This window comes from Coenobita brevimanus, chromosome 25 (assembly GCF_032717465.1).
Source record: "Coenobita brevimanus isolate Jiangsu-jjx chromosome 25, ASM3271746v2, whole genome shotgun sequence".
In the NCBI taxonomy this organism is placed as follows: domain Eukaryota; kingdom Metazoa; phylum Arthropoda; class Malacostraca; order Decapoda; family Coenobitidae; genus Coenobita; species Coenobita brevimanus.
Genome location: NC_136978.1, coordinates 4,572,810 through 4,633,757, shown reverse-complemented (window position 1 = coordinate 4,633,757; position 60,948 = coordinate 4,572,810). Strand labels below are relative to the sequence as shown.

The 60,948-nt window shown below is 43.3% G+C and overlaps 1 protein-coding gene across 1 annotated transcript; it reads left to right on the top strand.

Annotated features, from left to right (window-relative positions):
• The first annotated feature begins 853 nt into the window (after positions 1–853).
• On the top strand, positions 854–32,096 carry LOC145393682 (uncharacterized). Its single transcript, XM_080267730.1, has 15 exons — positions 854–980; positions 3,050–3,186; positions 4,870–4,998; positions 5,119–5,304; positions 9,290–9,512; positions 10,529–10,645; positions 11,900–12,162; positions 12,893–13,016; positions 13,537–13,729; positions 14,118–14,258; positions 15,990–16,107; positions 16,616–16,737; positions 17,826–18,008; positions 24,694–24,772; positions 31,722–32,096. The coding sequence occupies exons 1-15, from the start codon at positions 854–856 to the stop codon at positions 32,094–32,096; spliced, it is 2,517 nt and encodes an 838-aa protein (XP_080123856.1).
• The last annotated feature ends 28,852 nt before the right edge of the window (positions 32,097–60,948 follow it).

The following is a 60,948-nucleotide window of genomic DNA, read 5'->3' as shown; positions in this document are numbered from 1 at the left end:
CGCCACGGTCCTGCTCCCGGTAGGGGCTGCAGACGAGGGAAGCACAGTGGGCAATCCTTCCCCGACGGGTACGGTGGGCGCCACCGTGGTCCTGCTTTGCCCTGGGATTGCAGGTGAGAGGAGCACGGTGGGCGTCCTCTCCCTGGCGAGCACTGTGGGCGTCACCACAGTCCTGCTCCCAGCGAAGCTGCGCATGAGGGAAGCACGGTGGGCATTCCCTCCCCGACCAGCATGGTGGGCGTCGTTGCGGTCCTGCTTGGGACTGTAGGATGAAAGGAGCATGGCGGGCAGGGGCAGTAGGTGAAAGAAGCACCGTGGGCGTTCTTTTCCCTATGAGCACGGTGGGCGTGTCGCGGTCCTACTGGGAACTGTGGCTACACAAGTCCCACCCCGATTCTGGAGAGGGCTGGTCTGGGCCGAGGGTAGTGCAGCGGGATGGCGTACCTCCCGCGGGTTCCGATGAGGGGAAGAGGGGCACATGGTGGCCGGGGACATATGCCCGTCTTGATCGGGCCCTTTCCGCGCCTCCCTGTGATCTCCCCTTGGTATTGGTATTTCGAAGGGTATAAGTACAGTAAAGTGAAATCAGCCACCAAATTGGTCTGCTGTGCTAGGTTATGTTGAATAATCCGCTCAAGTTCCCCAGGGATTAATATTTCAATATTACGATATATGAATGCCAAACACATCACATAAACCAAAATAAATGTTTGTTCTACTGTACACATGCGCATTGGCGCAGTCACCCTCGCAGGCGGCAGCGTTCAAAACAATCAGCTGATAGAACGCTCTGCTGACAGATCCTGCCTTATTATAAAAAAAGTAGTGGTGTATTGAGTGTGTGACTGATATGATGAAGTTGTTAGGGGTAGTACTGATCCTCTTACTGCTGCATTTATGCCATGGAGGATTGTTTTCATGGTTGTTCAAAAAGAAGGACGAACCTCGAGTGACCATTAAAAGGGACGGAGATCAAAGTGGCAGCCCCATTGGTGAGACAACTTCGTATATACCATGATTGTCATGTCCGCATATAACCGTGCATTCAGTGTTGTCATGCAGTAGGTCAGTGATCTCTTGAAAGAAACACAAGGGTGTGTCAAGGTCGTATACCAAATTCTGTTGTAACTTGTTGCATTTTTATAGGCTGGTAATCGTAGTAGACATTCATGAGTCTGATGTAACTTTTTCTAGTCAGGATCATTTTCAGAGTCACAGAAAATCCTTTCATATATATAGAATGTTTTCTCAATAAATGTATTAAAAATTTTTAGAAGAATGATTGTAGTAAGGGTAATGTTTACAAGACCATAACAGTTCCTAAGAAATAATAACAGAGTTAATACAGTACACAGGGCTGTCAACATTCTTCTGTGATGTTTCCTCAGCCAGTTAAAAATAACATGGGGTCTTTAATATATGCCTGTGCTGGCGGTTTGTTTACTCTTTGTTCAATGAAGCCGATCCGTTTTTCTTTCAGTGATGCCTAGTGGTCATAAGCCATGTGCTTTTGTTTTTGTTGGTGCTTTACGTCCTGATCTAGTCAGTTAGAGGGCTGGAAGTGGATCTGTCTCGTGTTTTCAGATTTGAAATTAGTCCAAATGGACTCTGCCAGTGACTTTATGCAAGACTAGAATTGGTCCTGGATAGGCTCGAATGACAAATCTAGGTTAGGTTAAGTGGTGATTGGTAGTTCAAGCCTAAAATGGCTTGAAAGATCATTTGTTTGCTTATTTTTCCCATTAAGAAATATAAAAGCTAGGTTGTGATAAGTGGTAATAAAGCTTTAAAACATTAGACCCCACATTGCTACTCATGTTTGATTTGCAAAATAAATGTCGCAGAAAAAGTAGACTTTGAACTGTGCGACATTGATTCCTGTCATTGTTACGTAGGAATCTGGAGTCATGGTTTTGTAAACATTTACATGAAATTATAGCCTACTGACACTGACATGTTCAGTAATCATAAATACTGTTCCTAAGGTTTTGCATGTTTCATTTCCGTCTCTGGACCAAAGATGCCACAGTTGTCAAAATTTGTATGCCCAGGAGTAAACCACCAATCTTGTATTTGGAAAGTTTAGAGGAAACTGTTGTGCCACTGAACTGAGTACAGTAGTGACTTAAATAAAGTACATACTGTTAACTTTCAGGTTATACTCAGGTACAAATTTTTCATTGCATTTGCAGTGACCAAACTAGAAAGATCTCCTTTTATAAGTTCCATTGCAAATGCTTTATGTAGTACAGTTTTTTTTTTTGTTTTTTAATGCTAGGAAGAAGGAACCAACGGCCACAAGCCCACAATAACTGTCCCTTCCAAGAGAAAAACAAATTACTAGAGAGAGCCAAATTCAAGATCTGATCATTTTGAGATGCCTGGACACACTGCGTTTGAAAGACAGGTACCTTGGGTGATCATAGGAAGCAGGAAATACAGACAGAGGGAGACAGTTCCCTTCACTGTAGCTGTACCAAGCACTAAACTAATGATTTGTAAGAGAGCTTCCTTTTTTTTTGTAAAAACTATCCATCTGTCTCTCTGTTGATTGTCAGACGCCCTAATCCCGTAAGGGGTGGCCACAAACAAACCATCTCTATGTCGCCCTGTCCCCTGCCATTTCACTGCCCTTCCCCCAGCTCACCCCCTTCTTTCATATACCTCTCCACTCCATCCCTCTGTATATGTTTAAAGAAAGCAATTTTTGTACTGTAATTCTCTCCAGGAACTAAAATACAGTGTTATTTTTTCTAGCACCTGGAAGGTCAGTTCTGTAATGCCGTATTTGAGATATAGTTTTATTAGCTACAGAAGTTCTTTGATGAAAAGGATATACAGTAATAGCATTCTCATGAGATTTTCCTCTTCAGGTATGGACTTTTTATTTTTTATTATATATTTATTATATTTTTTATCCATCTCTGAACTTGCTAAATCTCTCATACACTGCAATGTGTTCCTCTTGGCATTCCACTATTTATTTTTACCATATCCACATGTGTGTGGGAATTTTCCTATATACAGTATATACAATTTATTCTTGCAGATGCTGTTGAGGACACAGATGTGGTTGTTACTGCCAAGATTCCATTTGAACTGAAATCAACTGATGAAAAATTTTTGAAGGAGGCTGCTGCTTATAGCTCTCTACAGTTGTCTGAATTAGATACTTGTCATCATAAGGTGATTTTTCGTTTTCCTGACTGATTTTCAGTTCAGTGTATTACCACTTATTGGAAATGATTTTTATTAATAATGGGTATATGTGTATATACTGCTGTATACATTACACTCAAAACTTCCTACTGGTATTAGTAAAACATTTGGACTGCTTGGAACTGGTGATTATTTTCTCAGAAGACAAAGGTTGTTACTGTATTCTAGTTCAACATGGTTAGTCAGACTCTTCATTGTCTATTTAAGTGCCAGAAGATTAATGTGATGAATATACTGGTATTGTTTCATTGTTTTAAGGACAGTAAGTGAATTAAAGAGTGTCCATCTGCATACACTAGGATACTTAGCAGTGTACACTGTATAGGGTTATACGGTGAGGGGGTGGGTGAATCACTTTAGCCAGTGAAAGAATGAATTTTTTAGGTGTAGTTTTGGATGTAGGAGCCAGTTGTTTGCCTAAGAATATGTTTGAAAAACATTGAGAAAAGCTTAACCTGTATGTAGCATTCATGGCCCTTGTATGAATACTGTACAGTACAGTACCCACAAAAACAACAGTTGGTCACTCACATTTTCAGTTAGGTAATTTGTTTCAGTCCGTACTTGTTTTTGCAGTTATTCTATGGTAGCTATATTCCGTCTTTTTTATGTGATTTGTTCAGTTTGCCTCTATGTCCATTGGAAATGACCTGGTTTTGATATATGTCCCCTCTCCCCGAAATAAGTGAATTACAAGCCATTTTTGGCATTATCCTACCCTGACCTCAGTTAACCTAATCTAGATCCTGATGAAAACAAAATCCATCTTTATCTTAGTTACTGACATCACTTTCCTGAAAAACAAGGGTAGGAATGGAAGAGTGCCAGTTACTCAGAGGCTATGGTGAAACTAAGTTGCCAGGCCTCAGTTCAGCAGGTGATTGGCTGAAGTAAATCATGTGACACCTCCTGACCACCAGCAGGCTAAGTTAAAAAGTGTTCTATCTCTGTGATTGAATCCTTCAAAAGTGTCATAGAAGAAAAAGTGTTTTTACAGAAGAAATCGTAATATAGAGTAGTGTACCGCCCAAATAACTGGATTGGTTTTGAGCTGAAACAGTAATAATATCTCAGTTACTTATGTGACCAATCTTTAGTATTTAGAATCTAGCATATAGAGGTGGCTCAGCTGGTACATCATACAGTTTGCATTTAGTTCATATCTGCAGAGCTTGTGAATCCTTCCCAGCACCACATCAATTTACCTAAGACCATGTTAGTCTGAAGGCAAAGTTTTTCTTCTCCTGGACATTTCTCTCTCATTTTATGTACCCTGCTGTTTTGCCTTGCATTTATTTTGCATTACATTAAAATGGCATGAAAGGAAATAAGAAAGGGACAAGAAGGCTCATATTATTGCATGATTATATGAAATTGTAAGTACAACTGAGATATATTGAAGCACAGATTGATCAAGATCCACCCTGAGTGGATCTGCCAGGTTTATCATCCCATACCCTGTACAGTACCACCAACCATACTGAGATACAGTATGGCAAGCTGAGATAAGCTACATGACTTACATACTCACAGATTAGATAACTGCATTTGAAGTTAAGAATGACAGTGTCTGTTAATGTGCCATAGTTTAACATGCATTGAAGGTGATTGTAGTAGGGATATGGATTGCAACCAGTTTGTACTTTTCAGGTAATATTGGGCTTGGAGAAGTCATGTAGTGAACTGAGTGAAGAAGACCTATCACGGGTTGCAGTTAATCTCCTCAATTGCCAGTCGCTTGCAGAGGGCAGACCCATATATCCTTGTACTAGTGATATGGTTAGTATTGTGATCCTTTCCCTAATAGTACATAATAGTGACAAATTTTATTTCACTTCACTGATGAAAAGCTTTGTGAATGTGCATGTTTGAAGTAATATGAGGTATTTTACTCTTCAGTCATTGAATGCCTGCACTAGTAAAATGGATGGGATAGCTTGGAATGCCTACCACATTGTGTCTAATCGAGCCCGAGCAGTGTGCTACTCTGCCCGTCAGCAACAGTTCACAGCACACACACAGATGGCTGTCAACAAGCTGATGGCCTCAGCACAAGAACAGATCAAGTCCATGGAGGAGCTTCATGTATGTATTAAGTTGCTGGTTTCATTGTGTAGGTGATTTTCAAAATCCACTTATAGTACTGTATGTCCTCTCTTAAACTTTCTGAAACTCCTATACTTTATAGGTTTGCTTTCATCAAACATAGCAGTAAGTTGGGAAAACAGTGGTAGGGAGACACTGCAGAAAATACCGGGTACATCCAAATCGTTCGTTCGTTTTTAAAGGCTCCAACATGCTTGCATGTGTCGGCCTTGGTCACCTAATGGCGGCTCTCCATGCTGCACGATCCATTGCAGCCTCCCTGTACAGTCCCTTAACCCTAAGGTCACACTTAATGACCTCGTCCCATGTCTTTCTCGGTCTACCCCTCATAACCCCACCCCCAATATTAACACTTCTCACCTTCCTCACCCAACTATCATCCCCCATCCTCTCCACATGTCCAAACCACCTCAATCTACCTCTCCTCATCACAACACCAATACACTCCAGTCCCATCCTACCTCTCAACTCTTCCATTGTAAACCCAGCCCCTCCAGGCCTTGGACGCAGGGACGCACTGCACATCCACCTAATCATTGTCATTTCTGTACGTCTGAGCCGGCGAATGTCTTCCTCCTTCACTGCCCAGGTCTCACTGCCATACAGCATTACACTCCTAACACACGCTGCATACAAAGACCCCTTAGCACGTAGCACAAATATCCAAATGCAAAAATAAGTTAGGTGTAAAGTACAAGTACTGTAAGATTTGGAGATAGGATGAGTAGAGTGCTGGACTAATGTATGCCAGGACAGCTACACATACAGAATTAAGTGCATATACCATAAGTAGATAGACAGTATATTTGGTATCTATAGCATAAATATCTCACTGCAGCTTAAAGCACAGTAATCCCTTAGTTATCCGGACGCCCGTGTCTGGTCATGCTCTGTATATGGACGTTAGACCTTGGATCTATTAGGTTCGTATCCGAATTTTTCTGTCCATAACCAGACATAAAAGTTCCGGCATCGGTGACCGGCTGGCCAACAAAGGAAAAAAAGTCTGTTGGGTGGCATGCTGGCCTCGCTGTTCATGCATGGGTAAAAGACCATAACCCACAAGCTGAGCTAAAAATGGCTGTCTGGGTCCCTACTGAATGTTGAAAATTGTCTAGCTGCCAGGATCACTCATAACATACCACCAGCACATGAGTAATACTGACTGCAACCCACAAGCTGACTGCAAACGCCTGTCCGTCTCCCCACCGAATGGCCAAAGCCGTCCGGCAGCCAGGATCACTGGTAATGTACTGTCAGCACACGAGTGATACTGACTGCAACCCACAAGCCGACTGAAAACTCCCATCTGCCTCCCCACCAAATGGTCAAAGCTCTCTGGCTGGTCGCAGTCCCCCCTCATCCCTCCTCCATCTCCTCCCATGCTCCACGCTGTCAGGGCCCAGGCTTATCTCTCTCCCCTCCCTGTTCCTCAGTCCTACCCCACCATTGTGCCGACTACCATCCACCGGTGAGTTTTAAAGTTTTTGTCAGTTTATTTGAATACTATTGGTCATATCAAATTTCAGAAAACACCGCAAGAAAGCTTTTGAAAATCTGCATATAGACATATGCCTTGCTCTTGCACGGTGCGGGCAGAACTTTGCGCCAGGGTGTTAGGAACTTATTTGAAGGTATTTTTTACCATTGAACAACTTTATTTTCACTGCATTTCAATACTTTTACTTATCAGTTTTGTGTGTTTTTATTAGCTTGTCATATAAACACCAGCGAAGGTGATGGTATACAATTTATACCAATGTAACCAATTTCCAGGGACTTATTTGGCTGTGGAATTTTATTTTTTGTGCCACAGGAGTAAAAATGGGAGAAATGGAATTCCCCCGAGCTAAGCCCTGTATTGGACTATATAGCCCTGCTAGAGTTACAGGAGGGAGCTACCCCTCCCGGCACGGCAGCCCGGGTAAGGCTCGAACTTGCAATCCCCCGATCACAAGTCCAGCGCGCTACCACTGTGCTACCGCGCCCCCCATGTGCCACAGGAGTAGCCATAAATTTGTGTCCCAGAAACTTAACAGTTTTTGCAACTGTCTTCAGTGATTTTTTTGGTGGATTTTTGTTGTTTATGCATTTCTTTCTTAGTGTCTAGCATTACATTGGATATTCCCATGTGTGTTTTGATGTCTAAATACATCTGAAAGACTGGAGAACACTGCCAAAATTAGGAGGGTTACTGTATTTATAGGTAGGGTTTTTAAATTTTATTTTTTATGCATTGTTTTCTTAGTGTTTAGCATTATTTTGGATGGATATTCCTATGTGCATTTTGATGTCTAAATATGGCAGAAAGACCAGAGAACACTGCCAAAATTAGGAGGGGTACTGTGCATATATATATATATATATATATATATTTTAAGTGTTTTCCTAGTGTTCAGGATTATATTGCATTTTGATGTCTGAAAAAAGCGGAAAGACCGCAGAACACCGTCAAACATAGAAGGGGTGCTTTGCATATTGGTAGGGTATTTTGTTATTTTTATGCATTGTTTTCTTAGTGTTTAGGATTATATTGCATATTGCAATGTGTATTTTGATGTCTAAAAACAACTGAAAGATCACAGAACTACCAAAATTAGGAGGGGTACTGTTCATATAGGTTGGGTATAGGTAGGGTATGGATACAGCAGAGGTTATTGCTCTGTGTCCAGACATTGTGCGTATCCGGATATGCCATTGGTTGTGTTATGCCGGATAATCGAGGGATCACTGTACGTTATCGGTAGAGATTAATGAAACTGTTGAGTGATGTAGGTTAACCCATTCAGATTGATTGTTTTTTCATGTTCTTGCTACCACCAGAGTTTTATACAAGTAAAGAGAGTTTCTGTTTTACTGAATTGGAGAGAAGCCAGTTCCCACTAGCCCCTGCAGTGTGATGACAGCTTTTTCTTATTTGCTGTTGATGCCAGGAGATTGTTTTATCTGGCATAGAATGGACCTCTCAGATTGATGGGTTTAGGTTGTGACAGATCAAGGAGACTTTGAGTTTTGCAAACAATGAAAGTACAACTTAGAGGAAGTGTAGAATGTTGCGTAGATTGATACAGTAGAAGCAGCTTTATTAGTGCAGTATGTGGGAAGAAAATAGTGAAGGGGATAATAAGAGATGCGGTATACATGATATTTTGAGACTGGTTTAGAGGTTGTTAAACCCTGTTGACAGCAGGCTGAAATTGTCCTCACGCAGTCCACCATCCTCGGTTAAGGGGATAGGAAGGGAGTTGATGAATGGTATAACTGGGCATTGGAGCTGCATGGTTATATCTGTGCCACCACATGAAGGTGTCTCACTCCAGCACCTCAGTAAAGTTAGGTTTGAAATTATATTCTGGGTAAGGGAAAAGTAAATTGATGGCTCTTGAGTGATGGTGGTTCTCAGTGTGATGTGTTGGTGGAAGATTTTAAGTGCCTTGATGCTTTGATAGAAAGAGGCCATTGTGTAAAGAAAGCTCTAAGATAGAATGTCTTGAGGAAGAAAAGTAGCAGATGCTGTGAAGGCCTCAGTCTGATACAGGAGACTGAATGCAAAGGCTGCAGGACAACCAACTGCATGAAGTACGCTGCTCACAATAATGTGTGTGTGTGTGTGTGTGTGTGTGTGTGTGTGTGTGACCAAAATAGTATCTGTTTGAATATGTGTAAGTTTCATAGTTTGGACTGAGTGAGAAACATAAGAGATTTGTGAATGTTGTAGCATATGGTATTTTATTTTGGTGATTTAAGGTTGGAATTATACTGGTATGGGATGGTTTATAATAAATATTTAACTGGACATTATAATTAGCCTAAAATTATTGGTATACTGTTGAGATAAATTTAATTGAGTATTTTTTTACAGTGTGTGTGTGTGTGTGTGTGTGTGTGTGTGTGTGTGTGTGTTTACAAAGGGTGTCCTTTAAGTGAGGTGTCTGATATAGTTAGTTTGATGTGATGATTACAGGATGGCCAAGAGGCTCTTGGACGTGCTACCTCAGAAACTTTTGAATCATTGCGCTCTGGCCATGAGCAGCTGAAGCAACAACAGCTTGAACTCTCCTCTGCACAAATGGTTGTCCGCTCTTTCATCTCCTCAAATGTCCGTGAACTCGCCAGGGAAAAGAAGCTTTTTGCATCTGGGCAGAAGGAGCTGGCTGCCATCACAAATGCCATCAAACACAAGTTAGGTGAGATCTAAGTTTGAAAAGAATAAAGCTTTGACAACCATTATGCCATATTAATCAACATGAAGCTCATTTGTACATTGTTGTATTTGACATAGTGGTAGGTGGGGATGCTCACCATCCAAGCACTTGATGTAGTGCGGCTCTCGGGTGATTGCCCTTTCCTCTCTTCCTGCCTTCTTTCCTTCCTTCCTCTTCTGTCTTTCTTTCCTTCATTCCTTCCTTCCTCTTCTGTCTTTCTTTCCATCATTTCTTCCTTCCTCTTCTGTCTTTCTTTCCTTCACTCCTTCCTCTTTCTTCTGTCTATGGGTGACACTACACTGAGTGACAAGCCAAATGGTTTCCTGTACATCAGGAAAACATTTACTACGCTAGGTGATAACCATATAACCAAATTACGGTGCCTGGTGGTTTAGTGGGTAATTAAGGTACTCCAACTGTATAGAGCCTGTGTAGGTTTATATCCAAGGGATGGTTGGGGTTTATTGCTTATGTAATTCCATTCAGGGATGAGTGAGACTGGTCACTCTCATCTTAAATGTTAGGACCAGCTTGCCAAGCCCTGGGCTCTTACACTCCTCATGGAACAACACAGGGTTAGATGATGATGATTATGATGTTTTCCTTTGGATATCAGTGAGTAATTTATATTAATCTCATGAAAGGATAGTTCTTATTTTTCTCATTGTTACTGTTATTAGGAGTCACATTTAGTGTCTCTACTGTATATTGAACACTTATTGAACATTGATTCACCAGTTTCCATTTGTTCTCACTTTCATATGATGATAAACTTTTTCATGTGATTTGTTTAGTGTCATTTCTTTTACATTATCAGTTTACTATATTTTTTCCTCTTACAGTATTATTAGGGTTAAATGGAAATGTAATTCAGTCAATAGACTGGATATGAATGTTTCTTTACAGAGAATATTTGAACAAAAGAGTTTAGAATTGTGTAACATTTGCAAGAAAATTTATTTATCTTAAATTTTTTTGTTTTCTAATGTCTTTTATAGATGAAGCAAAGGAGCAGCTGATGAATCAAGAGAACTCTCAGAGGGAGGCTCATGCCATGATTCTCAATGACCTGTCCTCTATACAAGAAAATGCATTCAAGGTCTGGCAGAAGCTTGGTAAGTCTTAAATGTGAGTTAACTGCTGTATAATTGTATCACAGGGTCATAAATTCTGTACTGTATATTTTTTTATGTAACCAAATTATGGCACCTGATGGTTTATTGGGTAATTAAGGCACTCCAATTGGATTTAGCTGGTGCAGGTTTATATCCAAGGGGAGGTTGGGGTTTATTGCTCCCGAAATACCACTCAGGAATTAGTGAGGCTGGTCATTCTCATCTTAAATGCCTATCCCTGGGTTCTTATGCTCCTCATGGGGCGACATAGGATTGGATGATGGATGGATATTTTTTATAAAAGTGATTTGCTAAGTGGTAGGTGGGGATGCTCACCATCCACTCACTCGATGTAGTGCTGCTGTCAGGTGTCTGCCCTTTCCTCTCCTTCATCTTTCTTTCCTTCCATCCTCTTCTGTCTTTCTCTCCTTCATTCTTTCCTTGTCCTTCTGCTTACGGGTGACTTTACACTTCCTCTCCTGTCTTTCTTTCCTTCATGCTTTCCTCTTCTTTCTGCCTGTGTGTGATTCTACACTGAATGACAAGCCAAATGGTTTCCTGAACACCAGGAAACGATTTATTACACCGTGTGGTAACCATATAACCAAATTTTGGCGCCTGGTGGTTTAGTCGGTAGTTATTGCGCTCCAATCGGATTGAGTCGGTGAAGGTTTCCATCCTAGGGGTGGTTGGGGTTGATTGCTCATGTAATGCCACTCAGGGATGAGTGAAGCTGGTCACTCTCACCTTAAATGTCAGGACCAACTTGCCTAGCCCCGGGCTCCTACGCTCCTCATGGGGCAATGTAGGATCGTATTATGAATGGATGGATATTTTGCTTGACAGCATAATCATTAGGTGAGTTTATGTGATTGTATTACTGCACAGTACTATTACATACTGGTTTCTAGAAGAAACTTGGTAAGGTTTTCTTCTAAAATTCTTACCGTAAGTGTATTCTTTTATAAATTTAACATGGGTAAATCAGTTAAGCTCATAATATTCCAAATGAGTGAACCAGACCTGTTTCTTCTCATCCTTGCATATAGAAAACTATTGTTGAAAGCTGTGTAAGTGCTGCCAGATTCTCCCAGAAATTCCTGTCTAATTCTTCCAGTTTGGAAAGGCTGTTCTGGGTTGAAAAAAAAAAAAAAAAAAAAAAAAAAAAAAATGGAGATAGTAAGAACAAATGAAAGATGTCTTAAGCTTGAAGGAGTTAAGCAGGTGTACTGTATTATATAAGCCATTCCTCAGATGCCAGCACTCAGAAGATCCTGATGGCTCATGAAGAAACTGTAAATCAGTACAACAAGGTGATGGCTGATCTTGAACGCATGAATGTCACAGTCCACCACCTGTTAGACCTCCTCCATTCCACCCGTGTTGGTGTGGAGAACCGCTTGGCGTGGATTACCTCTCTTCTGGGTGGCACAGACAATACCTTGATTAAACTCTACTCTGCCATACTTCATGTAGCATACTTCCTGGTTGCCATGGTTACTGCTTCATTTCTTCAGGTGGGTTGTAAACGAAACCATGTATTGAGAGGGAAGTTTGAGTTAAGAGAGAATTTACAGAAATGTACTGAGGGGGGTATTTGAGATGTAGAAAATTTACAAACATATATTGGGAGCAATATATGAGAGAGACATCGGAAAATGTAGCGAAATTGGTTATATTAAGGTTTATTTTCTCTGAGAATAGGAGAGAAATATCACTCACATAGTGTATTAGCCCTTATGCTTTGTAATGGGTGACTGACGGGATGTGAGGAATCTACTAGCCAGCGCTCTGTTCCAAATAGTGTTGTAGTTTCTAAGATGCAAAAGTATTGAACATCAGAAGGATCAGAGTACCATTCTCTTATTTTTTTTATACCATGGAACTATAGAACACACTGTATGAGATTAGGATGATGACGTGTCTAGTATTGTAAATTATCAATAATTTCATGTCTACTGATTACCCAGTTTTCCTTTGAAATTGAGTAGGACTTTGGTACCAGTCTCTTAATCTATTGACTTTGATAACATACTGTACTTTTGATTTAATTTTGGTACCTCCAGATGATTACAGTCAGTTTGGGAGAGTTTTTGAGTTGATGTAGTATTATAACCTTACTGTAATTCCTTTACTCCTGGAGGTTTGAAGTTGAATAATATTGTCTGGTGGTAGGGAGACTAAATTAAATCATCATAAGACTGAATGGGTTATCAAGAACAAATGATTTCTCTGTGATGTGAACAGGTGCCATATATGACGCGCCTGGCCATGGTGGTATTGGTGCCACTCAATGCCGTGGCAGAGATACGACATGGCACCAGCCTTCCCTTCTTCACCCTTACCACTCTTCTTGCCTTCTCTATATTCGGTATGTTGTTCCATGTTTATGCAGTATAAACTAAGATTCAAAGTTTTTGAGTCCAAAAGCTTTATGGAAAATGGATTTTGTTTGGAAAGTAGAATGGTAATGATACCTGTGAGAAAATCACGTAAAAAATATGCCTGCAGTACAATGAATAGTAAATGCAGTGAAGCACCTTTTGTTAGTAATGTACAGTACAGCTAATCTCATTTTATTCTGACTTGCCCACAAATAAACATTTTCATCAAATGCACATTGATTGTGTAAGGACAGCTGATATCAACACCCTCTGTTGCATTCATTAAAAAAGAAATGAAAAAAAAATAAAAAGTGGAGTTTTTGGGAAATCAGATTTTTGGATTCAGGAGGTTGTACTGCAGTCATATTCCTGGCAGTTAGATTAAGGAATAAAAACCTGGAAGGGAGAGTTTGAAACTCTTACCCCAAAATAATGATAATACAGTAAAACAAAGACTGGTAAGTTTTGTTTGTTTACATTCCAAAATGAAATGCCTGTTTCTTTCAGTGAATTTGTCATTATCATTTGGATGGAGTGTGTATCAGCGACAGAGAAAGCTCCAAAGTGCGAGTGACAAGGAGAAGAATCAGCACAGTAGAAGCCTGCCTGCTACTGTGTCCCCTCTTCCTGCCTTGAAACAGACCACCAAGACCCAGACTTTGCAGGAGACAACTCTGGACTCGCAGCACACCACTCACAGGTATTAAGTACTTAATAGGTATAGATTATTGATAGTTTACTTATAGGTATAGATTATTGATAGTTTACTATATCCCTAGACAGTTGCCACCCTAACCAGTTTCTCATTTAAAAAATGAGCTTTTTATTGTGTGTTTGGTGGGGTGTCCATCATCCACTCAGTGTTATGCTGCTTGCAGGTGACTTGTGACCTGCCAAATAGTATGGTACTCTGTACTCCAGGGAGCCATTTATTTCACTGATTGGTAACCATATAGCCAGTAAATGAATGTCTAGTAGTCTAGCGGTGCTCAAATGAATGTAGCCCATCATTGTTTAGTAATCTAATTTTATCAAGATTTATTGGTATTTCTGAAATGTGTAAATTCTAATTAAAAATTTATTTACAGTTCTGATTCTGGTAATTCAGTACATCCACTTAATTTGAATGGCATCTCATGTGAAGCTGTGAGGACTGAAGCCAATGACGATTATTCCAGTGATGATGATCCACCCTCGCCATCACCAAAAGATTCACTGTTGCGTAGGAGGTGAGCAGGAGCATGACATGAAAGGGGAATTTCCTGGAGTGAACATGGAACGTGCTGTGAAGTGCTTTTGTGTGTGCATGCTTGTGTGTGTGTTTGGGGTATGAGATTGAGGAATGAATTTCTAATGATTTGTACAAGTATAGTAATGTAGTGCAGAAAGAGCACTGTTGGATCATAGTAGACAGGCTTGATACTGTACTGGTAAAAATCACCAAAGAAGCCTGAGTTTTAGTAAATAGTCTTAACTGGGAGGGTGAGCTAGTGTGTGTGGTATAAGAGATTGATAAGGTATGAAGAGGAGATGGAATAAACTATATTAATGTATCAAATGGTGTGGACGACAGGGGTTGTTCTAGTGTATTGGAAGAGGACTGTTATATCACCACTGTATAAAAAGAAAGGTAGCAAAAAGATTGTAAGAATATATGGGACAGTTTATCTTTGTTCATGTAGGATGTTGTTGGTTACCATTGTCCCTGGGAGCAGCTACCATAAGAATGATGTTTGTCTGTATTCTTTTTAACTGGCCTGACAATCATCACCCTTAGAGAACTCATCCAGAAGTGTAGGATGTCCAGGCTGAGACTCTCATACATTATACAGTAGATCTTATTTAAGATCACTGATTTATTTTTCTCCAACACTCTCCTCCAACTGCTGGAAAGTAATATTACCTGATTATGATATGTGATTAAGTTTCCAGCCCGTGGAAAATCAGCTGTAATATGGCCCACCCCAACACAGGGTGTTCTTAGAAGGAGGTTTAGCATCATTCAGATTGATCGATCGATTAGTTGAGCAAACCAGGAAATGTTTGTACAGGGCAAGTTATAGAGTGTGGGAGACTGAGAAAAGCAATTAAAAGAGTAGAAAGAATAAGAAAAGAAAAAGATTGTGTACATCAGCTACTGTTATTTAAATTCATTTTGCTAGTTGAAAGCATTTGACAAAGAACAGTAAACTATGCTGCCCTCATGGATCTTTAGAGTGCATAAGACAATTGTGAATTTGATGTTTTATGGCAGATATTTATGGAATCAGAAGGATACTAGAGACAGAAAAGGTAGTGTGGTGTTATAGAGTGATGAAGAGAAACACTTGAGTAGTATGGAAATAACAGGATTTAGGACAAGACTCTTACAAACAGTGTTTGAAAGTGACAACTAATAATGTTGCAAGATTAGGACAATTAGCTGCATGGGAGTAGAGAGTTGAGGAGTTTGCAACTGAGAGAGATGTCAAAAAAAAGAAGAGCCACTGAGATAAGAAAAGAGCCGCAAGGAGAGAGCAGCCAGAAGATTAATGTCCCAGGCAAGAGTAATGGATCAGCAAAGTAAAGATTTTACCCAATTCATTTCTGTTGTTATGTCTCAGGGAGTTTCTTCATCTTGTTAAAAGTAATTGAGAAGTTTCAGCTCATTACTCTTGAAAATTTGTTGTAACTTTCCATAGGTTTAAGCTACAGGCATATCATTCTAATGCTACCCTTCCCTTGAAATAGGGTAGATGGGTTAGGTTGATCATGATGATGATTATTGACATGGGGGAAGAGAAAGTGGATGAGGGGGAGGAGGAAAAAAAACTTTAGAACATAATTGATGAATTGTAAATGAACAAGATAGGCACTTTAGATTGATAGAAATGCATGCCCTTGGAATTCAGGCTGGTGAGAAAATGTGATTTGGTTGATTGGTTGGTAACACATGATTTGTATGTTAATGTTTATTTCAGAGTGCTAGGGCGGTTTGGTTCCTCAGCCCAATTGGAGCCAGTAGAGGAGGTTAAAGTGAAGAAAATGGATAAAGAGGAACTTACCACATCCACAGCTACTACTGAGTCAACAGTCAAGGTGATAATTTGCAGTTTACACTTTTTGCAAGACATTATCGTGGTTTCCTTCATCAAGCACATAAAACTGATGTGGATTTTTTGAGTCTTAAGTCAGAGAAGTAGTTGGTTCTTACTGTGTACATAATGCTCTTCAGGTGTTGCAACTGGTCACCCTTGCATAAAATTTTTGGAAGTTTTTAGTCCTAGGACCCTATGCCCCAGATGTGGGAGTAAGGGAGATGACAATGATGGATCTGTACACTACATTTGATATGAATTTGGGCAGTGCAAGTACTAACTCCTTCTCTCCTACCAAGTAATTTTATTTGCCTGAGGAAGAACCTCAGACAGTGAAGAGGTCAGTGAAGGCTGTACATAAAAAGCTCCTCCAGTTAAAAAAAAATTTCATAAGGCATCAGACTGAAGGGCTTAATAATTTGTAATGTTTGTAATGGGATCTTCCCCAGACACTGTAACTGTAATGGGATCTTCCCCAGACACTGTAACTGTAATGGGATCTTCCCCAGACACTCTCACAAGTGCGTCGGCAGCTGCTGGATCAACTAGGGAGCCCCAGAACCACTGGGCGTGGCTGTTTTAACCTCTCCCTTGACACAGCCATCCGAGATTCGGCTTCATCATCGCGCAGGTTAGTACAATGGAGATGCAGTAATCCAGTATTAATGATAATTTTATTTATTTATTTATTAATTATAATTATTATTATTTTTGCTATTACATGGTATTATTATAATTACCATTGGCATATTTATTTTTCACCAACTGGGTGTAGAGCTTGATAACTCATCCTGGGCGTCATTTGCCTTCATTCATACGTTACCACCTCACCCCAAATATCCACTGTTTGTATTGAATACAGGGTAGGGCTGACTCATTAAGGATGGGTATAGTGGTATTAGTAGGGGTGTTTTTGTTGCCTGTTGGTGGGGCTTGAGGAAAATTAGTAAAATCTGGTGCAGATAATGCAGTCAGCTGAGATGGTACTGATGTACTGTATAGACTGCATGAAGAGTGCAAAATTGATAAAAAAGAGTCTAGAAGTGGAGCTAATGAGTTCATGGGGTGAGGAATATGGAGAGCAAGATGGAAATATTGAGTTGGACTAGTTACTTAATTGAGTAACAGGAGGGAGTAGTGATCAGTGGCACTACTGTAGAGAGGCTTTGAGACTGACATCACTGGTATCATAAATTAAGAGGTCTGTTCAAAAAGTATCCAGCCTCATTGTTTTACGAGGATAGGGGAAAGGTTTTGTGTAATGCAGTGCAGGACTTTCGTGTGCATGCGTGATTAATTCCAACTGCCATGAGTGACTCGGTGGCTGTCAGTCAGCCTGTGTTCATGGTCGTGCACCTTACGTTTGTCACGTTCCCCTGCTTGTCACGATAACCTAAGAACAACATTACTGCATCAAATTTTGCCAAAAACTAGGTGATACTCAAGTTGAAAAGGAAGATCCAGCAAGTTTTTGGAAATGAAGCCATGTGGTAATGCACGTGAAGGTGTGGTTTAATGCATCAGAAGTGGCTGAATGTCAGTCGAGATCGACCCACATCCTGGGAGGCCATCAACAAGCAGGAGTGCTGAAAATGTGAAGAAATTCTGTGACTTGGTCACGGGAAATCGTCGGTTGATCGTCAGAGAAATTGTTATTGAAATTGGAATGAGTGATAGATAAGCACACAGAATTTTAACAGATGATTTGGGCATGCAAAGAGTTGCCGCCAAGTTCATTTCAAAGCTCCTTTCACGTGAACAACAAGCTTTGCGGATGAACGTTGCTCAAGACTTGGTGTTTGCAAATCACGATTCAGACTTTTTGAAGACCTTTATCACTAGAGATGAGACTTTAGTGTTTGGGTATGACTCAGAAACCCAAGCGCTGTCATCCCAGGGGAAGTATGCAGTGTCGCTTCAGCCAAAAAAATGCACGACAAGTCTGCAGCAAGGTGAAATGCACTCGCATGTTGTCTTTTTTTTGACTGCTATGAGTGTTGTGCATCTCAGATACACACCAGAAGATCAGACTGTCAACAAACATTACTACCTTGATGTTATTTGTTGCCTTCATGACGCAGTTCGGTGGAAAAGACCAGACCTTTGGAAAGTGGCAAGTTGGAAGCTCGACCATGACAACGCCCCTGTCGATTCTTCTTAACTGATTCAGGAATTTTTGGCCAAGTACAACATCCTGCAGGTCTGACAGGCTCCCTACTCACCAGACATGACTCCTTGTGACTTTTGGTTGTTCTCCAGACTCAAAACTCTGCTGAAAGGTTCCTGATTTGAGACTAGAATAGAGATCATGAATATGACAAAGCACTTGCAGGAGGTACCGAAAACCAGCTTTGAAAAATGTTTGAGGCAGTGGAAATAATGCTGGGCTATGTGTGTTAAGTCATACAGGACCAGCTTTGAGGGGGATTAGTGTCCTGGCTCAACAGGATAGCTATTTACTTTTTAAGAGCCTAAGGTCGGATACTATCAGAACAGACCTCATAACTGTGGAATCAGGATGAGCAGTACAGTAGATAGAGTCTGACTGGGATCTATAATTTTTCATTGGTACTTTAAACTGATTTATTCTTTCTCTTAATGTTGGTTTTATGCTCTTGCATTAATAACCAATGTTTTTATATCTGTTTATTGCAAATTTCTAGTGCATAAATTTGTTGTTGTAGTAGTGTGTAGGAAATTGCTGCTATCTGATGTGACTCATTATCATCTTAATATATGGGGCATCTGGCTTGAGATTCCTGCTGCATGCATTTTGTGTGTACTGGTATGGCTTATCTTTTTGTTTGTTAAAATGCTTAAAATGCTACTAATTTCCCCATGACATAACCAAGTGCCAGTTGACCGTAACTATGATATATTGTGTGGTATGCTGTAATATGATGATATAACTGATACTTTTTACTTTTTGTGGATGTTTTAGTAATATGTCAGATTCTTTGTTGATTAGTAATAGCTTACCAGGTACTTGCAGAGTGAGTATTTTAATATCTGTATTGACACTTATCTCTCTTGGAAATTTCCTTACTGGAGATAATCTTGGCAGAAATACTTCTGATCCCATTGTCTTTTCATCCATGTCTTGGACTGTATATTGCGCTTACTTCTTTATCTCTTGTAAATAAGCTACATTTTACTTTCCTGTTTGTCTGGGACTAATTTTCACCCCAAACTGTATATCTCCTGATTTTCATACATAGTCTTTCTGTGTTGAGTGGATATTAATTTACAGCTTTTTGGGAATGGATGTTAACAGTAGCATAGCTGTTTAACTGTGAAACTCATTGCATTTGCCGTGCTTGGGTCTTTGCGTCACCATTGTTATTGCTTGCCCTGATAAGTAGTTTGCTGTATGCACAGTTGTGGACAAAAACATTGATCCATTTCACTGTGATTGATAATGAGATAGTGAGCATTGTCGTTCAAGCTCAATGATGCAAGCCTCAGAGCCCAACAGGGTTTTCAGAATATTAGGTAAGAGTTTTGTATTTGTTCTGCAAAAAAGTGGCGTGATAGTACTGTCCACAGCTGTTCATGGTTTTGTGTGTGGTACATGGCTTTGTGTATTAAAAAAGGATGTATGCTTAGTTTGCAGTGTACTGGATATGTAATGAAACACAGTGTGCACATTGAGTGATTTTAAGTTGTAAGTGGAGGGGCCCAGCGTCTACTCATTTGCTGTAGTGCTACCTTCAGGTACCGTAGTTTTGTGTGAGCTACAGGTACTGGAAACCATATGATATATGTGGATGGTAACTATATAACCAGAAAGATGCCTGGTGGCTTAGTGATTAAGGTGCTTCAGCTGGATGTGACCCATAAGAATTAACCCATTAGCTCCCAAAGTCCCTGGGCGAGGGACTGTGGTGGCAGGGTACTAAGCGCTCTGCCCTCCGCCTGTCGGCTCATAGGGGTTCCCTACTTTATTAACTTTTGAAAATTCCCAGTTCTGTCCTATGTTGAAGACACAGGGCTCAAATGGGTTAACATTCCTGGGGTAGTTGAAGTTTATGGCCCACACAATGCCACTTAAGGAAGAGAACTGGTCACCCTTTCCATAAATATCAGGACTGTGAAGCATTGCCCCAGGCCCTTGTGCTCCTGATGGGACAAAAGGATTTTTTGATACTGTATATGGAAAGATTATAGTTGAGTAGTGTCTGCTGTAAAACATTTTCTTCTTTTGTGGGTGGGATGTTCATTACTTGTAGATATCTGTTGATAATTGTTCACCCATTATTTGAGTATCATCCTTTAATATAACATTAAATCTCTATAATATAGAATCTCCAAACACAGTTACTGCAAGAGAGAGAGAGAGAGAGAGAGAGAGATTGTCACTACGGTAAACAACACTGGCTTGTCCATTTCACGAAGCAATACGTAGCGTAAATTATTTACGACATGAAAACGAAATTTGAAAATATACATTTGGCCATTAGTCATTGATTATTCCACCTTTGACTTACTGTACCACTATTGTTGAACTTGGCATGCTGCCAGGCAATTTTGCAAAATGTATGAAATGTACACTGACAGCTGTCCTCACTGGCCAGACAGCTGTCTTTGATAATCTGCATTTTCTTGGGGTTTTACCCTTTATTGTGGTAGGTGGGGGCGCTCACCATCCACTCACTCAATGTAGTGCTGCTCTCGTGTGTCTGCCCTGTCCTCTCCTCCATCCTTCTTTCCTTCCATCTTCTTCTATCTTTTTTTCCTTCATTCTTTCCCCGTCCTTCTGCCTACGGGTGACTTTACACTCCCTCTTCTGTCTTTCATTCCTTCATTCTTTCCTCTTTCTTCTGCCTATGGGTGACTCTACACTGAGTGACAAGCCAAATGGTTTCCTGTACACCAGGAAACAATTACAATGCTGGGTGGTAACCATATAACCAAATATTGGCGCCTGGTGGTTTAGTGGGTAATTATTGTGCTCCAATTGCATTGAGCCAGTGAAGGTTCATATCCAAGGGGTGGTTGGGGTTTATTGCTCATGTAATGCCACTCAGGGATGAGTGAGGTTGGTCACTTTCATCTTAAATGTCAGGACCAACTGCCTAACCCCGGGCACCTATGCTCCTCATGGGGCAACGTAGGATTGGGTGATGGATGGATGGATGGATTTACCCTTTATGAACCAGAGTAATCAAAGCACTCCTTTCTTTCTTGTGAAGCTTTCTGAGCTCCAGTATGATACCAGGGGGAAGACAAAACCGTCAAAAACAAATCGGCAATCAGTGTTTACATTAAGATTTTTTATTGTGTCAGGACTAATCCATTGATTTTCTATTTCACACTTCAGGGAGGTATGGGTTTGTGAGTCATTGCACCATTAGCAATACTCATTATCTGCGAGGTACTGGTTCATTTTCAAAATCACGGATAAATAACCATCATGGAGTCACATCAGGAGGTTACATAATCCATTGCCGTGGCAATCCCCCCCCCCCCTTTATTTTTCTTTTGTCTAGTCCGGCTTATCTTTTCCAGCTTTAGTCTTTCTCTCCTGCCAACACATTGGAGCCTAATAAGCTCCAGAAGGAGAGAAGGAATGCTTTGATCAGATGATGAAAGTCTACCGTCAGATGAGTCAAAACAACTGTCAAGGCACATTTTGCACATTTCGTGAAACTGTCTGGCAGTATGCCAAACCCAACAGTAGTGGTACTTTAAGCCATGAGAGGGATGACCAATGATAATAGTCAAATGTATTATCTTTGTTTTGTTTTCATTCTGTAAGTACAGTAATTTAAATTATATATATGATGGTGAAATGGGCAGGCTGATGTTTACTATACTAACTGGACTTTTTTTTTTTTTTTTCCCCAAAGCTGTACATACATTTGTTTATAAGAAAATGTGACTTGTATTTACAAAAATGAGAGAAAATACAAAGTGGGAGAGCTGTCAATAGCATGCCCAGTGAATTAGGCCACAGTCATTGACACATCACTCAAGCCATGAATCTGGATTCCCCCATTGCTGCATAACCATTTGTACAGAGTGGATTAGATGAGAAGGAATGTGATTTGTAAAAAGTGTGAAGGAAGTTTCTTGATGCATGGGTAGAAAAATATGTGTTTAGATGTCTTGGCCATATGGAGAAAATGAGTGCTAGATAATGTTGTGAAAAGTTATACATGAGTGAGTCTTAATTTGTGGTGTGTGGTAAGTCAAGATGAAGGTGGGTGGATCTGGTAAATGAGTGGGTGAGAAGTATGGTAGGAAGTTGACAAGGGCTGGAAGAATTAAGTATGGAAGAAGACATAAAAGATTTTGCGTCCCGTTTTAATGTTACAGGTGATGGAATGACTATATATGGCAGGTGTATATAATGCACATCAATAGAAAAAGTTACTGTACTAAAAATGTTTATGTTGATGGTTAGGCTTGCAAGATTGAGTCAAGATCCAGTGCCGGAATGATGTGTGAATGAATGCGTGATCCATTTCACTGCCATGCTGTTGATAATTTTTCCACTTTGTACTCTTTCATTGTTTGTAGGTTCTACTCACCCCATCTTGAGATGTGAAAAAAGTTAGGATGATGATGATATTGGTAATGATTATGATTACAGTATCTTTTTCCCCTTCCTGCATCTGCCTACATGCACTACTGTATCGTATTTAAAAAAAATTTGGTTGCATTGCTGCCTGCATTGTACTTGTATATATTAGTTTGGCATGTCCCTTGCTCTTCATTTGTCCAGTCATTTTCTTCTCCAAAACTGTTGTGTGGATTATTATGAAACTTAGCATGCTGTTGTATGATTTATTATGAAACAGCATGCATACTTGGCAGATGTTTGCAGTTTTACTTTGGTAAGATATAGGTACTGTGCTTTAGTTATCAGAATATTTGTGGTGCACCAGTTGGTGACATTCATACTTCATTGATAAAACATATCGTGTGAAGGTAAAGTTTTTGTGTGCTGTCATACTGTGTAATAACAGTCTTACAAAGTGCTATCCAAAACTTTCCAGACTAATGCTATATAAAACTGAAAACTCCCCATAGCTCCTATTGGCTGCCATCACCCTCGAAGTACAGTAGTTCCTTTGCACATTGATGCAGCAGTCCCAGCACTTCCTCCATTGCTGGAACGCTTCCTGGAAGTCTTTCTTGTTGAGAGTATCGAGTACTGCAGGCTATTCCTTCTTGATGTCCTCAGTGGTATCAAAATGACGTCCTTTCAGCTTGATCTTCATTTTGCGGAACAGAAAGAAGCCACGGGGGGCCAAATCTGGCAAGTAAGGAGGGTGGGGAACGATAGCCATGTTGTTCTTAGCCAAAAACTGCTGGATGTTGAGTGCACTGTGAGCCGGGGTGTTGTCATGGTGAAGCAGTCACTTGTTCTCTCTCCAAAAGTTGGGGTGTCACTTTCTCACATCATCATGCCGTCGCCGTAAAACATCACAGTAGAAGTTGGAATTGACAGTTTGGCCAGCTGGGACAAATTCTTTGTACACAATCCTCTCTGATGTCAAAGAAAACGATCAGCATGCTCTTGACATTGCTGTTCACCTGTCTGGCCTTTTTGAGTCTTGGTGAGGCTGTCCAGCCAAGAGACTGCTCACCAAACACCTGTCGAATCATTGCTAGGGTCTCTGTTACATTTTCTCTGACTTTCGCACAAAATTTGATGCAAATTCTCTGTTCCTTTCTTATATCCATCTCAAAAATTGCCAGAAGACACGTGCATGACAGCAAACAAACGAGCGTCACTAATCTCTGTGTTCCCCTAGCTCCAAGCCGCTTGGCACACTGACACGCAATGCATATTAGTACTGCCTTTGTGTGTGTGTGTGTGTGTGTGTGTGTGTGTGTGTGTGTGTGTCCGACCCTGGGCATAGGCTTCACAGCTCGTTCCTAAGGCCCAGTAGTTCTCCTACATCCATACAACTCCACCTGTCACCACTTCGGCACTAATACCCACCATCCATGTTGAATACATGCTAGGGCCGTCTCATACAGGACTGGTGTATTGGTATTAGCAGGGGTGTTTTTACCACACGTCAGCGGGTCAGCTAATAGATCAGTAAAGTCTGCTTTAATGAAATTCAAATCCTTAAACTGTTCCCTGCCCCAGCTGGGACTCGAACCTGGGTCCAATAGGACTGCATGCCAACTCTCTACTGATTTGGCCACCGCCTACCCAAGAGGCACATTGCGCTACTACAACCCGTTTAGGAGTCGCGATCCCAGTCTGGAAAATTTTGGATAGCGCCTCGTACTGTAGTTAAGTTTTAGCCCCTTCAGTCAGAGGTCTATCCTAAGTTGAGTAACATTTTGTGGTAGTAGCCAAAATAAAGTTGGAGTAATACATCTGAATGGAGGGGTTAAGAATGCAAGGAAGACTTTAAACTTTGTAGAGCTAGACACAGCAGATTCAATTCAATTCTGAGCCAGATAACTGTTTAAAAGTTTCAGAGAATGAGTAGTCAGTTTGGGAGCGTGTTTGTGATGAATCATGGTTTTAATATAGTAATGTATTGCCCTTAATAATGCTTTGATCTTCCGCCACATTTCAACCCATCAACCTGTCACGTTGTGCTGTGTGGCATTATAGCAACACCCCCTCCAGAAGCCTAACACCACGTCGGTTATGTACATCAGTGTGCCGGACTGGACAGTTGTGCCGCAACACTGTAATGGGGAATTCTCAGCACTGCCACATCCATTCCCGCAGTGCCTCGATCTCCCCCTCACCCTCAAGAATTTCAAGAAGATCCACTCCTGTAGTTTCATGAACATCTGTCAATTCTAGATTAATTGTCATTCCATGTATACAGTAGCACAGTGGACTTCTCTTTTTTTTTTTTTTTTTTTCTAAATAGTAATTTCCCCCCCTCAGGTTTAGCAGCGTTCAAGCCTTTTAAAAAGTTCTCACCTCTGTGGCTGTGGCTTTGTGAGTCATACAATACTCCATAAGGGTTTGGTTCCTTGTTTATGCTGCTAAATCATAGCTGTTTTAAAATTCCATTCCATTTTTGCTTCTTAGGGTATTTCTGAGTACCCACTGAGTGATTGTTAGCCTTAACATTGTGCCTAATAAGATATATTTGATCAAGTATTTAGAAGTCTGAAATAGTAAATTGAATTTTGGTTTATTTATTTATTAATTTATATTTTAGTGTTGTCATTCCATACAATTACAAGTGTTGTAGCAACACATGAGTGAAATCAACAGTGTAGGAAAGATAAATAGTACAATACTTCCTTTTCTGTGGAGATACATTAATAAATGCAGGTACCAGCCTAATTATGCCTGGAGTAAATGAATGAGTGATGATAAGATTTTAATGAAAAGAAATGTGGTAAATGAATGAAGATGCCCGATATTGATGCTGGTAGTGCTTATGTATATACACCATTTTCAAATTTTACACAAAATTACATTATGCCAAGTAGGCCAATATGCTAAAAATAATGCTTGTCATATTTTTCTTTGTTTATTTTTTCAGTTCATTATCATTTGTCTGAGTTGTAAGTGTCAGCATATTTTTTGTACCTCATTGGCTAGGGATATGTATATGGCAAGAATGATAATGTAGTTTGTGAATATTTTTGTGAACACAATTTAAAAACATAGTTTTAGACATTGCAAATTGTCATAACATAATGAATTTTTATTACGTCACTTCTCATTTATAGTAGATATTAACTAGGTTTTTAATGGATAAAAATATTGACTTATGAAACTGGTGTCCTTCTGAACGACAACATTGATTTAGTCTTTGTGGTTGTATTGAATGTGATGTATACAGTATACTGTACTTATTTTTATGTATATGCCAATTCTAGTTTTTGTTGAGTCAGTAATTTAGGTCATTATTACATTAATAATCTTTGTCATTAATAAACATTTTTTACAATACTTTAATAACTTGTGTATGTAACTCTCGTTAATAGTGTTTTGAAGCACTGCATGGGTTTCACAGTAAACTGCTGTGATTTTCTTGTAAAGTATGGATTGACCAGTTGTTATATACAGCAAAGCTAGTGGTGCATACACAGTACATTAGTGCCTGAAAATATCACCTGGAGGTCACACAGGTATACTGTGCATCTAGAAAGATAGTATTTGATGCACACTTTTTTCAGCCTTCATCACCTGATGGCTGCTTCCCAAGTTGTATGTTCTTCTACAGCACTCTTACAGCAGTCTGTTTCCATATCCTAAGGTCCTTTTCTGAGGACTTCATCCTTTATTATTTTTGTTTTTTCCACAGAGGTATTCCCTTCCATGTTCATGGTTGTATAGTGGGTTGCCCAGTTTCCATCACCTTCCTTCTCTCTAGCTTCACATCATCTCAGCCTAACTGTATGCATTACTTCATCAGCACTGTCAGTGCCAAAGTGTCCTTGTACAGTAATTCTGCCCATATGCAACTAATCCATATTGGTGCATGTCGGTTTTCAGTCTTTGTAATCATTCTCATTCCTTCTCAGCAGCTTGCATTATCTTGTCAGACTGCTTCAAACTATAATGGTTGGAGTTCTCAGGTGTTTCTTCCATTGCATTATAAACATTAAGCTTAAATTTTACTCACTTTGAGTCCTCATTACTGTTATATTGGTTCCTTCTTCTCTGCATAAATATATACGGTATGCCCAGGATATAATGAACAGATTGGTACCAGACCCTTGATGTTAAAGCTGATAGTTTGTTAAAGCCAAACACCATACTGTTTGGTATTTTCTCTGGAATCGTGGCCTTCACTGAACAAAGATCGTTAAATATAGAGCAACATTTGGCCGCACAGTCGTACACAGTTACATGCAACTAGCTCTATATGGCTCTTTTTCTCAATAAGTGCTCTATTTATGGCTCCTTTCATGATGCCAGTCATCCAGAGACTGATGCGGCGTTCTGCAGGATGCGGAGGTGTGTGTGTGTGTGTGTGTGTGTGTGTGTGTGTGTGTGTGTGTGTGTGTGTGTGTGTGTGTGGGTATGCCATGCTGGTTGGGGTTTCCCACACATCCATTCTTTTACTGAATGAAAATTCGTTAAATAAACTTAACATTTGGCCTGCTCAAAGTGGTTGTTAAAACTGAAATTCGTTATATCTACAGTGTAGTTTTTGTTTTTGAAGGCTCTGATGTGCTTGCATGCATCGGCCTTGGTCACCTAATGGCGGTTCTCTCCATGCTGCTCAATCTCTGGCAGCTTCCCTATTTAGTCCCATGACCCTGAGGTCACACTCGGTGATCTTGCCCCAGGTCTTATTCAGTCTGTCTCTCACTACCCTACCCCCAACATTAACACTTCTCACTTTCTGCACCCAGTTATCATCCCCCATCCTCTCCATATTCCCAAACCATCTCAATCTGCTTCTCCCCATCACAACGCCAATACACTCCAGTCCCATTCTACCTCTCAACTCTTCCATCGTAAACATAGCTCCTCCAGGCCTTGTGCTCAAGGCTCACTGTCCACCTAATCATTGCCATTTCAGTACGTTTGAGTCTGTGAATATCCTCTTCCTTTACTGCCCAGGTCTCACTACCATGCAGCATTACACTTCTAATACTTGCTGCATACAAAGATCCCTTACTATGGAGGGAGAGCCCTCTCAGTGTCAGGAGAGGCAACATCTCCCTGAATTTCTTCCAACCATTCCTCACTTTAGCCACAGAGCTGGCTCTTGCCCTACCTCCAGCATATACCGTAACATGTCTCCCAAATAACAAATCTGTTTCACACACTGATGAGACTCGCCAACAAGTTCAATCCTGTAAATATATATATATATATATATATATATATATATATATATAATATATTTATAAGAAGTTTTCCCCAGGTAGATGACCACTGTATTTATCCATCTACATTACCTTATCCCTGTATTTTTTCCCTCTGTTGCATCATTTCCACCCTCCAGTCTTTCATATCTTACTTTTCTCTCTGCAGAATTTCTCAGCTTAATTAATTTCTCCTTACTTCTCACATTGTCATTGTCATGGTCGTCGTCCCTTATTCCTCCCTAAAGAAGGAGTGAGGTAGTATCCAGAAGTAAGGAAGAAAATACAAGAAACTTGGAGAACCTCTGTCAGCATCTTTTAACCACCCATCTTGCCCCGTCCCCTCATCATCCCACTCATCACCCCACTTTTCAGTTCATTCCTCACCATGTTCCCTTTCCTTCTTTGTGCACGGGTCGAAGAGTAGAAACCTTTGCCTTTTCCTAGTTTTTCTTCATATTTACATTTTAATTTTCCTAATATTTCTCATTTCTTCATTATTTTTTGTTTCATCCTGTAAGCACCTCCCATTCACATTTCCGTTTTATTCCACTCACATATTCTTTATTTGTACATAATTCCACTCTTCTTTATTTCCTCTAAATTCCACTCTCCTTGTATCTCCCCTTCCCTTCTCTCATTCCGTCCTCTATCCATCTTCACCTTTATCTTGTTTTCTCATATTCGTCATTTCTTATTTCATTTTCTCTTCCTCCATCCAACTCCTCTCCCCTTCCCAATCCCCCCCTTCCCAATCCCCCTTTTCCTTCCACTTCCTCCTTTCTCCTTTTCCATTCCCTCCTCTCCCCCACCCCTATTCCTTTCCCTCCACTCCTCCCCTCTCGTCCCCTCCCCCTTTTTTCCCCACTTCCCACCCTCTTACCCCTTTCCCTTTTCTTCCCATCCTCTGCGTACCCCATTTCCTTCCTCTTCACTTTCCCTCACCATTTCCTTTCCTTCTTACCCATTTTCCTTTCCTTCCTCTTCCTTCCCCTCACCTCCTTGTCCCCTTTTCCTTTCCCTCCGCACCTTCACCCCTTATCTTTCCCCTCCCTCTCACCCCTTGTCCTTCCCTTCCTTCCTCCCCTCCCTCTCTCCTCTTTTCCTTTCTCCCCCCCTTTCCCCTCCTTCTCATCCCTTGTCCTTTTCCTCTCCTGATCCCTTCACTCCCTTTCCTTTCCTTCCCCATCCCTCCCTCTCTTCTTTTCCATTCCCTCCCTTCCCAACATTCCTTTCCCTCTCATACTTTTACTCCTTTCCCTCCCATACTTCTACTCCTTTCCCCTCCCATCCTTTCACTCCTTTCCCCTCCCATCCTTTCACTCCTTTCCCCTCCCATCCTTTCACTCCTTTCCCCTCTCATCCTTTCACTCCTTTCCCGTCCCATCCTTTCGCGCCTTTTCCCTCCCCTCTCATTCCCTTCTTTCCCTTCCTTTCCTTTCCTTTCACTCCCCTCCCGTCCCCTCCCAACACTCCTCCTCCTCAACTAGCCAGACAACAGCGCTCTAAGTAGCTCCACTGCGACATTTCAGCTTCACGATATCGCCACACAAAAGTGGGGGAATGAACTCTTTGCTTTGCTTCAAACGCCCTCATAAAGGAAAAATAGAGAATGAGCGGTGTGGTTGGTGGTGGGGTGTTTTTTTTTTTTTTTTTTTTTTGTGTGTGTGTGTGTGTGTGTGTGTGTGTGTGTGTGTGTGTGTGTGTGGGAGCGGGTAAAATGATCTCCATTACCCCGGCCGAGCCCTTACTATCCCCCTCCCCTCCGTAGCCTCCTCTTCCTCTCCTTGTCCCCCTGTCTGTCTCCTTCCTTCCCATTTCTCCATTCCTCTCCCCACTTCCAACCTCCCTTTTGATCTCCCTTTCTCCCTCCCCCGTCTCCCACTTTCCATCCTCACACTCCCTCTCCCCGATCTCCCTTCCATCCTCCCTCTCCTCCTCCTCCGTCTCATCCCTTCATACTTCCCCCCCCTTCCCCCATGTCCTCTCTCCTTCTATCCCTTCCTCGTCCCTCCTCTCTCCTTCTCCCCCTTTCCCGTCCATCCTCTCTCCTCTTCTTCCCCCCGTCTTCTCCCTTCTCCCTCATCCTCCGTCTCCTCTCTCCTCCCCCTTCCCCTCCTCTCTCCTCCCCCTTCCGCTTGCCTCCTCCCCCTCCCGAAATATTACCGCTACGAGTATTTGAGAGGGAAGCAGGCAGGGATTCTAAGGTGGAAGTTTCGGTGGGTTGAAGTGCCAGGCTCGAGAGGAGCCGAATAAAATCATATATTTATTTTCATTTTATAGAACCAACCTTTTGTTATTTTACTGTACCCGAGTTTCGTCCTCTATACGTGTTTTTGTTTTTATAAGAAAATAGAGGTACTGCATATTTACCTTTTTCCCGGATGCTTGTGTTTTTGGGATTTATATTTAGGCAAACACCCAGTGGCCCAGCTATGGAGGGGCCTGCGGGGCCCGGACCCCCCCTACCAATTAGAGCCTTTGTTCCTCCCCTGCGGCCTGCCATTTGAAATTTCGGATTATTTACTTTGTGGACAGTGTCTAACATTGTTCCCCCCACCCCCGCTGTCCCCCCAATTGAAATTTCTGATTATTTAATTTGTGGACAGTCTAGCATTGTTTCCCCCTCCCCTTCCAGATAGGCCTTGGCTCCCTCGGCCCCCCATCCGTCGAAACCTGACTACTCCACTGCTAACACCAGAAAATTTTGTTTCAGCTGAGAAGTCTAGCATTCAAAGGCACAAGGTCTATCGAGTAACGTTTTCTCCGCTGTTGGTGTACAAAGGAACTGTATTTTGGCCAACACAAGGTGCTTCTGTTTGGTCAAGGGAAATGCTGGCGGCTAAAGATTTAACTTCATGAGTCTAGGTGGATTCGTACTACCACCAGGTGATTTTATTCAGCTTTGGAGATCTTGATGGAGGGATGGGGTTGACATTAATCGTTTCAGAACCACATTTCACTCTCTGAGCTGAATGCGGTCGTCTGATGAAATTAATAAGTCGTTGGATTTGTGGAGAAAGCAGTCTCCATTACTCCCTTCACAGCCTCATTTCAGTCCCGAAACTGAAAGATATCGCCTGAAGATTGAAAGAATGAAATTAAAATACGTTGGGGGAATCAAAAGGTTATCCTCATATTCCCGGCCCAGTGAAGGGAACCAGTAAAATGACTTCAAAAATAAATGATCTGCCTCTTATCTAGGGCACGCGGATGTCCTTCTGGGCCCGTATTCTTGTCGGGTAAGGAAGATCCTTAACACCTTTTCCTAAGCGATTTATCTCTTATTATTCGTTACTATATTCTGTTTTTCTTAAATCTTTCTAATACAGCCATACTCTGCAAAAGTAAGTTACAAAAGGATATTAACCAGCCACATCCAGAAATAAGTTGCTGAGGAAGAGGTGTTAGGGGGACTCCTAAACCGACGAGAATACCGGCCCTGGTTTGGTTTGGGTTCGATTTTGTTTCTTTTATTAAACATTCCAGAGTATTTATTTATTTATTTGCAATATTTATAATTCTGGCCGCCATCGCGAAGTAGTAAACAAAAACCGTATTGTTACCCACAGGTTCGATGACATGACCTGAGCGCTGTGTTTCGTGTGATTTAATACGTTGGGTAATTAAGGGGAATTGAAAAGCCAATCATGTAATATTACTCTGATGAATAATATAACGGGAGTAATCTAATTTTAGTCGTATCCGCTCCGAAATCGTTATTGAAGAAAAGTGCTACATAAAACAATGCCCCTTCAGGTATTACTAGTACACCATTGAACACCATACTACATCACAGTTATTACTACCATCACTCAGCCCCATGATTCGTGTAATCCATATTGTTAGCTAAAACCAGGCCCCTTTTCTGCCTGTGATGGTAACCTGGGCCCCTTTTCTGCCTGTGATGGTAACCTGGGCCCCTTTTCTGCCTGTGATGGTAACCTGGGCCCCTTCTCTGCCTGTGATGGTAACCTGGGCCTCTTTTCTGCCTGTGATGGTAACCTGGGTCCCTTTTCTGCCTGTGATGGTAACCTGTGCCCCTTTTCTGCCTGTGATGGTAACCTGGGCCTGTTCTCTGCCTATGATGGTAACCTGGGCTCCTCCTCTGCCTATGATGGTAACCTGGGCTCCTTCTCTGCTTATGATGCTTCTATTTTCATGCTGTTTTTCTTACCGCTATTAATATTACGGCGGTTTAAACCTACATACTTGGCATCCTAGAGTCTTACAGTGGCTATTTTTGTACGTTGACACAGCCTATCTGCTACTGACTGAAGCATTCTGCCATTAACTCAGTCACCCCCGTAAAAATCAAGGGACCATGATAATAACCTTCACTATACTTCGTTCACCATAAATTGGAGGTTTTCGTCATTTTGCAGCTTCTCTCCTGTCTCTCAGTGGCTGAATACGACCATACTGCAACTCTGCATTCTTTCCATTGCACTTCATCCTGGTTAGCATCATATTCTGGTGTTAATTTATTGTTCAGCATGCAAGAGGAGACGGTAATTTCACGCCTAGTTGAAGTAAATAGAGTATACAACGATATTACCCCGTAAACCCAACCATATAGTCATCACAAACAACGCCATTTGTTGCCATGACTAAATTTGCTGTTTATGTAGTCATTCCCAGTCCATAACATTTTTACCACTACAGAGCCCACCACCACGATAGTCACCATTACCACTAGCATGGGAAAGGGCTCCATAGTGGAATAAAAATAATATCACATTTCGAGGGCCTTATCATCAGAAACATCATCGCAGCGCCGTATCATAATATCACATATGAACATCGTATTGCCCTAATCATTATTACGAGGTACATCACCAAAGTGCCGTATCATAACATCAGAGACTCACCGCAGCATAGCGAAGGAACTGTTAGTCATCGTCAGTACAGAACATCACTACAGTAGTCAAGCAGCACTCACCCCAGCAGTCAGCAGTGCACACCATCACCATTAGTCAGCATACACGCATCTCCTAGTCATCACCACCATCACCAGCATACATTATCACCGGTACCATACACCAGTCATTACTAACAGACATCACCATCACACCACCACCACATCCCAATCAGCACAAGCACCACACGCACACATATATACTGTACACCTGTCAGCATCACCTCCCACCACCACCACCTCAGCAGTCAGCACACAGCACAGCACAGCACAGGGGCGGGGGCGGGTGGGTGCTGGGGGACGAGGTGACCAATATTCAGCGTCGGGGCGCCGCGGGTAAAGTCGTCCCGGGTCGACGGTTTTTCCTAATGGCGGCCAAATTGGCATCATCAATCGTCGAGATAAACTGAGAGCGAACGTCCCGCGCCGCCTCTGCCGCCGCCACGCTCCACGCTCCTCTTTTTTCCTCGCTCCCTGTGTCTGGCGGACAAGGATGAGAGATTAGTGAGTGAGGAGAGTGAGGATATAGAAGAGAAAGAGAAGAGGTTGTGAGGATATATGCGGGAGTGGCCGGCCGGTGGAGACAAAGAAGCAACACGAAGCGCAGGTCGGCGTCTGGTCCGCGGAATTCGAACATGAAAACACTTGAGAGCAATAATGCTGGGAGCAGCGCGCGCCTCATTGTGTATGCATGATCTGGGCGCCACCACCCCGGAGGCCGCGCTCTTGCCTCACTCTTGCCTCGCCTCCCACCCAGACTCACTCCTGCTTCGCCCCTTATTCTTGCCTCACTTTTGCCTCGCCTTCCTACCGACTCATTCCTGCCTCTCCCTCTGCCTTATTCTTGCCTCGCTTTCCACCCTGCTTCACTCCTGCCTTACCTTTGCCTTATTCTTGCCTCACCCCGCCCTTGCCTTGTGCCCTACTCCTTCCTGATTCTTGCATCACCTACCTTGTTCTTGTGTCGTCTTGTTCCCAGCTTTATTCTTGCCTCACTTTTCCCTTGCATCTTTTCTTACACTTTCCTTACCTCCTACGTCCGCTTTTCCTCGCTCATGCCTCAGTTTTGCCTCAATAATTCCTCCATTACCTCATTCCTGCCTTGCCTCTGTCTCTTATTGACTCACCCCTGCCTAACACTTGCCTCAGTCTTGCTTTATCTCTGGCCCACAAATGCTCCCCTCCATTGCCTTACTACTTACCTCACTTGCCTCACATCTATCTAATCTCTCTTCTCTTGCCTCACCCTTAGCCTGACTCGTGCCTCTCCTCCGCCTTACTCTTGCTTCGCCCTTACCTCATTCTCCACCTCATTCCTGCCTTACTTCTCAAATACTCGCCTCTTGTTTTACTTCAACCCCGCCTCACTCTTCACTCTCCTCCACTTCCGTCTCACTCTCGCCCCACTTCACGTCGTTCTCTCCCTCTTACATCGTAGTCTGGCGCTTCTTGTCCTCTTGGAGCCGAGAGTAACAACAAAACACAAGCCATCTCACTCTTACTATCCTCACATTCTTGCCTCACTATTGATTCATTCTAAAGGTACCTCCAGTATCTAAATTTGTACTGATTACTCCACATTCTATTCACTAGCAACCCATTCAGCCCGAAAACGTTAAATACTAGATTCTCTCTCTCTCTCTCTCTCTAGCTCTCTCGATGATTTAGTTCAGCTTAGGATTAATTTTTCAGGTTATCAGGTGACTCTCAAAAACTGAATGTGATGTAGTGTATACCCCATCAATACGGTGACGTGGTGTACTTATTTTATATTTGCTGCCTCGAAGTGATTTTATTTCAGGTGGTAGGACACGTCTAGTAGTGAAGGGGAAAAATGAGGGCTAACATCTAACCCCGCCCCGCAGTTCGAAAGGTTTACTGAGATATAAGTCTGGTGATATAATGATGATGATGATAATAATAATAATAATAATAATAATAATAATAATAATGATAATAATTGTAGTTGGAGTAAATCAAGCGGTTAGAAAGAAACAGCGCAGATACATAACAACAGCGAAAGGGTTAATTAGGGAAGGTGGTGGCTCATTAGCCCGAGAAACGAAGAACGGGGTGGGCAGGCTGGCAGAGTGTTGATTTAGTGTTTTAGGATGCGGCCAGACTTGCTTCAAACATGTTATGGACGAGATGAGGCGAAACACAGGGTCGGTGAGCGAGGCTTGGACGGAGCTCTTGTGTCGCGACCAGATGTTGCGGTTGTGTGTGGTCGCGCTCTAAGGAAGTCAGGCTTGAACGGAAAGAACTGGCTAGGGCAAGATGGCAGGGGAAGAAAAGAAGGCAAGGAAGGCCAGACTGGAAGGGGCTGAGGATAAAGACGACAGGACAAGAGATGGGTGTGGGTGGACAGTGTGTGTAGTGAAGTCGGGGGAAAGGGACAGAATTGATAGGGAAAATGTGAGGACAGGATGCAAGGGGAGGAAGTGGCACTGAAAATAGCGAGGAAAATCGGTCAGGAAAGGACAAGGGGGGCAAGGTAACAGTGAAGAGATGGATGGGTAGCGTAAAATGTTGAGGGGAAAGGACAGGGGAAAATGTGGTGAGGGTAAGATGGCAGGGGAGGAAAGGGTAGGGGAAAAAGGCAACAGAGAGCAGGGAGGTAGCGAGGGCAGGTTGACGGAGGGGTGAGAGAGGAGATGGATGGGAATGCAGTGTGAGAAGAGTATTAGGAAGTAATTTTGGAAGAGACAAAACTTGCAGGGAACGGAAAGATTAAAGGGAGGGTGAGAAAAGAAGGCAAGGAAGACAAGGTGGAGGGGGAGGCAGGGTAGCAGGAAGGTGGGGAGGAAGAGTAAAAGGGATAGAGATGGCTGAGTAACAGGAGAATGAGGAAGCAAGGCAACAGGAGGGTGGGGAGGCAGAGTAACAGGAGGGTGGGGGGCAGAGTAACAGGAGGGTGGGGAGGCAGGGTTACAGGGGATGGCGTGGGGTGGGGAGAGGTGAGGTGAGGGGTGGGGAGGTGGGTGGGCGGGCAGTGTGACAATCGTGTTAGCGCCGCGGCCTCACCGGACACCCCACGTCCTCACATTTTACAAACAGCCAGACAGCGTTCGGGATCAGGCTGATGCTCCTCCTGCCCTTGCCCTTCCTCCCTCTCTCCTTCCTTCCCTCCCTCTTCCCTCTCTCCTTCCTTCCCTCCCTCCCTCCCCCCGCCCCTTCCTTTCTTCCTCCGTTGCTTTGTGTCATTTCATTTCTCACTTCGTCCTGCCTTCTCAACTGCTGTTTCATGCCAGTGTCTCTCCACTTCTTAGCGTCATTTACTTCTCCCATTCTTCTTACCCTTGCTTTCCTCCCCTCCCTCTTTTCCTTTATCTTGTCTTATGTATTTTTCACCTTGCCCACACTTCCCTCCTCCCTCCCTCCCTCCCTCCCGCCTTTCCTGTCTCTTCGTCTCTTATTCCATCTCTCACGTCATCTGCGTCTCTGTCCTCCTTTCCTGTCTCGTTCTTTTGCTCTGTCCCATTTTATTCCTCATCTTGTCTGCGTTTCACTTCCGCTCTCTCATTCCATCCCTCACCTCATTAACCTTCATTCCCTGCTTCCACATTTCTGTTTTGTCTCTCTTCATTTACACTTAATCCTCCTCATTTGTCTGTTCTCTTGATTTCCTCCCTTCTACTCATTCTCACATTCCATCCCTTACCTCGTCTAGTATTATCCAATTTCCCCTTTCTCTCTTCCTCTGTCTCTCTTAATCCATGCGTACGTGACCCAGTTCTCATTTGTCTCTCTCCTTGGCCTTCATTCTATCCTCTGTTTGCCTCATTCTGTGTCCCACTTCGTTTTGCCTCCATTAGTTCTCATTCACGTTTCATTTTGTGTGTGTGTGTGTGTGTGTGTGTACTCTTCATCCATCCTCTCCCTGACCTCTCTCTCTTCCTCTCTGTTTCTCATTCAGTTTATCTCACCACCTGTTTTACATCATTCCTCATCCCGTCCTACACCCATTAGCTTTTTAACATTCCAGTCTTTTTTTTTTAATTCTCTCTTCATACTTAGCGGTACGTATTTCATTTCTCTTCATTATTCATCTCTATTACCAATCTCCTTTTCATAACCTCGGCTTTTCAGGTTCCCGTTGTACTAGTTCATTTGTCACACAGGAAATGCCTCAGTATTACCAGAAAAAGTTTTGTCATTTTGTTGTTTCCTCTTCCTCAGCCGCTTTCCGTACATCATCATCATCATCATCATCATTATTATTATTATTGTTATTATTATTATTATTTTGTTTTTACTTCGTGCCATATAGTCTTTGCTACTTGGCGTTAGGAATCCATTGTTCAGTTCAGTTCTTTATTTCCAGAATGACTTGTTAGTGTCTGCCACAACTACCAGCTCGTGTTACTGATGGTGGCAGTGAACGGGCAATTTACAGTATGCAGAGTATGGATGACAGGTACATAAATTAAGCTTTAAAGAATGCAAACTGAAATCTATGACAGACTCCTTTCTCGCCACATCCTTCTTCATCTCTCTCTCTCTCTCTCTCTCTCTCTCTCTCTCTCTCTCTCTCTCTCTCATATTCTTTCCTATTCTCATATCATCATGTTTTTTCCTTTAACATCTGATCACGCCTCTGTTTCATTTTATTCTTGCTACCACATCTTTATTTTTGCTTCCACTAGACCTATTTTTTTTCTTCATATATTTTTTTCTTTTACTTGAGATAGCTTTTAGTGATTGGGTTAGATATAGTCTTCATTAACATTCCATTACACAGACATCCTCATATATATTCACTTTTTGTTAATGGCAGGAAATATTAGAGAGCATACAAGATACAGGGTAGTGCAGGGGTTAGTGATTTTCTTCCTATCTGTTTTTACCCCTCCTCTTACCTAGTTTCCTGTCTACTTTTTTCTTCTCACTCACTGGTACCTGCACTTAACACTTGATTGAAACTTGCTCCTCAACTCTCTTTGGTTTCATCCTCTACCTTCCTTGCAGTCATCTCTGATTTACATTGTGCTTTCACATTTACCTTCCCGCCATGTTTCCATCTTACTGCCTTCCACACACACACATCCCTCTTCCACTCCTTCCTTTTCCCTTTGTACATTGTTTCATAATTAACTTTCCGCCATCTTTCCTTCCCATTCCCTCCCACGCACTCCACATGTTCACTCTTCCATTTTTCCCATTTACCTTCGTCGTATTTACCTTCTCTCCATCTTTCCTTCTCCTTCCCTCCCACGCACCCGTCACTCTTTCACTCCTTCATTTTTCCCTTCCTCTGCCCTCTCTCGGCATAGTTTCATGTTTCACCCTTTCTTCACGTGTATAAAATTCTCAAATGTATCCTTCACGCTTTCACCCCTTCAGGATTTTTTTCTCACTTCCCTACGCCACTCTCCCCCCCCACTCCCTCTTCCTTGACCCCTCTTCCCCTTCTCGTATATCGTTTCACCTCCCTCCGACTTCTATTCCTCCATCTCTGTTTTCCATCTTTGTTTCCAGTATTTCTCCCTCTCCCTGTTACCCCCCCCCCCTCCTCTTCCCTGTCATATTAATTTTAGGTTTCCCCGTCTTCTCACTATCTTCTGTCACTTCCATTATTTCCTGATCTCCCTCCCTCCATCACTTACCTCCCTTTACAGTGCCTTATATTCACCCTTTCCATTTGACTCACTGAAGCCCTCAAAGCCTCCTCCCTCCGTCTTCTCTCCCTTCATCTCCCTCCATTTTTCCTCCCGTCACCTACTCCCTCCATCTTTAGTTTTGTCAGTTTTTAGTTGTTTAATCTTCGTTTCTTCCGGTTTTCGCGTCGCATTTGATTCTATTTTCGTCTTATCCTAAACTGTAATTTTTTTTTTTTTTTGTCTCCGTCTCATTTATCTCTTCTTTTATCTCATCCTTTTCCTTCCTTTCCCTCTATCACCCTCCCCTCTTTTAATCTTTTTCCTTTCCTTTTTTTTTTTTTTTTTTTTTTTTTTACCTCCACGATTTATCTCCTCTCTTCCTTTCCCCTTACTTCCCTCTTGTCTTTTAGTCTCTCCCTTTTTTTTTTTTCCTTTCTCAATACCTCTCCTTTCGTTTATTTTCTCCCTTCGTTTCGTTCCCCTTCGCCTACCTCTGAATTCTCTCCCTCCAGCTCCCTCTCTTTCTCTCTCTGCCCCTTCCTCTCACTGTCATCTAACTCGTCCCACTGTCCTCCCTCCATCTTGCCTCCCTTCACCTCGCTCCTTTTCGTCCCCTCTCCCGTCACCTCATCCCTTCTCCCTCTTGTATCATCTCCCGGCCCCTCTTCCTCTCTCCACCGCTCCCCAGTACATGCCTCGCCCACTCTCTCCACCTCTTCCCCATACCTGCCCTGCTCCTCCCTCCACCCTTCCTTAATCTCCTTTCCTTTTATACCTACCTTCCCTCGCCTTCCCTCCTTCCTTCCCATAATTACCTTCCCTTTCCCTACCCTTCTCACTCCATCCACCACACCTCCTATCCTTGACCCCTCCCACATCCCCTCCCCTTTTACCTCTCACGTCCCTCCCTCACCTTCCCTCTGCTACCTCTCTCGCACCTCCCCCTTTACGCACCCTACCCACCCCGCCCCATCTCACCATCACCTTTTCTCTCACTTAGATCACTTTCTGGCCCGTCTACTATCTCCCCCTCCCTTTTACTTGCTTCTCTGTCTCCTACCTCCCCCCCTCTTTTCTCCACCCTTCTCTCTTTACCCACCCCACTCTTCCTTTCCCCCCTTTTACCTTCTTCGTCCCTCCCCTGCCTCCCCTCTTACTTAGCTTGCCCCACCCACACGCCTCCCCATTGATTATCGTCCTTCCTCCCCCATATCCCACGTCTCTTCCCCACCTCCCTTTTTACCTGCCCCTCCTCCACCTTTCCCCCATCCCTCGGCCTACCTTCCCCAACCTTCCTCCACCTGCCCCGCCCCGTCAGGCAGGCAGGTAGGTAGGCGTGCAGGTAAGGTGGGGGCGGGGCTGTAACTCAACGCGGATTTATGCCGGCTTCCAGATTCTTGGGTGGACCGTTCCTTCTGTGGATTTATGGTTGTCCCTTCTTCCTGCCCTCCCCTGTCCCTCCCCTCCCCCCATTTTTTCCTCCTTTCCTTCCTTTTTTCATTTCTTCCCACTCTTCTTCCTTTTCCTCTTCTAGCTGCTCAGTGTTGCCTCTTCCTTCTGCAGTGCTCTCCCCTGCCCATCCTTCCATTTTTCGTTTCTCCATTCTTTTTTTTTTTAATTTCTCTCCTTTCCTTTCTTTATTTTCTTCTTCCTTCTGGCTTGTCTTTCTTCTTTATTCTGGGGATTTACTTCTGTCTTTTGCCTCCCTCGTCCCCCCTTATTTTCTCTCCAGTCAATCTTGTTTTTCATTTTTTTCTTCTCGCTTTGCTTCCTTTCTTCCTGTTGCTCATTCTATCCTTTCTTCCCCCGTCCTTCTGTCTCTGTTTTCTTTCTACCTTTCCTTGTGGGGATTTATGGAAACTGCCTTTCTTTCTGCCCATCCCTCCCTTGTCCCTTTTTCCTCCATTCATTCTTTTATATCCTTTTCCTTCGTTTTCCTCCTGTTTCAGTTTTTTTTTTTAAATGGGGATTTATAACTGCACCATCTTCCTCCTGCTTCCTACCCAGCCCCCCCTTTTTCTCACTCTCGTACCATTTTTTTTTTCCTTCTCATTCCCTCCTTCATTTTTTATCTTCTTTCTGTTTTCCTCTCTTCTTTTGGGGATATTTGATTTCTCTTTCTCCCTGTCCTGCTTTGCCCTCCACTGCACTTTTTATTCTCCTTTCCCTCCCCTTTTTTCATTTTAATTTTTCTCCTTCCCTTATTTTTCTTTTTCTTTTCTTTTTTTTTCATTCTGTTTCCTTCTGGTGCTTTATGGCTGCTAATTCTTACATAGACCTGCCTTTTCCTGCTTGTTTGCCTCTCCATTTATTCTTTGATTTCCGTTTATCCTTGCTTCTTTCCATCCTTCAACTTCCTGTTTCTTTCTCAATCTTCCGTCTTCTTTTCTGTCGTGTTTTTTTTTTTTTTTTTCTGCATTTCATATTTGTCTTTTCTCCTTTGTTCGTTCTTTCCCCCTTCCATCCTCTCTCTCTCCATTTCCATCTTTGCTTCGTCGTTGTTCCTTGCTCTCTCTCTCTCTCTCTCTCTCTCTCTCTTTCATAGTTACCTCTTCCTACCCTCCCCTCTTTTTCTTTCATTCCAACTTTATTTCTCCTCTTTTCTTCCCGTCTCTTCTTCATGTTTCGCCCCTCTCTTTCCTTTCTCCATTTTCATTCTTCCTTCCTCCCTCCCTTCCTTCCTCTTCATTGGCCACCGCTGGTACATAGTTGGAGTCAGTGCGTGCAGACCTATGTGACCTGTCGGGTGGTTTGCATGTGTGGTGACAGGGCGAGGCGGACAGGTGATGTGGGAGGGCATGCGTGAGTGACAGGTGAGACAGTTCAGTGCCCCCTTCTCCCTTAACCTCCCCCCCTCCCGTCTGCTCGCCCCCATCCTATCCTCCTCACCCTTCCGTCTCAATGCTGATAATAACCATCCTTCTCTTAATATACGAGTATCTATCTATCAATCTATCTATCTATCTGTCTCTCTCTCTATATATATCAGTTTCTTCAGTGCGATGACGGGTTTTATATTTTATTCTTTCTACAATTATCAACACTCCCGCTGCCACCAGTCGTCTATACTCTGCTCACTTTGACTAGGTGTAAAGTTGCCATCTCTCCATTATGAATATTGAGCCTTACAATGTATTAGTGCTACAGAATGATACTAATCATGAAGAAGTGCCAAGGGAAGGATTGCAAAGCAACGGTTTTGTCCCATTGTGCCACTGAGTTACGGGAAGTAGGCTACAGAATAACGACAGTCCCAGCCGAGTTATATACGCATACCTTACCAACCCCTTCAGTATGATGCTACCACCTGTCAACATCCGACAGTTGTAGTATAATACCATACACCTCAAGCTTGTTTTATTTATCTTATTTCATTCTCAACGATACAACGTATATATATATACACACACACACACACATATATATATATATATATATATATATATATATATAAAGTATTGTAGAATCATTTCGCTTTTATTTTATATTAGGTAGCTAAGTGGCATATGAAGTTGTCCGGTAATTGTGTATTGTTGCAGTTATACTCCTCACTCACAACCAGTGCTGCAATCTGCCGTGTGTCCCCGCCTCGTAATTACGTGAATACCAATAATATATTTTATAAATCACATAAACGACAATTTCAAGGCGTAGTAGGCATAATAAATCGCCAAGACAAATGTGTTACGAAGCCTGTAGAGTCACATAAAGAATACGTTCCAATTGGCCTCACTCGTGGCCAGAGCTACAATCTGCCGCGGTTCCCTCCCCCCCGTGCTTGCCATGTTTACCTGCGCTGCTGTCAGCTTTGTTCTCTGCCAGCGCCCTCACGGCCACCAGACGCAGCGGAGGACAGGAGTAGTGAACAGAGGAGAGGAGGGGACGTTGTAGGACAGGACAGGCGAGGACAAGGCAGGGCAGGGTAGGACAGGACAGGACAGGACAGGACAAGATATAATAAAAGAGGCGAGAGGACCTGATAGAGCAGGACAGGACCAGGCAGGGCAAAAGGGAAAATAGAGGAAAGGATACATCTTGATAGGATATGGCAGATCAGGGCAGGAGGGAGAGTAGAGAGGATAGATCGTGATAGGGTTTGGCAGGAGGGGACAGGACGGGAAAGGAGAGGAGAAGGAAAGACGCAGCGGGAGGGAGACAGGTCAGAACTGGACACTACAGGACAATTGAGGGTGAGGGAAGAAATAAGGTAGAACAGGAGAGGGGAAAAGCGATGAGGGCAAGACAGGATTGTTTAAGGCAGGGCTGGGCAAGGGACGGGAAGGCAGGAGAAAAAATAAACAAGGGAAGGAAAATTGTAGACAGAAAAAGAAAGAGTAATATATATGGGAAGGAACGAGAAAACGCAGGTACCACCACACACAGCACTGAGAAAGGCAGGGCAAGACATGAGGGAAGACGGTAGGCAGAGATAGGGGAGAGGATAAAAGTGTAACGGTAGGGAGGTGGTGTACGGGATGAGAAAACAGCAAGATATCAGTAATTGTAAAACAGTTTGGAAAGAGAGAGAGAAAGCAGAACACGAGAGTCGAGGGTTACACAGAGGAGGGGAAGTGGTAGGTTGAGAGAGGAGAATAATAGAAGTTCAATAAAAAAAAGTTAGTGCGAGGACAGAGAACATAAGAGAAAAATAAAAGTAATTCGAGGTCAGAGGACATAAGGAAAGGCATACGAGGTCAGAGAACACGGGACTGAAGAGAGAAAGGCATGATATGAGAAGAGGAAAGGGCAGGGCAGCGAGGGGAAACGGTAGGCACAAGACAGAAAGACAGGGGAGAGAATAAAAGTTGAAAGGAAGGGAAAGGGGATACGGGACTAGAAAACACAGTGAGATATCGCCACTGGTATGACGGAGTGGAGGAGGAAACAGCAGGTAGGGTATGAGAAGGGAGCAGAGGGCAGGAAAGGGAGGGAAAACGGTAGGCTAAGATAGGGGAAAGAATAAAAGTCTGAGAGAAGGGAAAGGGGATACGGGACTAGAAAACACAGTAAAATATCACTACAGGGAACAGTGAGGCGGGGGAGAGCAGGGCAAGGCAGGACAACGAAGAATAAATAAGTTAGAATTTATACAATGATCAAAGCGGCCTGGGCATGTCAATATAGGGTTAAAATGCTGAAGTTCAAGTCCTTTACTATGAGAGGTCTCCCCTAAACTTAACATCATCAGGTGGTAGTAAGGATGGTAGAAATAAAGGAAATAGTTTTTGGCCCGCTTTACAATGCAATGTCTCGTAGCTGAATGAAATCGTCCATCAAAATCAGTAATATAGTAGACGTTATCCTACGAAGAAGATAAGGAAGTAGGATTAGTTTGCAATTTTTGTATTGTATAACATCCAAATCCAGAATCTTTATGCAGGAGGGTGTGAATTAGAAGTATGTGATAGTATTGATGTATAGTTTTCACAAGATAAGAGTTTTTTTGTGTGTGTTGTGATTTCTTTATGTACTGTAGCGCATTTGTTCCAGTTTGACAGAGATCTTAAACCCCTTCCAGTTCAGTTGGTGGCTAAGTGTAGTTAGGTGGAAGGGTTGAGTTTATGCGGAACCAGGGAGACTTATTCCTACTTCATAACTAAAACTCATCGAATTTCATGCAACCACCACACACTGTCTCCTCTTACCACACACCCTCCTTCCCTCACCACACACTGCCTTCCCACACCACACACTGCCTCCTTTCGTCACACACTGTCTCCCCTCACCACACACTATGTCCCATCTTCACCATACAGGGCCTCCTCTCACCACACACTGCCTCCCCTCACCGCAAACTGCCTCCCTTCGCCTCACTCCCTTCCTTTAACACACACTGTCTTCCATCCATTCTTTTCTCACTTCCTCTCGTCACCTCCTTCCCTTTCTCTCTCCCATCCTGTCCTCATTCTCTTTCCATAACTCCACTTCTTTCCCTTCCTCTTTTCCCTTACTCCTTCACTTCCTTCCCTCTCTCTTTTCTCTTCCTCCTTCTTTTTCCTTCCTCCTGTTTATCCTTCACTCACTTCCTTGTATATCACTTTTTCCATTCCTCCCCTTTTCCTTTTACTTCTACTCTCTGCCTCAGATCCCCATTCTCTTTCTCCTCCCTCTTTCCTTCCTCCTTTTTTTTCTCCCAGTCCTTTCCTTGTCTCTTTTTCCCCCCAGTCCTTCCCCTGTCTCTCCCCCCCCCCCAACTCTTTTCCCTGTCTCTTTTTCCCTTCCTCCATTTTCTCTCGTACTCTCTCCTTTCACTTCCTCTTTTTCTTCCTCCTTTTTTCCTCCCCTCACTCGCTCCCTCTCTCCCCTGCCCTCACTCCAATCCCCACCCTCAATCCCCGTTTGCGCTGGAGCCTCGCAAATCAATTCTTGCCTGACAGAAGGGTGGAGGTCTGGCGGGGTTGGGTGCTGAAAGCTGGACTTGTGTGGAGACGAGTGAGGTTGAGCGGTTGAGAGGGGTGAGTTTTGGCGGAGAAGGGTGAGGTTGAGAGACGTGACGGGTGAGGTTTAACAAAAGGAAATGAGGGTGAGGTTGTGAGGGGTGAGGTGTAACGAAAGGGAATGAGGGTGAGGTTGTGAGGGGGGAGGTTTAACAAAAGGGAATGAGAGGTGAGGAGGGTGAGGGGTGAGGTTGAACGAAAAGCGGTGAGGTTGAATGAAAAAGGATGAGGTTGATCGAAAACGGGTGAGGTTGAGAGGTGTGAGGTTGAATGAAACGGGGTTAGGTGAGAGATGAGGATGATGAGAGGGATAGGGTTGATTGAGAGGTGAGGTTGAACGAAAAGAGACGAGGTTGAGAGGGATGAGTTTTGGTGGAGAGGGTTGAGGTTTTGGCGGGTAAGTTTGAGTGTAGAGGGGTGAGTATAGGTTGAAACTCTGAGCCTGTGAGGGATGAGATTGGATGGAGAGGGACGGAGTTGGGTGGAATGGGGGTGAGGTTTGGTGGAGGGGAGTGAGGTTGACACTGGAGAAAGGTAAATCTTGACGAGAGGTGAGGTGAGGTTGGACGGAGTGGGGTGAGTGTTGAGGTGTTGTGTTGGATGGAGGGGGTTGGGTGGGGTTTGGTAGAGAGGGGTGGGGTTGGGTGGACAGGTGCGGGATTGGGCGGGGAGGTGTGAGGTAAAGTGGAGACGATGACAGGGGTGAGGTTGGATGGAGAGGAATGAGGTTGAGAGGGGTGAGAGGTGGGTGGGGTTGGAGGGCGAGGTGTGAGGCGGACTGGAGCTCGGTGGGGTTAACCTTTGTTGTGTAAAATCCTAACTCTTCGAGGTTGAGCTGGATTGGCAGGGTGGTGAAGGGAAGGGGAGAGGAAGGGAGACGCAAGGGAGAAGAGTATGGGGTTCGGGTGGGTTGAAGAGGTTGTGTAGGTGGCATTTTGTTTGGTGCTGCTGGGTAGAAAGAGGCGAGGTTTGGTGGTTTGAAGTTAGACAAAGTTAGATTAGGTCGGAGTAAGCTACATTAGGCCAGGTGAAGTGGAGGTGTGAGACAGGATGGGAGTAGATGAGTTTTTATTATTTCTTTCTTTACAGGTCTTTATTTTACTCTTGGGTCTTAGTTCCTTGTCTGTGGCCCTGTATTTAGATCCTAGTGCCGTACCGTCCATACTGAATCATGGCAGGGCTGTCTCAATCTGGACTGGTGTTAGCGGTGTTGTTTTTATGACATGGGGGAGTTGGACTTGGAGAGAACTGAACGTACTTAATATTTTCCATCTCTTCACTGACTGGACTGTTCTCAGCTAAATAAAAATGTCTGTTTGTGGAAAAGAATAGATTTTTAAATAGCCTGTCGTAATGAAGGGGTTAATGGGGGTGGATGATGGGTGATGGGGTTTGCTTGAGGCCGGGTTGTGGTTGGGTGAAGTGCGATGTTGAGGGAAAGGTTGGGTTGAGGTTGTGAGGGTATAGTTGGGTGAATAGAGGGGTTGAGGGGGGTGGGGATGGGTAGAGTTGGGTGAGGTTGTGTGGAGTTGGGTGAGGTTGGGTGGGGGTGGGTGGAGAAGGGTGGTATTGTGTGGAGTTGGTGAAGATGGTTGAGGTTGGGTGAGTTTGGGTGGAGAAGGGTGAGGTTGAGTGGGTTTGGGTGGAGAAGGGTGAGGTTGGGTGGGTTTGGGTGGAGAAGGGTGAGGTTGGGTGGAGAAGATTGAGATTGCGAGGGGTTTGGTGTAGTAGAGTGGATCGCGGGTGGGATGTGGTTGCTGTGGGCATAGAATAAAGCGTGGACGTGGATGGCCTGACGTGGACCAAGGGTTGGGCGTGGAGTGTGATGTCGAGAGGTGGTCCGTTAGTGAAGTCGGGCTGGGATGTGGCCGTAAAACTTCAGAAGCCAAATGGGGCGGGGATGTGGGCTTGACAGACAAAGGAAGATTGGGCTGGCGGTATTGAATGAAGTCGGGCGGGGTTGTGAGTGGGGTTGGTGAGGTCGGCAGGCTTGAATAACGTTCGACGAAGAGGTGAGTGAAGTCGTGTGGCGGAGAGGGTACAGTGAAGTCGGGCGGGGTTGTGGGGGGTTTGAGTTAAGTTGGGCGGGGGAGGGGGTTGAGTGAAGTCGGGGGAGGGGGGAGTGAAGTCGGGCGGGGTTGCGGACATAGCACACTTGTCCAAACAAGCAATAGACGAGGACCCGACCGGCTACAAAGACTTTTACAATTGAGACACAAGAGAGACAACCCCTCCCCCTCTCTACCTCTCCCCTCTTCCCTTCCTGCCTCCCCTTCCTCTCTCCTTCCCCCTCTCCCCCTCCCTCCCCTCCCCTCCCCCTTCCTGGCTCAGCCCTCATTACTCATACATCAACTTTGATCCTGACTAGCAACCCCCCCTCCCTTCCCCTCCCCCTTCCTTGTCATGCCTCGGGCGTTGCTTCCCCCCACTTTCCTCCCCACTCCCCTCACCTGGCACGTCCTCTTCTGTCTCTCTTCCCCCGCTCTTCTTTCTCTTTGTCTCCCGTCTCTTATTCTCCCTCTTCTCTTCCTGCGTCCTCCTCTTCTGTCTCTTCCTCCATCCTCCATTTCTGTCTCTCCCTTTTCCTCTCTTCCCTTCCCACCCTTCCCTCCTCTGATTCCCCCCTCTTTTTCTGTCTTTGCTCTTTATCTTTTCTCCTCTCTCTTCCGTCATCTCTCTTCATCTTTCTTGACGCTTTCCCACCCTCTTTTATTTATCTCCTTTCCTATCTCATCTTCCTTTCTCTTCCCCCTCCCCCTCGCCTGTTTCATTTTTCTCCCCTCTTCCTTCACCTTCTCTTCCTCTTTCTCTCCCGTCTCATACTTCCTACTTCTTCCTCCCACTGTCTTGTCTTTTCACTTCCTCCATTCTCTTCCCCCTCCTCCGTCTCCTGCCTGTCTGTTTGCTTTCTTTCCTACTTACCAACGTCCTCCTCCTCCTCTTTCTCCTCCTCCTCCTCCTCCTCGTCCTCCTCCTCCTCCACCTCCTCTTCCTCCTCCTCCTCCTCCTTCTCCTCCTCCTCTGATCTTAACGTGTCTCTGATGTTAACTAAATCAGGTTCCTCAGCTTCCTCTTTAAGTGTAGCTGTTTAGATCACACGTTATTTCGGGTCTTATTTCCATTTATTTTCTCACCCAGATTTCGTAATTTGCTTTATCTGTTTCTTCGTTTCTATATTTGCGGTTTCCATTTCCTCTTCATTTTCTTTGCATGTTCATCGTGTTTTGTTTGTTTTGTTTACCTCTGTACAGCTGTTTATTCTGTCAGAGTGAAGTCAAGGCGTTTACTATCATGAACTCCCCTCCTCTTACTGACTGCTTTCAATCACTCTCTCTCTCTTCGCCGCACTGTTGCATCTTTATGGTCACTGCTTGTCATAACTCACTGCTTGCATCCCTTCTCCAGCACGGCGGACGCGTAGCACCCATCTGGCAACACATTCTTACCCCTTTTCTGTTACCCTCTCAAATGCCAGCGCTAACCAATATTTGGAGTACTTCATGGATGCAGCAGGGTCAACTATGGAACTGTTTTACTCCGTGTGTTTACCTCTGCCCAATGTGTCCAGGCATCTTGAAGCGAACGGATCTTAAATTTGATTCTCTTGTTGTGTTCCTGTAAAGAATAATATTTTGTGCATCTTACCAGCCTTTAGGACTTTCTTCGCGTATATAAGCGTTATTATTATTATTATTATTATTATTATTATTATTATTATTATTATTATTATTGTTGTTGTATTTCATCAGTACTAATATCGAGAGAGCCCTCATTATAGGTCGTATTCTCGTGGTCGTGGAATCTGCGACAGGAGAGATAGAGAGAAAAGGAGGAGTGACGGAGGGACGGAAGAGAGAAGAAAGAAAAGAGAAACGGAGGGGTTTAGTATAAGAGAGACAGAGAGAAAGAGATACAGGAGAGGTAGAGAGAAAGAGAGGAGAGACGGAAGGAGGGAGAGAGGTAAGGCAAGGAAAGCGGAGGGATCTGAGACAGAAAGAGAAAGGGGAGACGGAAGGAGGGAGGTTAGGGAGAAGAACGGAAGAATCTGAAGTTGGGATTTGAGGCAGGAGACAGAGGGAGGTATTGCAGGAGAGTATGAAAGGAGGGAGCAAAGGTAGGAAAAAAAGGGCGGTTTGGAGGTAGGAGACACAGAGGGGGATAAGGATGGAGAAAAAGAGATCTAGAGTAAGGATTGAGGCGGGAGAGGCAAGGAATAAGAGGATGTAGGAGAAATGGAAGGAGGAAGGTAAGGAAGGGAGAGGGGGGAAGTTAAGGAAGGAGAGAGGGAACTAAGGCAGGAGAAGTTGAGGGATTTGACTTGAGACAGAGTCAGGAAGGAGAGACGAAGGGAGAAAAGGAAGGCGCGAGATACAGAGCGATTTGAAAAACTTGAGTCAGGAGAGACAGAGGAAGGTAAGACAAGAGAAGATAAAGAAGGTAGGAAAGGCAGAGAGAGCGAGAGAGGAAGTATGAGAGATGGAGAGAAGTTAGGAAGGAGACAGAGGGATTTGAAGTAGCAGACGGTGAGACAAAAAATGATAGAGACAGTGGAGAGGATGTAGAAGGGTGGGAGGGCAGGAAGATAAGGAAAGAGAAACAGAGATTTTCGGTAGGGATTTGAGACAGAGGTAAAGCAGGAGAGACGAAGAATGGGAGAGGAAGTAGGAGGGCAAGAAGGAAGGAGAGGAGGGAGCTAAGGCAGGAAGAAGGGGACGTGGACTTAATTTGAGACAGGAAGAAGTGGATTTGAGACAGGAAGAAGGGGAAGTGGAGGGATTTCAGACAGGAAGGAAGGAAGGAGGGGAAGTGGAGGGATTTGAGACAGGAAGAAAGGAAGGTGGGGAAGTGGAGGGATTTGAAACAGGAAGGAAGGAAGAAAGGAGGGGAAGTGGAAGGATTTGAGACAGGAAAAAAGAAAAGAGGGGAAGTGGAGGGATTTGAAACAGGATGGAAGGAGGGAAAGTGGAGGGATTTGTGGCAGGAGAGACGGGAGAACAGAGGAGGGAAGGGCCAGGACAGGCAAAGCCCCGCCTGTGTTGATCTTTCATCTGATTCCCAGGGTTTGCTTCTGGCTGCCACCACCAATCCCCGCCACACCCTCGCTAAAGCCGCCACACCCAGGCATTAATTAGCGGAGCCCCGACCCTAACGACGCTGTGGGAAGGCTCTCTCTTGCCCCTAAAGGATCTCTCTTTCTCTTTACCGCGCACTGAGGCGAGGATGCCACTGTTTTGATTCAAGCCCAAGTTCCATCCCGCCCCGCACGGTTTTTTGGTCTGGCGGTTTTTTCCTTGGCGGTGGGTGCAGGTGAGGGAGAAATCACATGTTGAGGATCCGCCGCGTCCTGCCACAGATCAAAGCTGGGCAGGGGCGGGCTGGGGAGAGAGGAGAGAGGAGGGAGAGGGATTGGAGACGGAGAGTGGAGGGAAGGAAGAGAGAAAAATGAGATGGAGGGTTGAGTGGAGGGAAAGAAGAGAGAAAAATGAAATGGAGGGTTGAGTGGAGGGAAAGAAGAGAGAAAGATGGGATGGAGAGTTGGATGGAGGGAAGAGACAGGAGAGCTAGTGAGAGGGAAGGGAAATGAGAGAGAGAGGGGTTGAGGAGAGAGGAGAATGAAGGGACAGGCTGAAGAGAGGGGAAAGAAGGAAAGGGAAGGAGTAAGATGAAGGACTGGGTGAAGGATACATGAGGAAGAGGACTGGTTAAGGGAAAGGTCGAGATGCAATACTTAGAGCTACACAGATATACAGACTACACAGAGGAAAAAGGGCGGGAGAGGATGACTGTTGGGAGAAGGAAGAACGATTGGTGTGTGTGTGTGTATGTGTGTGTGTGTGTGTGTGTGAGAGAGAGAGAGAGAGAGAGAGAATGGCCTCCTGCTGAATTAATGCTGTGTCTATTTAGAGATTCTCAGAGACAATCGTGTGTCTTGTTTTTATAAAGGTGGAAGGAAAGGGGAGGGGGAGAGAACCTGAGGGGTAGGGAGAGAGAGAGAGAGAGAGAGAGAGAGAGCCAGTACACCTTAACAATCACCACTTTCATTACAGACACTCCATTCTGCTTCGTACCTGGCCAGTATGGGAGGAATTAAGCCTAGAAGTGCTCCAGCTCCAGCGATGAGCCTCGTGTAGCAGTGTAATACGTACTGATGCAAATATAGGTAAGAAATTGGGCAAGAAATAGGGGCAGGAAATATAGACAAGAAATATAGGTAAGACATAGGTGAGGAATATAGGTAAGAAATATAGGTAACAAATATAGGCAGGAGTTACAGGTAAGTCATGAAGGTAAGAAATTAGGTAAGAAATATAGGTAAATTTAGGCAAGAAATGTAGGTAGGAAATATAGCTTATACGCCTGCAGAAGTCCGGAACAGGAAGTTTTGACAGCACTAGAACTGGTTAACAGTATATGCAAATGACACGTAGCTTCCGGACACGTAAAAATGAGAGAGAGATAGAAAAATAGATAGATAGATAGATAGATAGAGAGAGAGAGAGAGGTGAATGTGTGTGAGGGTATGGTAGTGGTGGTTCAAGCAGATCTTCAAAGAGACACCGTAGTCATGCCAGGACGAGGACGCTTCGGTGACACGGAAGTACCATGTTCTCTCTCTCTCTCTCTCTTTTGCGTATCAGTCTTTCAAGTATAGATTAAGTACTTTTCCCCGAGGCCAGTCAGTCCTACGCTCAGCAAATATACACACTCTCACGTTCCTGGCTCAAAAACTAGTCACTAATATCGTTCCGGGTAGACTCAGTTGTGTATTGTAGCTACTGTCACAAAATGAGGTACACACACACACACACACACACACACACACACACACACACACACACACACACACACACACACACACACACACACACACACACACACACACACACACACACACACACACACACACACAGCACAGAGCCTTGAAAACGTTATCCTATTTTTCCAGTATGTTGATGATTCAGCATCGGAAGGTCGGGATTGGTTGGACGCCAGCATTTCACTTTTTTTTTTCCATTTTCTTTTTTTTTTTCCCATCGAAGCGGCAGACGAGGCGGAAAGACCCTGTAGAGTTTTTGTATCAACATTTGGTCGGGTCGGTCTGGCTAAATAGTGGCTCTTTTTCGTGTTTTTTTTTTTTTTCCTTCCTTTTTTTTTGAATGTCTTTCGGTGGCTGAAATTTAGAATCATCTGCGGCCCCGTTTTTGTGTCGAGGAAAAAAGTAGAGTCTGAATTGGAATACAGCTCATGTGGCGTTTTTGTGCAGGGGAAAAAATATATATATTGTAGGTCGTCATTAGGAGAGGAATGGCAGGTGTGTGTGGGTGCCTTTGTGGCGAGGCAGGTGAAACGTGAGCCAGGTGCAGGGTGAGGTAGGTGGAGAATGAGGCAGGTGAAAGGTGAGGTAAGTGGGGGATGAGGCAGGTGCAGGGAAGTAGATGGAGAATGAGGCAGGTGAAGGGTGAGGTAACTGGGGGATGAGGCAGGTGCAGGGTGAGGTGAGTGGAGGATGAGGTAGGTGAAGGGCGAGCTGGTGTGAGGATGAGGCAGGTGTAGGGAGGTAGGTGGAGAATGAGGCAGGTGAAAGGTGAGGTAAGTGGGGCATGAGGCAGGTGAAGGGAGAGCACGTGGAGGATGAGGCAGGTGGAGGATGAGGTAGGTGGTGGATGACGCAGGTGAGTTAGATTAGGAGTGACAGGTGGAGAGTGAAGTAGATGGATATGGCAGGTGAGGCAGGTGGAGGGTGAGGTAGATGAGAGGTAAGGCAGTGAAGTGACATTAATGGAGGGTGAGGCAGGTGGAGGTGAGGTAGATGGAGGATGAGGAAGGTGGGGGTAAGGAAGCTGGTATAAGGCACTTCCTGATTGGTAGTTGAATCAAGCACTAAATATGTGAAAAAAAAAAAAATCTTATTAAATTTCATCATTGCAAGATTTTATGCCATTGGATAAATTGTGTCTTGTGTGATGTTGGAATTGATGAACAGTTGGGGCCAGTTTTCATCCACCCGTCTGGGGCTCGGGATTATACTCCTTTCACCTTAACTTGGCCCAGATTTTCGTCTTTCGCAGCCTATCACCCATGGCTCAGTGGGAGAAGAAGTCAATGCTGCTGCTGTACTTCCCCTCCACACCACTCCCTCGTGACTAGCATCATATTCTGGTGGTTCTCTGTTGCTACGGCTAAGCATTCGAGATGGAGATGGCAATTTTAGGCCAAGTTAGAGGGAGAGTGAAGCGAGAGGCACATCCATCCTGCTTTGAGTATTACTGGATTGTTTAGCAAGGCCATGATAGGTTCTGGTACAGTTTCAAGGCATTGTAGAAGTGATGTGTGCAGCTGCGTAGTGTTGAGTAAATATGGCAACAGCTGGGTGTGATATCTTTCTGTGTGATCGCTATGGCTTTTTCTTTCTTGTTATTTCTTGGCTTGGTGGGTGTGTCTGTGTGGTGCATATGTATAGATTGCGTATTAGTATATTGAGCACCTTCTGAAGTGTTTACATTTCGAAAATCCATAATATTTTTACATTTTCAGGTATGAAGGGCGAGAATGAGGAAGAGACGAGAAGAGAAAGAACGGAATAAAAAGCAGAGCAGCAAGGAAGAAAGGCCTGAAAAAAGAAGCAAGCAAGCAAGAGATAGAAATGAAAAGAGTAAGAGAAGGGAAGAGGTAATTTGTGTGTGTGTGTGTGTGTGTGTGTGTGTGTGTGTGTGTGGTAGGGAGTACTTGTGAAACTGGGTGAGAGTGAGGTAGGGTGAGAGTCGGAGTAAGCAGAGGCAGGGTGCGAGTTCGGATGAAGCACGGAAATATCAAGAGTGAGGCAGGGTGAGAAAGAGATGAAACAGGACTGACGTACATTGAAGCAGGAGTGAGGATAAGACAGGGTGAGAGTGAAGCAGAGGTGAGGCAAGAGTGAGAGTAAGAGCAAGGTAGGCAGTGTAGGAGGCAAAACGGCTGACGAGACCCCCATCCCTCCGTGCCTGGATGAAATAGCGTGAAGGTAAGAATGAGGCAAAGTAAAGGCAGGGTGTTTGTAAGAGTGAGGCACGTATAGGGTAAGGCGAGAATGAATAAGGGTGAGAATATGAGTGAACCGGTATACGGCAAGGTAAAATTAGGCAAAGGTGAGCGAGGGTGAGGCAGGAGTGAAAGTGAGGCAGGATGATGGAGGGGTGAGGCAGGATGATGTAGGGGTGAAGCAGGACGTTGTAGAGATGAGGCAGGAGTGAGAGTGAGGCAGGATGATGGAGGGGTGAGGCAGGCAGTATGTGTGGGAACTAGAGCTGCTGACCGTCCCGCCACCCCGCCTTGCTGGGATGAGATTGTCCACAGGTGCAGCTCCAGCCTCTTGTTGTTTTCCTTTTTGTGTGGTGGTGGTGGTGGTTAGTATTGTGGTGGGTGGTGGTGGTGGGGGTAGTTGTGAGCATGGTGGTGTAATAGCGTTTGCCTTTTATTTGCTGTAATGATGGTGGTTTGTGGTAGTGGTGGTGATAATGATGGTGTGAGAGTTTATTGTTGTTGTGGTGGTGGTGGTGGTGGCTTGTGTTGTGGTGTTAGTGGTGTGGTGGCTATGATGTGAATATAGTTGATGGTGTGGTAGTGATTGTGGTGGGACAGTAGTGGTGATGGGGTGAATATTGTGGTTGTGGTGATGGTGGTTATTGTGATGGTGGTGGTAGTCTAATTTGTGTGTGTGTGTGTGTGTGTGATTTAATTGGGGGAAGTGGTTAGTGGTGTGGTGAGAACTGGTGTTACAGTGGTGGTGATGGTAGTGGTGATGTGGTAGGTAGTGGTTGTTGAGGTGGTGGTTGTAGTGGTATGAGAACTGTTTTTGTGGTAACATGTAATGGTGGTAATGGTAGTTATGAGTGAGTGTAGTGGTGAAAATGTCCTTATTGTAGTGGTGATAGTGATGGTGTCAGTCGTTAATGTGGTGGTGATTGTGGTAATGTGGAAATTGTTGTTTGAATATTGTTGCTCTTAGTATTGTATTTATTATTATTATTATTATTATTATTATTATTTTTATGCGGATGTTGCTATACTGGATGCTTGCGTTTTTATTCTCTCTCTCTCTCTCTCTCTCTCATATGATGTTGTGGTGATGATTGTGGCTGTTTTATGTGTAAGGGCGATACTTATGTTCATATATTTCTCAGTAATTACTTTAGTCATACTCTCTTCAGTCATTCTATTTGGCATTGTAGGCAGAAGGTAAGTGTTTATGTTACCCCTTTAGTACGGAGAAGTCTTTTATAGTTTGTTCTTGCTCCTGCCAAATGATTTTAAGTGTAGGACAGCCCCTCTGCAGAGAATAGTTAATGAAGACCATACCTAACTCCTCCGCTTCGATAACTTTATATTAACAATTATTTGGGTACTCTGTAGGAATAGAAAAATTACGTCATCGTTTTGACTGGGTTGATTGTTGCATTATGAAAATCTTGTGCTGAGAAGGTAGTATGATTTGGTATATTTGATGGGCATAACGTTAATATGCTAATTGTAATGTAACCTTTTTCTTATGGACGGCATGTAAACCAGTCTGATGTAGTCTATTTAGATTAGTGTGATTTTACGTTGTCAGGAATACTCTTAGAAGTTGCCTAAAGTCTACCATAAACCATAATCTGTTCCATGTTTTAATTCTTGCTAAAGCGCTGTCTCACTTCGACCTGCATCACACTTCACACCTTGCAGAAGCCGTATGTGTGAGGAACGAGTAACCTACACCTTGATCATTGTCGCGTGAAAAGTAATTTTAATCACTGTGTACTCATAATGGGCCGTATTTATTAAGTATGTGCCGTCAGGGTTGCATGTCTGGTTTCGTATTGTGATAATCTATTGAAGTTAATATGATTACAATAATTGTCACGCTCTGGACCAATATACAGTAGTTTGCGGCGGAGGACTACTTTATTGGTGTGAGTAGGCAGTCCTTGGCGAGAGACGAGCGTCGCCAAGTAAGCAGAGATATAAACGTTGTTCTTACTTTCTATAAACATGGAGCTGTAACGAACGACTTGAAGATAGTTAACATTTTGAAGCCCCGAGAACTTATAAAATTATTGCTGTCACGCTTTGGACAGATGTATGGTGCGTGGCGGAGAACTACTTTATCGGTGTGAATAGGCAGCCATTAGCGGGAGACAATTGTCTCGAGTGTTATCCAAGACAAGAAAATTATTATTTTTTAAATCTGGAGCTCTGATAGTCGGCTCTGCTAATTTTCTGAAGTTGCTGTGCTGGTATGGTGACGTTAAGTAAGCTGTCGACTTTATAAGCGGAAATTGAATGAGACTGACCGTCAAATAAATTTTCCTGAAAAAGGTAAGGGCACATCGTCGATAAGTCGCATATTGTTCCGCAGCGAGCACATTCATGCCAAAGGTCGCGTCGTCCATAAAGTGTGTTTAGTTTCCTGCATAATTATCGCGGTGAATCGACAAGACCAAGCCGCCTAATCTAAAGGAATTAAGGTAAGAATTGTTATATGTGGACAGTAGTGTGCGCAAATGACAAAGAAAGAAAGAGTAGTTGGACAAATTTAAAATTTTGACCGTTAATATGACCCTTCACGAAACTTACAGATCGTCCCAGGTAGCAATAAGTCAGACTGCATATATACCACTGATATACACTATCATGAATATCCATGCGTAACTGCGCTTACAGAGCAATGCGTAGAGTTTATGTTAACCTTGATGTTGCATAATATGTCGGAAAACTTTTTAAATTAGCGTTGGGGTCAGTCGAGATTCTAGAAACGTCTTGGCTGGAAAAGTATTGCAGAGTTAACTAGGAAGCTACTATTGGCGAAGGAGAGGTAATGGGAGATACAGTGAAGTTTGGCAAGGATAATCGGAGAAGAGTTATTGAGGGATTATTGTTTTACAGGTGCAGCGAGCGAGTGCCAGACGATTCAGTGTTCCCCCGACAAAATGGCGCGGAAGATTTGATTCGCCCGTGACAAAGTTCATCGTTCCCAGATCAGCGGTACTCCAGTCCTGATCACCACAGCATTCTTGGTAACTTCATGGAGGAGATTGCTTGAATTCCACCATTTCTCCCCATCAGGTAAGGAGATGGCCAGGTATTATGATTTAATCTTTACTGAGCGTAACTTGTGCATAAGAGTGGTTGCTTGTGCTTTTTTTCCTTCACACACGGCCACTAAACACTTCACAACGAAAGTGAATGTGTAAATGATAATACACGAAAAATAAACTGATAATGCTGTAATTAATAGTTATAGAGAACTGGTGAAAATAATTAGAGGAGTTTATAAATACTTCCCCAGGTATCATATTCATAGTTTTTCTTGAACTTGAGTTGTGCTAATGATGGAGTTTGTATTTTATATTACGAAACACCACGTCCAAACTAGAGCGGATTATGAAAGTGAAAAGTACGAACAAGCAGAGTTAATCTCATAATGTTATGTAGACTTGTTTATCGCAAAAACAAATTAACTTAGTTCGGTTACATTAATTTTATTTTTGCTGCTACCACACGTTTTTATAAGTTGTTTGTGAATCCGGGCTCAAGTCAAGGTAAACTCATTTAGTCCGGTGAATTAATGCAAAGGTCATATGGACGATAAATCACAGTTGCAGAGTACTGGTGAAAATTCAAATGCGCGTAACGTACATTATGGTATACAAAAATACCGACACCGAACACTGATTTTGTCATGTTCGTACTTGGAGTTGTAGTCTTGTAATAATACTGTTATGTAGCAACCATACTTGACGTTGTGGTACCGGTAATTTGGTCAAGGTATAGTTTCCACTCAGCAGAGGTACGTAAGATCTGGTCTTCCATATACTCAGAGAACTTCGGTTAAAAAAAAAAAAAAAGACCAGTGCCATATTATCGTCATTCAGTATGTTTTTTCTTTTGTAGGAAATTGAATGAAGTTGAGTACAATATATTCGTAACAATGTAATTGATGGAGTGCTCAGGTAAACCTGTCAGACCCATGCTACATGGAAAACTGAAGTGATACCTAAAATGGTTATTTTATTATGAAACACTAGCAAAGCTGAACAGCTTTTTTTTTTCTTCGGTAATGTTCTACCATCGTAGTACAGTAGTTTATAAAGAAATTATATGTATAACGAAATTATTTTAGGTATATATTGTATATAGAAATTTTTATATTGCTGAGTGTTAGTGTTGCAATGGCTACGCTGTAAGATTATACTAGGATTAATGTAGCCTTGATATAGCTTAACCAGTAGCCAAGTTGTGATTACTAAAATGCCCCAAGCCCGTTCCAGCTCCGGTCTCGTAGGCTATAGTAATGAAGTTTCCTTTACATTGCATAGATTTAAAAAAAAACAAACTTTACCCATGTATTTATTCAGCATGTATGGGCAGCTTTTAAAAATATTATAGGTAAAAAAAAAAAAAAAAGTTGCGCGGTGGACTGACACCCTTTTATGTGGCCACAGCAAAAGCCGTGGAGTTCATGACAAACTGTAACGTCAATGAAAAGCACGTATAAAATCCAGTTGATATGCTCACTAAGCTCATAACCGAGTAAGTAGTCCGTATTATAATGCTGATCAACCAGACGCAGACGGTTACATTTTGAAATGCATAGTATTATAAGTACGTAATATTATAAATACGTAATATTATAAATTTTTATCATTCCGAGCACGAATATATAAACAGGTTTCACGAAAAACACTTTAGGTTTGCTTAACATCCAGCGGAGCTACTGTATTGAACCGTAGAAACTCAGTTGTGTCTTGTCTTCCTGTCGCGTGCACTCACCACATTGCCTAATGAGAGACTGATTAAGTGGATGGAACGACAAGAGGGAGGCGGTATAAGAGACGTGATGATATTTAAAAAGATGCAACTTTGGAGATTTAGGCTTGTCCTCTAGAAAGTCACTTAAGCCTTGTACTTTGTAACTGTTGAAGTAAATGCTTCATCTTTAGTACAGTTTTTTTTTTTTTTTTTGTTGCCACGTTTGTAATTTTCCTGTAAAAAAATTAAAATCACCTTGTAATGAAAACTAAATGACAATAAATGTTAGCATTGTCGTGACCGAAGTAAATTGGAAATGGCAAGTACGAATAAGATGGCCCAAAGGACCTTCAGAAATCGCCCCAACACCTATTCTACGTGGGGGACCGAGCCCGAGAGTGAGTCTGGGTCCCTGGGAGCCGAATTCCATCTCACCAAATTCTCCACTTTTCCATGGCGAGTCTCTGGCTGGTGGTACTTTTCTGTGAGACTTCCCGAGGATTTACGAGGTGCTGGTGGTGTGGCAGGCGGCCGCGTCCCAGGAGGAGGAATTAACATTAGGTGGAAGCCCTGGGAGAATCGCGTGTTCTTTTAAATTCATTGGATTTGGTAATGGATGACTCGGCAGGGCCAGTTGAACGCGAAAAACATCACCCACTGCGTTGGCAAGACTGTGACGTCATCAAGTGTTGCCGACGTCGGGAGTTTGGTTGGGAATTCTCTCGGGGGTCAGGTCGCGATGGGAAAGGGCAAAGTTGGTATTGAGTGAGAGTAAATGGATTGAGTAGATGGGCGGACAGACAGATACGGTAGATAGGTAGGGTTGTTGGTGTCGATACATGAGTTGAAAACAAACATTTCGTGCGCGGAGAGTTGCCAGTTAATTTTTTTAAAAATACTTCGTTTTATTTTCTTGTGTTTGCTAACCCTCCAAAGGGAAAAACTAATCTAGAAAACTTGGTGAAACATAATAGATTTATTATTGCCGATAATTTTACGACCCATTTTAATATTTGCGTTTCACTGCGTTTCCTATCACCTTCCTCAGTTGGTTTTCTGTCGTTTTTTCCTCCTCTGCTTCACCTCATCGTCTTCTTTAAATCCCAGTTCCTTGGCTTTTTCGTGCATTCACTGTTTCTCACTTGATCCTGTCATTTAGATCACTTCTCCCTTCCTTCCCACTTTTAGCATTTTCGGAGAGGTAGAAAAAGGAGGAGGGCCAAAAATAGGAAATCCTGTTCGTGAATTTAGATTTTTTTTTTTTTTTTTTTTTTTTTTACTGCAAGCTTGTGTTCATTTTGTGTGTCCAGTTTTCAGCATCAGTGTCCAGCAGTTTATTCTCTCTGTCCAACGTCTGTTTTGTATCAGCATTGTGTTCCCTTATCTCTTTACTTGCGTATGAGTCTATTTTATCATTTACTGAGCCATGGTACCGTCGATATATGTATGTATAAATGAGAATGGAAGTGAGAGGGGGAGGGAGAAGAGATAAACAAGCAAGAGAGAAGGGAGAAATAAAGAGAAGGGAGGAAGGAAGAGAGGGTATTAAAGGTGTGTGATGAAAAATTAATGGGAGACTGGAAAGGAAGAAAGAATGGCGAGAGAGAGAGAGAGAGAGAGAGAGAGAAGGAAAATGGATGGGAAGTAGGGAAACAGAGGAAGGGAAGAGAGAATGGAGAGAGTAAGAGAGGCAATGGAAATGGAGAAAAGAGGTAGAAAGAGGAAGGAAAGAGAGAGAATGAATAGGAGTGTCGAAAGATCGAGAGCATGGAACAGAAAAGTGGCAAGGACCGGGGGAAGAAGAAGGGGGCGGAACGGATAGGGAGAGTGAATGAAGAAACGGAGTGGAAGAAGGGAGGGCATGGAGGAAGAGTGATGAATTATGGAGAACATATGGAAGGAAGGGAAAGTGAAGGAGAAAGGGAGAGTTAAAAAGGGAGGAGGGGAGTAAGATAGTGGTAGGAAGGCAGGAAGAGGAGGAGAGACACGTAGAGTGGAGGAAAGAGGGTGAATGGAGGGAAGGGAGATAAGGAGAGGCGGGATGACCATGAAATCTTTTTTTTCTTCTTCCTACCGTGTTCTCTTGCCTCTTTCCGCGATTGTTTTCCTTCCTCACAATATCTGAGCCCCCCCCCCTTTTTTTCCCTCCCTCCGCGCAAGGCTTTTTATTGAATGATTTTTTTTTTTTTCCCTGGTGTCGCCTGTGATATTCTTGTATTTTCTCCCTCACACTCCATTTCATCTCCCGCGTGTCTATCCAGTCTCGTTGGATAGGATAGTGTGTGTGTGTGTGTGTGTGTGTGTGTGTGTGTGTGTGCTGTTTTTCGTTTTTATAGCTGTAATAATTTGCCAAG

Coding starts and splice junctions, on each gene's coding strand:
- LOC145393682 (XM_080267730.1), top strand. CDS start 854: ATGAAGTTGTTAGGGGTAGTACTGATCCTCTTACTGCTGCATTTATGC. Junction 4,999..5,118: donor ATCCTTGTACTAGTGATATG/GTTAGTATTGTG, acceptor TTTACTCTTCAG/TCATTGAATGCCTGCACTAG. Junction 10,646..11,899: donor CAAGGTCTGGCAGAAGCTTG/GTAAGTCTTAAA, acceptor GCCATTCCTCAG/ATGCCAGCACTCAGAAGATC.